The following is a 72089-nucleotide window of genomic DNA, read 5'->3' on the forward strand; positions in this document are numbered from 1 at the left end:
GGAAAAAAAAAATTATAAAATATCTTGCACCTCTAACCTTTTTTTTTTTTTTTTTTTTTTTTTTTAATGAATACCGTAATTGTTGCTTTGTATTACTCAAAGCCTGGTATTATACTATAAAGAAACTAATAAATATAATATAAAACATAACATCATATACACCCTTACCCAGAAAAGAAAAGAACAGAGAAAAAAGAATCGTTTTCAGGTCAATGTCGCAGTACTAGAATTTTGGATATATAAAAAGTGGGAGTGATTTAGAGGAACCCAGCAGTACAGGAGGACCAACAGTGAGGCTTCGCATAAAGCTGATACATATTAGCTCATGGTGAGTCTAAGCTACCTGTTCTGTGTGTTTGTGAGCCTTCTTGATGATGACCCAGTCAGCTGCCATGTTCAGTCCAAGCCAGAGGGAGAACATAAGACCTTGTTTGTATTTGGGGACTCACTCTTTGATCCAGGCAACAACAAGTACCTCAATTCTAGTGTGGAAGGTGGATCAATTTCATGGCCATATGGGGAAACTTTCTTCAACCATTCCACTGGGAGACTCTCTGATGGCCGTATAGTCCCTGACTTTGTTGGTAACTAACACTTCATATTGCCTCACTATAACATGTAGATTGGTTTGTGTACTTAAATTGTGACACTTTTTTTCTTTCAATGGCTGCAGCCCAGTTTGCCGAATTGCCTATACTTCCTCCATACTTACAACCAATTGCACATCATTTCACTGATGGGGCTAACTTTGCTTCAGCTGGAGGAGGTGTTCTTGTTCAAACTCACCCTGGAACGGTATGTAGATAATTTTCTATTTAAGACTTAGTTATGGGTGGATTCAGCTTCCCACTTTTTTTGTTCAAGAAAAAAAAGTAGAACTAAGCTCAAAGCATGTCTGATGATGCTGCTAAAGATATGTGGGGAAATGACATTAAATGGGTTTGTGACCTTTTTCCTGTCTTGAAAAATGCTGAAGTTTGTTTGTGAGATTCCATGGGAGGAATTAATATAGGATAGCACATAATCCAAAAGCTTAACTTATGAATTTGGGTCCAATTTATGTTATAACCAACAAATTCATTACTAATTTTAGTATAAAGGGCTTACAATTATGACAATGAATACAATTATGTAGGATGCACGAGTATGAGTACGATACAACTACATGAGAAATTTTTGAAAAATTATAACATGATACGGCAATTAGGACATTGTTACGACACAGGCACAGCACCTCAAATGAAGTATCCGCGCATCCTAAAGAATTAGTGCCTTATCAATAACATAATATAATGTAGGAAAAAGAACACAAAACCTCCCATGTGGTTTATCAATAAAACACTTCTTTTATCTGTAAACCCGTTAAACATCCATTCAAATGAACAATCAGTTCCTCATTTGATGGCATGTCTAAATTTAGAGATGCATTTTTACATAAAACAATAGCGTTGGAGGTTATGTATTACACACAAAACCTCAAGGAGGCTCCTTGTTATTGAGAAAACAACGGGATTTTGTCTATTTTTCTCAATTTTTAAATTACATTTTTGTTGTAGTTGATAAGTTGACACATTAGTCTGTAAAATGTATGCTTTGTTCTTACATCAAAAAATTGAAGGAAAGCCTATTGTCTTTGACGGTTTGGCCTACTAGCTGGATGGAAACTTTGTGCTACATCTGAAAATCATGGAAATAAAAGCACTCTTTGAAGTGGGCAGTTTTACTGAAAAATCACTGATAAACATAGTTAGTAATGCAAGGAAATGTTACTCTTAATAGCATAATTGTCCTTTTCTCTCCAGATAAATCTCCCAGCGCAGCTAAGCTATTTTAAGGCTGTAGTGAAGTCACTAAAGCAGAAACTAGGCGATGTAGAAGCCAAGAAGGTGCTGATGAGAGCTGTGTACTTGTTTAGCATTGGAGGAAACGATTACTTCAGCTTTTACTCGGAGAACCCCAATGCTTCTCAGTCCTACCGAAGACAATACGTGGGGATGGTCATAGGCAACTTGACTGGTGTGCTCAAAGTAAGAAAATCACTGTGAATAAATTATTTTTTGGAAGTATTTTACTTCAAAGACAGTATTCAATAAGTTGGTCTGTTTTTGATTTTTAACATTTTTCTTTTTCAGGAAATATATGATTTAGGAGGAAGGAAAATTGCATTTCAGAATGCAGGGCCTTTGGGTTGCCTACCAGCCATGAAAGCAAGGAGTCCCCAACTTGGTAGTGGATGTGCTGAAGAACCCTCAGCTTTGGCAAGACTACACAACAGAGCTCTAGCCAATGTGCTTAAAAAATTAGAGAGCAAGTTACCAGGATTCAAATATTCAATCTTTGATTACTACAACGCACTTGGAGACAGAGTGAACAACCCTTCAAAATATGGTAGGCTGCGACCACAACCTGCATATCATGCTTCTGCCTTGTTAGATTTACCTTTAGAGCAACCATGCATTAGTGCTAAGGACAACAAGTTTTCACCATCTATTAGTTTGAAAGAGTAGCGTGTTGAGTAAAATACGTGAACAAATACACTTTTATCTTTAATTACAACACTTTTTACAAGCACTATTATTGCACCAGTGCACACACGGCACTTTTACATTCACACACACTTGACCTTACACCTTACTTCTATACACCTAGCTACTAACACAATGACACAACTACTTCTTTACTTTACAGTGCTGACACACTTCACCTCACTTGCTTCACATCATCTCACTTCACCTCACAACACTTCACTTATCACAAGTGGGAACCAAAGTTCCTATTTATATAAGTTGGAGGTCGGTTAAGTAACCGACATTGAAGCTTCTTGCTTCATTTAATTTCTGCCACTAGAGTTCTAGTAGTTCCTAGGCCATAGCTTTTTAATTTTTTAATTTCTAACCCATGACAGCTTCTAGAGTATCCTTTTTTCTTTGTCTCTTTAGCTTCAGTTCTACAATCTTATACGCTCTAGCTTATTTATTTCTTGTCCAAATCAACTTCTAGAACACTAGTCAAATTGTGGCTCTACAAAGTGTTATCTAGGGATTTCCAGAGAAAGAGAGAGAGACGGTGCTTGATGTTTAACATAGAGTGAACGGAAGCTGGCTCAAATCAACAGCCAGACTTTCTATGTGTATTTCATTTATATATAATTACAAGCAAGATATTTGCAAAGGAGATCACGATAGAAAACAGAATAAGCTTATCTACTATACAACTTATCCATATCTATATAGCTAAGGCAATCATATTTGAAACTAAACCATCTACTATCTATTGTTACCTGGAGCTTTATCTTTATCTTCACTTGGAACTTTATCTTCAATAGAATTTGTTTTACTCTGATCCATATTGCTAACAGTCCCCCGCAAGCTGATGGGGAGGGAATGAACCATCATTGATCCTCAAAGATAAAAATCAAGAAGAAGATAAGCCCTTGGTAAAAATATCTGCTGGCTGGTTATATGAAGAAATATAATGGGCAGCAATATCCTTATTAAAAACTTTTTCTTTGATGAAATAATAATCCACTTCAATGTGTTTCGTTCTAGCATGGAACACAAGATTAGAGGATAGAGACAGTGCCCCAATGCTGTCCACCCATAAGCATGGCATTGTAAAAATAGGAATTCTTAGTTCCTTAAATAGCATTCTAATCCAATATATTTTAGCAATGGAAAATGCCATTGAACCATACTCAGCCTCAGTGCTTGAACGTGCAACAACTGGTTGCTTTTTAGCTGTCCAAGATATAAGACAAGGACCAACATAAATGGCATAACCAGTAGTAGATTTTCTGTCATCAGGACTACCAGCCCAATCTGAGTCACACCATTCAATTTTAGTGAGCCTTAGTATAGTGCAATCCATAATCAACAGTTCCCTTTAGATAGTGTAGGACACGCTTGGCTATTAGATGCACTATAGTTGGAGCATGAAGGAATTGACATAGTTGATTGACACTATAGGCTATATAGAAAACAGAACAAGCTTATCTACTTACAACTTATCCATATCTATATAGCCAAGGCAAACATATTTGAAACTAAACCATCTGCTATCTATTGTTACTTGGAGATTTATCTTTATCTTCATTTGGAACTTTATCTTCAATATTACTCTGATCCATATTGCTAACACTTTTTTACAATCATTGATGTGGCAAATTGTAATTCAAACTATCACTTTCATAGGAACTCACTATTGACATCATTTTTATTAACACCAATCATAACATTCCAACATTGCTCCTACCTTTATCTTTGTTGTAACTTTTTTCCTTTGCTTTTTTAGGCTTCAAGAATGGTAAAGTTGCATGCTGTGGCAGTGGGGCATATAGAGGAATGAATTGTGGAGGAGGAAGAAATGGAACAGAACCATATGATTTATGCAGTAATCCTAGTGAGTATGTGTGGTTTGATGGTGGCCATACTACTGAAACAGCCAACCGCCAGTTAGCTGAGCTGATTTGGAGTGGAGCACCAAATGTCACAGGCCCTTACAATGTGCAACAACTATTTGGACATGCATAATAGTATATCTATTTGTGACCAGTTAAAATCGTATCTAGCTTTCTTGTTATGTTTTTGGAGGTAACACCGTCACTCGTAGATGTAAACCACTCCATTTGAATAATATACTCATTTCTATTGCAGAGCCAAAAAAAAAAGGAGAAATTTGTTAGTATTTCAATTTCTTATGCTTGACCATATTTCACTTAACTTTTTTTTATTTTAACATGATAAATATGTTGACATTTTATAGCAAATTGCAGTAATTGAGGTGTTGAAAATCAAATAAAATAACTATATGGTTACAAAGGGAAATTCTGACAGGAAGAACACTTTGAGGGTTCAAAGTCTACTCTCAATGAAAGAATGCACTAGTGAAATCAAAATTGTGCTAGTAGAATTAACCCTAATTCCAATTTGCTACCTCCACTAGAACTCTTCCACTATGGATCTCTTCACACCAACAATCTAGTCCGTGATTTCAAGTACCTGCGAAATTTCTCGTGTGTATATGTATATATTTGTATATGTTCTAGCAACTTCAATCTTTCACCAATCTTCTAATTCTTCAATGTTGTTGGTGATGGAGATATTCACTTGACAAAAAACCCTGAGACCTAAGTGCATATCTAATGCAACTCTCTCCCTCAAAAGCTTAATTAATTCACATTTCAGACATAGAGTTACCTTATATACTTTAGAAATGTATGGCACAAATGCCAATGCTTAAGTTGATCATGTGCCTGAATCTAGAATTTAAAATTTTTGAGACTCGATTAGTCGAATGATGTCAAGATTGCAATCAATCTCAAGTGAATCTCGATTTGTCAAGTGAATCTCAAATCATTTCCTTGTTCCCTTCTTTAAAAACATCTAAATAAAGTGAATTAAACCAATATCAATCCAAATGGATGCTAGAACTAATTGAATTCCAAAAATAAAAGGCTCAGTTAGGCGTGACAGTAGACACTAGATAGCTTAAGCCAAGTCCAACACAAAAAAATAAAGGGAGACCATACAATTGACTATTTATCAATTAGTTATAAATTAATACATGTTCCAAAAGTTGAAACTCTAGTAAAAGCGGACGCCATAAGTTAAAACTCTTTCTAAAAAAATACGTGTCCCAAAAATTACAATGTGCAACAACTATTTGGACATGCATAATTTTGCTGAATATAACTCTTATGAACAATTAATATCATATCTATCTTTCTTGAGATGTTTTGGCCTTTTGGAGGAAACACGGTCACTTGTAGATGTAAACTGCTCCCTTTTAATAATACAGGCATTTCTATTGCTGTGCCAAAAAAAAAGGGGGAATTTGTTGTTATTTCACTTTCTTATGCTTGACCATATATACATAAATTTCTTTATCTTCATTTAATAACAAGTGATTTTCTAAAAATCATAATTATATGCCTGAGCAATTTTCAATCTTCTTGTAAATCATGGACTAACCATCATGAATCCCCTTGGCAATTGTCATTTGTAGCAAATGTCCTCAATAAAATATTGTAACTAAGCTGGATGTTCCATCAAAGTTTTTCTTTTTCCTTTTTTACAAAATCAACATGTACTACATCAAGTGAAACATAAAGGCTATTGGCAGAATATCTATGGAAATGTTATCAAAATTTTTTTTTTTTTTTTTTTTACAGAATCAATATGCACAATAGGAAAAAGGTTATTTTATTCCTATAAATTCCTTGGAAATGTCCTGCAATGAGAAAGCAGCATAAAGTTACATTGATATTTAGACTCGTCTTCTTCTTTTTTCCAAAAAGTTTAGACACAAATTTTTTCACGACTGCTGATCTAGGGTGCACGAACACAAACACAGTTACAACACAGTGACACGAGTAATTTTGAAAAATTATAACATAAAATGGCAAGTATGACACCAATATGACACTAGTGTACGAGACAGATATAACATGAGTACGGTATCCTAAATGAAGTGTTCGTGCATCCTAACTGTTGATATGACATGTTATAATTGATAGATAATAAAAGTAGTACAAGTGTTGGATCCACATAAAAATGATGTTATTTTAATCATAACTTACCACCTTTAACAAGATATAAAATAATCATGAATAAAGTTTTGTCCTTAATATTGCTTCATTATCAAAAATTAGTGCTCTATTTTTGTTTCCTTCTCTTGATGTGTAAAGAATTTGGGTGGTAATATGACATAATAGTCATGAAGAATATCAATTTTTTTTTTTTTTTTTGCTGAATAATTTTATTTTAATTTAACTGGTAAGCACATCATAACTGTATAGATCCCTGGAGATCTTGTTTCATAACCACGCTATGAGACACCATGAAAATGAACACCCCCCCCCCCCCCCCAATAGACATGATTCTTTGCATATTTTTATATTTATATAATAAAAAAATTATGCATTAAAATTATTGGAAAAACTATGAAGTTTATGCGCGTACTTTTCTTGACTCAAATATGTTCAGTATTAATTTCTTTAGTAAGCCAATGAAATAGCAGTAAACTAAAACATTCAAATATGTTCAGTATAATATTCAGCAAAAAAAAAAAAAAAAAAAAATGTTCAGTATAATTTTTTATTTGTCTTATCCACTGAATACGTGGTTGAAGAGCGTCCTCCATGTTGGGACTGGTGGTGGTCAAGTCTCTTTTCCTTCTTTCTCGGGATATGTGTGAATATGACAATTTTGTTTGGATTTGAATAAGGGTGAGTTTGGTTCAACTTTTTGAAAAAGTGCATAATGAAAAAATGGAGTTTTGTAAAAGTGCATAATGAAAAAGTGGAGTTTCAAAAAGCTGAGTGTTTGGTAAAAGTTATTAAAAAGTACATAATGAAAAAGCTGAGTGTTTGGTAAAAATTGTTAAAAGTGGCTTTTTGAGGGGTAAATGACCAAAAAGGATAATGTATATATAAGGGAATTTATTTCAAACATTTTTTATTTTTTATTATTTTTTTTTTTTTTTGTGGATGTGAGTTTATTTCATACTTATTAAATTATCTATTTCATATACTTACTAAACAATAATAATAATAATATTAATTAAATCTAAATAATTTCCATCAACATGAAGCACAAAATAAAAATGTAAAAAGATGATAAAATATACACCAATAATCTAAGTTTAAATTGTACTACATAAAAATGTAAAAACATATAAAATACATATCAATAATCTAAGTTTAAATTGTACAACACAAAAATATAAAAAAGATGATAAAATACATACCAATAACCCAAGTTTAAATTGTACTACAGGATATTATAAAAAAAAGACAACTACTAATTATTATCCCCCCAAATGGAATTAGCAATGGAATCACGAAGAACCACCATTGCAGGGTTTGTTAAAGATCCTAAATTCTGCTCATAACTGCTATCTGCTTCACTATTATTTTCTCTTCTAGAAATTGAATCTCGATTGGCATTTATGAAGCCCCTATCATCCCTATCATTTAGTCTAACAAAATTATGAAGAGCCATAGTAGCAGATACAATAAGTATTTGGATATGGAATGGAAAAGATGGCATGTTTCTGATAATTCTCCATTTATTCTTCCACACACCAAAAGTGCGCTCAATCGTACATCGAAGAGATGAGTGAGCATGATTAAATTTTTCATGTCTAGTTCTAGGGCTTCCACCTCTCCTTCGAAAGTCTTGAAGATGGTATGATATCCCTTTGTATGGTGCCAAATAACCTTTCATCATTGGGTATCCAGAATCAACTACATAATATTTCCCTAGAAAAAAAAAATTCAATTGTTTTAACACACTCATATAATATGTAATTATAATGAACAATTGATTAACCAATTACAAACCTGGTGGTGGATGCGGAAAGTTGTTACTCTGTTTACGAATAGTATCAAGAAAAATGTGAGTGTCGTGTGCTGCACCTTCCCATCCAGGCAAAACAAATGTGAATAACATATCAAAATCACATGCAGCCATCACATTTTGGGTTGGATATCCCTTTCTTCCAAAGTATGGAATGGACTTCTCAGTAGGTACAACCGCTGTCACATGTGTGCCATCAATCGCACCGATGCAATCCTAATAAAAACATTAATAGTTTTCAGTTCCACATGCATTGTATTATCTTATAGACAATAACACTTATTCAAATATACAATAGTACACATACTTTGAAATGTGGCCAATAAATTGGATGGTCTTGTATTTTGGTTGGAACTTCACTAAAAGTTGGATCCGAAGGCTTTACATATGCAGCTGCAAAGCGAGCACCCAACAGAGTGATCATCTTCTCAAAATGTCTACTTATGGTTTCACCCGAATGTTGAAATATTTCTTGAACCATTCGGTTACATGTTCCATGACCAAGTATCATTAAACAGATTGCCACTGACTCTTCTAATCTTATATTCCTTGAATGTTGAAGTCCAAAGTCACGTTCTAAAACTTGACACAAATTAAGAAACACCTCCTTTTTCATTCTAAACATGTTGTAACACAATTTCTCATTACCTTCCATACAACGTCTCACCCAAACCCACCCTGTTTGTTCAGAATCATAACAAGGAGTCTTATTAATGTACTTATTGAAATATGTCACAACTGCTTCACAGGTAACTGCCACAAGCTGGTAAAACTCATCAGAATCGTCGTTACTATCATCATCATCAGAATCACTGTCACTGTCATCATCACTATCACTACTCTCATCATCATCATTGTTATCATCATCATCATCATCATCATTGTTATCACCATCATCATCATCATTGTTATCACCATCATTATTATTGTCAGCATTATTATAATCACTAGCATCATGATAATCACAATAATTTCTGTAATCCCCATCCATTAATAGTTCCATAAAATTGCCACTCTCATAAGTACCATTATAATCATCCATATTGGTTTAGGCTACACAACAAAGTAACAAATAATCAATCATTGCTAATACTTAATATAAATCAACATAGTAATCAACAAAGTATTACATAACTTTGTAATCAACATATATTAACAAAGTAATCAACAAAGTAATCAACAAAGTAATCAACAAAGTAATCAACATATATTAATCCAAAGCTAATAAATCCATATTACATAACTTAGTTTAAAGTTAATACAACAAAAAGCTAATATTAGTCGAAATGTGTTTACATTACACATATATTAATCCAAAGCTAATACTAAATATCACATAACATTGTTTAAAGTTGATACAACATAGTTAATACAACATAAAGCTAATATTAGTCATAAGCTAATATTAGTCCTAAGCTAATATAGAGTATCACATAAGGTTGGTCACTTCTTTTGCTTCAAAGAAATCAATTCTTGTAGGTACGCCAACTGTAACTCTGGCTCCTTGAAAGTTAGAAACATATCCCTATGTATCTTTTTTAGTAACACTAAGGAAGCTTGAACCACAAACCTACTATCCACTCCAGGAAGTGCTCTCACAATCGCCATGACATTATCAACTGAACTTGGTGACTCTCGAGAAGTACCTTCAGACTTATTCTTACATACAGTTATTAATTCACTAATACGATTGTCCAACATTACAGCTCCTCCTATCTTCTTCTTTTTTTTCTGTGAGGGTATTGATTCACTAGTTCGCTTAAGTCCTGAACTACGTGATTGACTAGTATGTTCTTGTTGCAAACTATCAATGTCTAAACTCATGTCACATTGATTATCCTTAAATTCGGAGCTACCATCCGAATCACCAGCACCCTCTTGTGGCATTGTTGGAGGGAGTGTATTTGAAGAAGGGGTCCATGCAGCTTCTCTAGTTGCTGCAACATCCCTAAATATTATATCAAGTTGTTCTAGATTCTGTAGACCTTTCTCTCGAAATTTTTTAGCTTTGGGTAATTCCTACAAAATGTAAAAGTGCTTTCACTCAGATAACAACAATATAAAAAAACTATTTCCAACTAACTACATATTAATAAAATACTCAACTCACCTTCAACTTTCGGTCCCACCAATCATCAGGAGCAAGAATTGTTCCCTTCGCTGTATCCCAACCTAAACCTGTGTCATGCATCCTCAATTTTTCCCACAATCTCCAATCACCTTTTAACACATCCCACCTACTTTTTAATTGCTCCCTATCATAATTTTGACCGGTTTCATCACAAAATTTGGTCACTATATTGGTCCAACCTATGGTCTTAAAGGCAACACCTTTATTCCTATTCCCAAGTTGAATCTGTTCCACACAAAGATTACAAAAAGTAGTGGTCCAGCTTGAATTATTATCCCATAATGCTCTAGCCTTTTTTGCCTCGGGGTTGGAAGTTGTGTTTTTACCCATCTATAAAGTTCACCAATGAGGTTGAAACATATTAGCAAAACTATAAATTTTTTATTAAGATCAAAACAAAAATATACATATTACAGAGGTCATGAACATCAAACATATCACAATCAGGGTATTAGTATCTAATTTTCTTGTTATTTGAATAAAATGTTGTATCGTGTTTCTCAAAAAAAAAAAAAAAAAACTTAGGTGTAGGTACAACTTTTAGAGCATTACTTTTTCTAAGTATTTCTATATGTTTATGCAAATTTTTTTGTTAAGCCTTAATTTATTTATCTATCCATCTTGCAGTGACCCGTATGTCATGCAAAAGTTGTCTCTTTAGGTTTCGATGTATTTCGAATAAAAGCCTCAGTAAAGAAGAAAATCAAACAGATTGTGTAGGAATATTAAATTTGAACAAGATTGTTGAGACATGTTTACATGTGGGGTTCTCTATTATCATACTATGCACTCTCTGCATTAGTAACATTTTTGTCTGAATAAAATTGCTTTCAACAAGATGTGGTGACATACAAGAAATACTTTTGAAAAAATGGCAATAAAAAAGCTTATTAAAATTTGGCAGTAAAAGAAGGTAATACCCCTTTTGTAAGAGTCCATCATCTGCTATAAGAAAAATAATTCTTTATGATTTAAGCATAGAAAACATGGATTAAATTGAAAAACAAAATATACGTGATAACCTCTAGTCCAATAGCCAACAAGGTAAGTCGGTCACTGTGAATGTCACCTCATACCCAAATAGCTCACATTATCAAAACCCAAACCAAGACATATTATCCAATAACTCATGTGAAAAGTATGTAGAAAGGGTGCGCAACACTAAGTAATCCAATCCAACCCACATTACTAACTAACAGTGGATAATTATCTTTCTTAGAGATACTAAATACTAAATAATTATCTTTCAAAAAAAAAAAAAAAAACTTTTCTTTTTTGATAAATCAGTAAGATTTCATTAAAAAAAAAAAAACACTCAAAACAAACAGTTCCACTACAGTTCAAGACAAGGCTCAACAGACAATTCCAACACAATCAACTCAACTAACAAATATGCAACAGAAGAAAACAATATCCAACTCACGATTCATTTTTCTGCTCTAAGAGCTGAGACTACATCTTCTTCTTTTTTTCACAGTATCCACTAACTTCACCAACTACCATGGGGTTATAGATTGCTTTTGGATTGAAGAACAGAGAAAGGTAATCCCCAGATGGAGCAGAGGAATCTGTTTAACGTTGAACAGTAATCTCCTCCAATAGGAGCAACAAAATTTGCATTACCTAATCAATAACTCTGAAATTAGCAACACAAATTTTCACACACCTACTAAGTGAAAGACTCTAAAATCACCTCTAGTACGAGTGAATTGTCTATGGAATGAAATTACAATTTTTTTTTTTTTTAACCACACATTAATCACCTATCAAGTAATTCAACCACATCTTTCATGGTCAAACTTCAGAAAACTCAAAAATCTAAGACTATACTCAAAAACCCACCTAATAAAAACGCAATTTTTAATAGACAACACCACGTATCATATCATATCATATAAGTTACCAACAAAATTTGATGGTAAATCACAATATATTATTACGCAATCAGGGGGGAAATCATGGTGAAAAATGACCCTATATTCTCTGCTAATAATCCAACACAAACAGTAGTATAACCTGAACTATAATGGAAATTAAAGTAAAGAGTTACAATCTTCGAATCATAGCATAAACATAGAATCAGAAAAAGAAGAAGTATTAAGAGAATTAGGAAGAGATTAAGACACCATTAAGACAAAATTGACATTGTTTTGACATATAACCTGGAAAATAAGAGTTTATTTTTCAAATCAACATATAACCTGCCCAAAATTTGGAAGTTAAAATGCCCAAAATTGACATTGTTTTGACACAAAAAAGTTTTGACATATACATGCTTAAAATAAAAGGCACTTACAGAACTCACCTACATTACTGAACCTAACCCAGGCCCCAAAACACAAGCTAACACAACTGAAATATATAAGTTCTACACATTCATAGCAACTGAAATATATAACACAACTGAAGCACCATTAAGACAAAATTGACATTGTTTTGACATATAACCTGGAAAATAAGAGTTTATTTTTCAAATCAACATATAACCTGCCCAAAATTTGGAAGTTAAAATGCCCAAAATTGACATTGTTTTGACACAAAAAAGTTTTGACATATACATGCTTAAAATAAAAGGCACTTACAGAACTCACCTACATTACTGAACCTAACCCAGGCCCCAAAACACAAGCTAACACAACTGAAATATATAAGTTCTACACATTCATAGCAACTGAAATATATAACACAACTGAAGCATAACAATATCTCCAAGTTAATACACATTCATAGCAAGATCCGAAATTTTGTTATAACAAAACAAATAAACAAAAACACTTCATGAGAACATGTATATATTCCAATCAGCAAGATCCGAAAACAATACCCATTATATATTCATCAAACTAACACTTCATTATATATTCCAATCAGCAAAAACAAATAACAAAACAAGTAAAGGAACAATACCCATTCATAGGAAGATCCGAAATTTTTTTTCCCACACTCGGTAAAAAAAAAAAAAAATCAGATCAGTGTTGGTACCTGGTTTTTGGTAGCAGATCAGTGTTTTTGGTACCTGAGAAATCAAAACCCACACACCAAAAGTGAGAAATCAACCAAAGAACAGAGAAATCAAACCCAGATCCATGAGAAATCAACCAAAGAACAGAGAAATCAAAACCAAAAAAACCCAAATCAGACCCATGAGAATCAACCCCGGTTTGGTCCAAATCAAAACAACCCATACCCATGACAAATCAACCCAAAGAACACACAGAAAAATCATTACCCATAAAACAAACCACAATCCAAAACTACAGAAAGACTTACGGAGAGGAAGAACCAGAAAGAAAGAAAGAAAGAAGAAGAAGAGGAAGACGAAGCGGAAGAAGAAAAGGAAAAGAAAAAAGACAGAGATGAGACTTACGAAGGCAGAGCAAGGCAGAGAGAACAGATGGAGGCGTCAAATGCGAAGGGAGAGCAGAGATGAGAGATGAGGGCACAGCGCGCACAGAGATGAGAGATGTGTGGGTATTTCGGTCTTTCCATGTTTGCAACGGTAATATAACAAAACGCGCTGTGCGCGTTTTGATTTATGGACCGCTCAGGGTCCATTTCCGTTGCGCGTTTTGTCTTCAGGTTTTCTAAAAGTTCAAAACGCAACTTTTATAAAAAAGTTACGTTTTGAATTTACCAAACGCATATCTGGGCTCAGCTTTTTTGAAAACGCCCGTTTTGGACTGAAAAAGTGGAACCAAACGGGCTCTTAACTCACGAACATTCTTACGAAGAGGAAGAGTATTCTTGAGCCGTAACTTCGTAATTTTTACAAATATACTTTTAGATCTTTATTGCTCTGTTTTTGCTATATTTTTTGTGCTTTTGCCAGTAGAAGCGATGAGGTGTGTTGCTGAAGTATAACGGAAGTGATCTCAAGTTGACAGAATAATGTTAATAACAAATTTGCTATATATTAACATTATTTTACTTGAATTCACTATTAACATTACTTTTATCATACCTTTTTTATTGGGATTATAGCAATATTTTGTTTTCACTTGAAATCATTGTTAAGCTTATTTTTATTATACATAAAAAAAAAAATCAAAAAAAAAAAAAACAAACTTGTATACAATTATAAAAAAACAAATGGGTAGTTATAATAAATCCACCTAAAGTTAAACTCGTTTTCATGTTGCCTACTAATAGTTCTAAAGTGATGTTAATAGCAAATTCAAATGAAAATAATATTCACAATAAATCATGTCATTAATTAATTGTGAAAAAAAAAAAAACCTATAAATGGTCATATAATAAAAGTTATGTTATATATTAGTGAATTCAAATGAAGATAATGTTTTACTCAAAAAAAAAAAAAAATGAAGATAATGTTCATGATAAATCATGCCATTAATTAATCGTGAAATAAAAACTATAAATAGTCATGTAATAAAAGTGATATTAATAACGAATTCAAGTAAAAATAATGTTGCTATAATCATAATAAATTATATCATTAATTGTGAATGGTTACCCAAAAAAGAATAAGAAAAAAAAGAATCTGCATTGAAGTCATTGTCGCCGTGCTAGAATTTTGGATATATAAAAGGCGGGAGTGTTAAGAGGAATCCACCACACACTGAGGCTTTGCATAAAAGCTGAGACATATTAGCTAATGGCGACTCTAAGCTACTTTTTCTGTGTGTTTGTGAGCCTTCTCAACCTAATCAGCTGCCATGTTCAGTGCAAGCCAAATGGAGAACATAAGACCTTGTTCGTATTTGGGGACTCACTCTTTGATGCAGGCAACAATCAGTACCTCAATGGTAGTAGTGTGGAAGGTGGATCAATTTCTTGGCCATATGGAGAAACCTACTTCAACCATTCCACTGGGAGACTCTCTGATGGCCGTTTAGTCCCAGACTTTATTGGTAAGCAACACATCATATATGTTACTATAACATGATGCAGATTGGTTTTTGTACTTAATTGTTAACACTTCTCTTACAATGGTTGCAGCCCAGATTGCCATGTTGCCTATACTTCCACCATACCTACAACCAATTGCACATCGTTTCACTTATGGGGCTAACTTTGCTTCAGCTGGAGCAGGTGTTCTTGTTCAAACTCACCCTGGAACGGTATGTAGATCATTTTCCATTTAAGAATTAGTCATGGGTGGAGTCAGCATCACCCATTTTTTTGTTCAAGAAAAAACAATAGAACTTACAGCACATTCGGTACATTAGGAATAGTAATGTTTGGTATTGGAAGTAAAAGATATTATAATAGAATAAGGGCATGTTCAAAGGAGAATTATTGGAATACTCCGAAAATACCATAAATACACTCCTCATTCTCAAAAGAATTGTGGATTCTATCATGAATTTAATCAATAGAATCCACAATTATGTAAAATGAGAGAATATGCATTTATGGTACTCCGAAAGTATTCTATAATTACTCAAATTCAAAGAATGTATGATGATGCCACTTCATATAAGTGGGGAAATGGCATTAAATGGTATTTACCCATGTAGGTAACTTTCTTTCTGTTTTGAAAAATGCCAAAGGGCATGTTTGACAAACTGTAAAAGACATTGTAACATAATAAATTTTTTTTTTTTTTTTTTAGACTTAGACCCCTATCAAAAACTGTGTTTAACCAATTTTAAGGCCAGGTTGTTAATTAGATTTATTATGAAAGTTTTAGGTTAAACAAACAAGCATCAATATTATGCACAATAGAAAATTTATTTGACACAGAAAACCTTATGAAATAAACTGTTCCAAAGGAAAAACCTAGGGGGAGTTTATCTAATCAATCCCAAGGTAACAGTTTCACTATAAAATGGAGATTTACAATCAAGAATAATCTTATTCGTAGTAAATCTAACTTTAGTTACCGAACTGAGATCTGAATCTCACAGACTTCCTTTACAATGAACTACAATAATGTGAACCTCCAATCCACGCACTTCAAAATCCCATTTAACACCTTTGATTATAAGAATGAGGCAACAACTTCTACAACACTGGATCTTGATTTTATTCAAAGAATATCACTGGTATAAGATATGAAAGAGTTTTTGGTACAGAAACCCAATATACAGAATAGAAGGCATAAGAGGCACCTCTCTCTCTCTCTCTCTCTCTCTCTCTCTCTCTCTCTCTCTCTCTGTGTGTTACTTCGTCCTATAGAGTCTCTTTTAGTGTAGAATAAATAGCATGAAACCCTAGTATATTAGACAATGAGCTAGGCTTTAAAATATGCAAACTGATCTAATTCACGATTTTCGATTGGTCAAACTTCAGTTTCAATTAATTGAAACTGTTAAAAATCTGGTTCCTTGAATCAGCTATTTTCCTGTCCTTGCACACTAAATACCAGTTTATTGAGCATTGTCTAATCAATCCTATAGACTTTATGAGTTATATTTAGACAAGTTTGTGTTCACGTCTTAGCCAACAAAACTACATAAGTATTCTCTCAAAAAAAAAAAAAAAAAAAAAAACTACATAAGTATAGAACCTAATTTTTTTTACATTAAAAAAAAAAATAAATAAGGATTGTAATGTAATAGTTATTTTTATTTCTATGGTTTAGCTATTTTATAGTTTGGTAATGTTTTTATTATATGGAATAGTCATTATTTATAAACATTTATTCTTAAGTATAATTATTCCTCTTTAAAAGTGTTATAATAACTATTATTTAGTAGGTTAATATCTGTGACTGGTGAAGATGTATCCCACATGGCCCACAGACACTCATTCACCAGTCACAACTTGCCACATGGTGAGTTGTGGCACAAAGTTGTGCAATATTTGGTGGTCCTAGCACAACTCTTAATATATTTCCAAATATACAAACTTTTCATACAAACAAAATATTTATACTTCTTTTTATTAAAAAAAATTATAAATATTCTTTTTTTAGGAAAGATAATTATATAAATAAGATATTTTAAACTTTATCTTAATTGTAAAGTGCAAACTATACCCCAAAAGTTTGAGGGTGTTTGGATTTTACACCCTAAAATTTCAGTCTTTCAGAGTTTTCCTAAAATTTCAGTCTTTCAGAGTTTGGATTTCATCCCATAAAATTTTATTCCTTTTGCATCAATGGCCCCTCCATCCATATTTTCCATTAAATGCCACATAAACTTGTCATGCGTGTTTAGTTTTTCCAATAAAATGATGCCCCATCATTTTTGTAGCCTAAAAAAAATTAAATAATGAAATAATTAAAAATGACATGACATAATAAAATAACTTGGCATCATTTTATTAGATGAACTAAACACACATGACAAACTTATATGGTACTTAATAGAAAATATGGATGTATGGGTTACTAATGCAAATGAAATAGAATTTCATGGTATAAAATCCAAATTCTAAAATTTCAAAATGTAAAATCCAAATACCTCCAAACTTTAGGAATGTAATTGTAATTTAGCCTTATCTTAATATTACAACTTACAACCAAATATATGAATAAGTTTAATTGCCATAACAAAAAAATGTTTAGTTATACATTACAACACTATTTATTTTCAGTAATAAAGATTATAATTCCTACTGTAATCATCATTCAATATATCAAACATGCCCAAAGTTTGTTTGGGAAATTATAATGGAGGAATTTGTTGGCTTATAAATTGACCCCGGTTAATTAATTCAATTATCCAAGTTGATTAATTAAGTCAAATTACATGCAAATCGTGGAGACACAAACAAATAACCAAATAAACTAGAGTGCAACGGAAAATAACTTGACATGGTGATTTGTTGACTAATGAGGAAATCTCTCACAAGGCAAAACCTCACAAAGTAATTTTCAGGTCACCACTCCCATTAATCACTAATCAAGAATCAAGCGGTTACAGATACAAGGAATCTTACCACTAACTTGGACTAAAGTACCAACTTACAGTTGAACCTTCACTTTAATCCCCAATTGGACTTGATCTTGTATGACTTATTCCCTTTTCACATATCCCAGTACGTGACTAACTCCTTTGCTTGATTCCAAGTACATGACTAACTCCACATGTACAACAACCCTTTGATTATTGTAATTGATTTGCAACAATTTTACATAGAAACACCAATAAAATTTTCAATTGTAAGTGCTAGAGACTTTGCTTGGTTATAGAACCCAAAGACGCATAGGAAACGCAACAAGATCTCTTTCTTTTGTAGGAGGAGGCTAGGGTTTCAAAAAGAAAACCTTATGAAACTTTCTAGAGTTAGCTCTCTAGGATTAGGGTTTTCTCTCTCTACCTCCTTATTTATATAGAAGCTTAATGGGCATTTTAATGAGCTCTCCTATTCCAATAATGTTTTCTCTCCTAAACGTATTAGGTTTACACAAACCCATAAACAAATAGCCAATAGAATTCAAACATTGCAAGCTATATTAAAAATCCTATAAGCTCGATAGATCAAGAGGTATCGAGACAGGTATCGAGCTTCATTAAATCTCAATAGATCGACAGATATCAAGATAGGTATTAGGACCTGCAGATTTAACTTTTCTTGAGTAATCTTCATGCCTTCAATGAAACTACTTGTAATGATAATCTTGAACCCACTTTGATTTACCTAATTACAAGTAAAGTGTGTTTTGTCATAAAATATGCTAATATAAAAAAAATATGATCCTAACATAATTAATTTAGGACACTACTTAACTATAAAGGTTAAGCCTATGAGTTTAGGTTCAATTATACATATTCAATAAAGTCATTATTAATTGTACTATAAACTGCTTATAAATCTGATAATGAATGTAATTGATGTCACATCAATAACATAAAATTAAATAGAAAAGAGTACTTTTTAAGTACACAAAACCCCTTGTTAAAACACTTGTTTTATTTGTAAACTATTGAATATCCATTAAAATAAACGATGAATTGCTCATGTGATAACATATATCTGTATTTAGAGCTGCATCTTCACATAAACCAACATCATATGTGGTCCTGCATTACACTCCAAATCTCAAGGGGGTTTGGTGTTTTAGGGGAAACAACAAAGCATTAGTGCATCTTTTCCTATTTTTTAATTCATCTTTACCTTGCCTTGATAAGTTGACATATGTCTCTAAAATGTATGTTTTATTCTTTTATATATATGAAAAGTGTTACTTCTACAACACTTTAACAATAAATCTTATATAGTAAGTTATTACTAGTTCTAATTACTTAAATTATTTTTTACTAGTTACATCCAATAATAACCTGTCACTTAAGATTTGTTGTGAAAGTTATGTGAAAATGTCATGGACATAACATCTCTCTCTCTCTCTCTCTCTCTCTCTCTCTCTCTCTCTCTCTCTCTCTCTCTCTATATATATATATATATATGTATATATATATTTGGCGGTTGGCCTACTTGCTGGATGGAAACTTTGTGCTACAACTGAAAATCACGGAAATATAAGCGCTCTTGGAAGTGGGTAGTCATGCTTAAGAATCAATGATAAAATATAGTAATGCAAGGACATTTTACTTTTAATTAGCTTAATTTTCCTTTTCTCTCCAGATAAATCTCCCAGCGCAGCTAAGCTATTTTAAGGCTGTAGTGAAGTCACTAAGGCAGAAATTAGGTGATGTAAAAGCTAAGAAGGTGGTGAAGAAAGCTGTGTACTTGTTTAGCATTGGAGGCAACGATTACTTCAGCTTTTCCTCACAGTACCCCAATGCTTCTCAGTCTGACCGAATAAAATACGTGGAGATTGTCATAGGCAACTTGACTAGTGTGCTGAAAGTAAGTTAATCACTTTGAAAAAAATTAATTTGAGGAACTATTTTAGTACAAAGACAGTGTTCAATAAGTTCGTCTATTTTTTATTTCAAAATCTTTTTTTTTCAGGACTTATATGGTTTAGGAGGAAGGAAAATTGCATTTCAGAATGCAGGGCCTTTGGGTTGCCTACCAGCCATGAAAGCAATGAATCCCCAACTTGGTGGCAAGTGTGCTAAAGAACCCTCAGCTCTTGCAAGACTACACAACAGAGCTCTAGCCAACGCCCTTAAAAAGTTAGAGAGCAAGTTACCAGGTTTCAAGTATTCAATCTTCGATTATTACAATGCGCTTCTAGACAAAGTGAACAACGCTCCAAAATATGGTAGGCTGTGACCACAATCTGCATATTATGCTTCAAACAAGTTGGATTTACCTTTACAATAACAATACATTAATGCTAGGGATACAACAATTTTCACTGTTTTTTTTACAATCATTGACATGGTAAATTGTAATTCAAACAATATCACTTTCGTATGAACCCACTACTAAAATCACTCTTATTAGCACCAAGCATAACATGCCACTTTAGCAGTTGTGACAAAATTATGAAAATTGTTGTGTTCCTAGATTTATTGTCACAATAATTTTCACAACTGTTCATAATAGTTTGTTGTAGTTAGTACATAGTAAAAATGGTGCTATGTGAAAGTAATATTGCTTCCATCAAAACTTTTAAGAAAGAAAAAAAAAATGATGAACAAAGTTGTCCCTACTATCCCTACCATTGCTCTTACCTCTATCTTTGCTGTAACTCTTTTCCTGTGTTTTTAAGGCTTCGAGAATGGTAAGGATGCATGTTGTGGCAGTGGACCATATAGGGCAATGAATTGTGGAGGAGGGAGAAATGGAAAAGAACCATTTAAGGTATGCAGTGATCCTGGTGCGTATGTGTGGTTTGATGGTGGCCATACTACTGAAGCAGCGAACAGGCAATTAGCTGAGCTGATATGGAGTGGAGAACCAAATGTCACAGGCCCTTACAATGTGAAACAACTATTTGAACAAGCGTAATTGGATCTCTTATGACCAGTTAATTATCATATGCATGTCTAGCTTTCTTGTTATGTTTTTGGAGTTGACACCGTCACTTCAGGTGTAAACCACACCTTTTTAATAATATTTGCATTTCTATTACAGAGCCAAAAATATGGGAAATGTGTTTGTATTTCATTTTCTAATGCTTGACATATAATTTTCTTCATCTTTAACATGTTAAATACGTCCGCATTTTATAAACTAGTAATTTTCTCATAATCATAAGTTTGTGCCTGAGCAATTTTCAATCTTCCTGTCAATCATGGATAAACCATTATGAATCCCCTTAGCTATTGTCATTTATGGCAAATGTCCTCAGCAAAATATTTTAACTAACCTGGATGTTCCATCGATCAAATTTTTTTTTTTTTTTTTAAATCAATATGAATAAGTACAACATCAAGCGAAAACATAAAGGCTATTGGCAGAACATCCATGGAGATGTTATCAAACTTTATTTCTTTACAGAATCAATATGTACAATAAGCAAAAGGCTATTTTGTTGTTATTAATTCCATCGAAATGTCTTGCAATGAGAAAGCAACATAAAGTTACTTCGGAATTTTGACTCATTTTTATCTTTTTTCAATAAGTTTGGACAATTTTTTTTTTTTTTTTCACAACTGCTCACATAACTTATTATAATTTGGGTCTTGTTAACGGGTATTTTTAGGGTAATGATTAATAAACCATATTTAAAAAGTTTTGATATCATTTTTATGAGAGATATAAAAAATTATTAAAATAATTAATTGTTTTACAAAGTTCTATAAAAATGTTTCTAAAAATAGTTTCTAAATCATTGCCCTTGGGGCATCTGTTAACATTTTTTTTTAATTAATACACAATTAAAGCAATATTAGTGATACACCCATATCAAAATTATGTTTTAATATACTTAGATTAGGTTAGAGTAGAATTTCTATCTTGTACCCAAAAAAATTTGATGTTTAATCATACCTTACACCTTTAACAAGTCATTAAATAAATTATGAATTAAGTTTGTTTTCCCTAATATTACTTTTTTTTTTTTTCCTTCCCTTGATGTATACAGAATTTGGATGGCAATATGACATTATAGTCATGAAAAATATCAATTTAATTTTAATTCATCAGTAAGAACATTATAACTCTACTAGACTCATCACACATGTTTTGTGCGTGCAATAAGGCTTTTTTTATTTTTTATTTTGAGTTTGGTGAAATAATGTTTAAAAGTGAGATGAGGCTCTTTTTTTTCTTTTTTTTTTGGATTTAGTGAAATAATATTTAAAAGTGAGATAGAGATAGTGCCATAAGTTTTAGGATATTTTTGTATGTGAGAGTTGATAAAAGTTTAAAAGCCTAAAACTTAGGAACTTTTTAAAAAATAGTAAATTACTCTTTTAACCGATTTGTGTTTTCAAATTTAAAATTATTTAACTAAAAGATCTGGGTATTTTAGAGAGTTTAAGAATTCGTGTGAAAATATTTTGGTACACAAAATATTGAAACCCAAATAGGAAATTCTCTTATTAATAGTATAGATAGATCCAACAACTAAGTGATCCTTGTTTCACTCCCCACACCATGAGACAACATGCAAATGAACCTCACAAAGACATGATTCTTTGCTTTTTTTCCTTTTTTCTTTTTCTTTTTTTTTTTTTTGTATTTATGTAATACAATTCCTGCATTGAAAGTATTGGCAAAACTATTGATTCAATGCACTTGCTTTTCTTGATTCAAATATGTTCATATTCGATTGCTTGGACATGAAAGCATTCATTAGTTTCACCTAAGGGTATATTTGATAGACTATAATAGACAATGTAATGTAATAGTTATTACTATAATTTAGTTATTAAGTAGTTTAATTATATTTTTTTACAATAGGTAGTCATTACTTATAAATATCTATTCTTTAAAATAAAGAATAATTACTCCTTTCAAGAAGAGTTGTAATAGTTATTTCTTAGTATGTGTAATAATTTCTAAAATAGATATATTTCTAAATAAACAAACTTTCTATATGTACATAACAATTATGAGAATAAAAATTCATCAGAATAACTAATCTCTCTCTTTTAAATTTCAAAAAGAGTCTGAATTTGATAAGGACAAGATTTTAAATTTATATTTTACACCATCCAATAAAAAATTGTCACATCAGCTTTTTTTACTTAAAACTCAATATATTTTACCACATATTATAACATCTCAATAAACTTATAGTTAAGTTGGATTTTCAAATGGGTATTAAAATTGATTGAATATGGTTATGTCTATTCTTTAATATGTAATATAATGATGTGGTATATTGGGATTGAATGGGTAAAACTTAAGTTTTACATCATATTCTTATTGAATTTAATCTCTTTCAAAAATATTATTTTAAAGAAAATATAATTATATAAGTAAGATATTTCCTAAAATATATTTTAAAATTTTATTCTAATGTTACGACTTACAACTAAACTTAAGAAATTGAATATAAGTTTTATTTGCGTATGTGTGCGTGACAACGTATGTCCATTTGACCCAAAACAAATATTGGTGGTACCAAATACCAACCATTTTTTATTTCACAAAATGTGGAGCCATATGGGGGTTCTATACGTCTATGTATGTAATTGTAAGTTTTTCAAACTTCATTCAGGAAGTTGGTCCTGAAACTTTATGAACATTCATTGACTTCATGTGTTTCCACTTCCCACTTGCCATGAGAAATGCTAACTGGAAAGTCACTCTTGTAGCAATCATTAATACCTTAATATCTCCTCAAACTTCATGAACATTCGTTGACTTCATGTGTTCCCACGTCCCACGTGCTATGAGAAAAGCGAACTGGAAAGTCACTCCTGTAGCAATCAATTATGCCTTAACATCACCTCATTGCTTGTGTCATCATTCATCAAAGAATACCTCTTATCAAAAATAAATAAATAAAATAAAATAAATAAATAAAGAATACCAATGCATTATAGTCATGAAAAACACACCCTTAAGGTCCTGAAAAAAAAAAAAAAAAAAAAAAAAAAACCTTTCCATTTGTGTTTGTCATGATTACTTGGATTCGGGCATGCAATTAAAGAATTTTTCTAAATAAAGATTCTTATTATTTATTAATAAGGGCTCTTATTGCAATTGTTAATAAACTATTTTATGAAAGTTTATTAAAGTATCCGTTAACGATTCTCCTACATAAAACTTACAAACTAATGTGATAATGAATGTAATTGGTGGGTTTTAACCATCTTATAACTGAATATTTAAATTGTCTCTTTATAATTAATGACACATCAATTTATAAGCTCAATGTAATAAAATTTGAGTACCCATAACACTACTCATTTCATAATTACAATTAAGTGTGAGTTTGGGAAGCACATTTTGCGCATTTCCCAGCAAGTGCTTTTTTTTAGTAGGTCTCGTGCACTCGCAAATACTTTTTTTAGCAAAAATAACTTTAAAACTAAGTCCCACGACACTATTCACAAATTTAAAAATTATTTTACTACAATGTTTTCAGTTTTCAGTAATAAGTGGTATTCAAACGAACCCTAAGGAATTTGAAATTTTGATCCTAAAAGGTCTCCCTTGAAAACATTAGAATATGTTGATTGAACTACAAAACCTTTGACATATTTGATAATCTTCGGGTTTGTAGAAAACACATCTTAGGTATTAATAAACATGATTTCAAAATGAGGTTTTCAATGCTTGTATAGCTTAATGAATAGGTACTACAGCCTAAACGTTATTATCAATATTTTTAATTTATAAACAAGTAACCTATTGCCATTATCATGTCATCAATGTTTGAACGATGTTATTGCCAAAGTGCCAACATATATCTAGTTGCACGGAAATGTTGTCAAGAAGAGAGAGAAATTAGAAATCGTGGTCAACAACAAGAAATTTATGAACAAGAAAAAGTAAAGTAGTAGAAAATTTTGACAAAATATCCACGAGAAATAAGAAGAAAGAGAGTGTAAAGCAAAAATTAGAGGAAGGAGGAGCGGATCATATCAACGAGTGGACTCAACAAGTAAATTGCATTTTACGCCTAATCAAAGACCCTAATATCTTATTTCTCGCAACTTATTTGATTTATGTATAATTTTTAAAACTTTAATTTGTTGTATGGTTTATTTTTTCTTTTTTCAGCCAATTATAAAAATAAGTTATACCGAACAAGATTTAGTACACTTATTTTCTTAAAGAAAAAAAAAAAGAAAGTTATTGTAAATTGAGTTTTTTTGACTAATTTATGCATGTATATTATATAAGCAAATACTTTTTTACATTTTTTTTTTTTTGAATTTTTTTCGATGTTGGAATTTAAAGATTGGTTGAAAACTTGTTTCGACATCAATATTTTATGGAAAATGAATTCTTTCTCAAAAATTGTCTTTTTTAAAAACTATCTTATATTTTTATGTTTAGTAGAGGCTTTAGTTGAAAATTTGTTTTTTAATTTCCTTTATTTTCTTATGTTTGGTAGAAACTCTAAAACAACTAAATTACAAAGTTGTTTTCTAGAAAATTTTAACAAGAAATAACTTTGTTTTAAGCTAAGGTAAATTAAAAAATAATTTTTCTTTAATTCATTTTTGTTACGATGCTATCAAATACAAGAAAATAGGAAAAAGTATAGCCCCAAAAGAGCATTCTTATTAAGGCTTCTAAATGCTAAAAATCTTATATTTTAGCAGCTGAACCCCAAAACACACACTCCATCAAAACTGGTATATTGTAAAAAATTTTAAAATACTGCTACAATGCGCTCTCATTTTTGAGACCGCACTATAGCAAGCTGCTATCTTTTTTTAATATTTTTTTTCTCTCTCTTCAGACTATCACTTTCCCTCTCACTCTCTCATTCTCGCTCTCTCTCATCTCTCTTTCTCAGATTCTCCCTGTAGTGGGTCTGATGGGTCTCGATGACTGCAAGTGGGTCTGGGTCCGATGGTGGTGCGTCCGATGGTGGTTGGGGTTGGTTGAGACCGTGGGTTGAGTTGGTTGAGGCCGTGGGTTGAAGATCGGGGTTGAGGTGAGGATCGACATTGCTGGGGTGGCGGTTTTGTGGCAGTTTTGTGGTGGGTTTTCACTGTGGTTTGTGTCATGGGTTTTTTTTTTTCTTTTTTTGGTGGTTGGGGGTTGAGGTTATGGTTGGTGGTGGTGGTGGCTATGGCTGTGGCCATGGTTAGAGGTGATGAGCTTGAAAAGCTCAGGCCATGGAGGTTTTGAGAGCAAATATCAAAGAGAGGGAGATGCTTCTCGATTTGTGCCGTGGGATTTTTTTTTTTTTTTTTAGTGGTTGGGGGTTGAGGTTGTGGTTGGTGGTGGTGGCTGTGGTTGTGGCTATGGCCGTGGTTTATCGGTGATGAGTTTGAAAAGTTTAGGCCATGGAGGTTTTGAGAGCAAATATCAAAGAGAGGGAGAAGCTTCACCGAGTTGAGAAAGATGGAAAGACAATGGGAGAGAGAGACAGAGGAAGAGTGAGAAATAATAAAAAAAGAACATTTAAATAAAGTGTTAAAAAAATAAAAATTTTGATGTAAAGAATGTTGTAAAATGACGTATTATATGTAATAAATATAGGTTTTGAGATAATAAATACTAAATTTTTTAAAAGCCTTGATAAGGATGTTTTAAGTTCTCTATTGAAACAAACGAATTATTAAAAAAAATAAAATAAAATAAAATAAATAAATAAATCTTATCCTTTGGGCAAGTTATTACCGCGTAGAAGCTTTTGTGGTCGAACACCGTGGAGCAATCCAAATCTTCTGAAAATCTTGCCTCTGACAAAGAGAATTTATTAACGCTAACGTTCATGTCGGCATCATAGTCAACCAGTCCTTGTCATGGACGACTTTGCTGCTTCGTGAAAGTTTTCGTAGTTCACACAAGCAAGTCCTCTAGCTCTATTATCAATAGTCAACCAGTCCATGGCATTATAGTCAAGCGTGTTTTTTTGACTAACTTTTTAAGTTTTCCCACATCTCAAATTCAAATAACCTATTATGACTAATAAATTTCTATATGATAAAGGGAGACCACATAACCTACTATTTAATATTAGTGATAAATTAATACTTGTCTCAAAAATTTAACTCATCACTCCTTATACCATGACAATTATTACTTGTTTCAAAATATTTATATGTATGAGTTCTAATTAACTTAACTGATAAAATTTCGTTAAATATGAAATTCTAGATTCAAACCACCACGTACATTAAAAACTAAATAATGTCTTAGTCTAATGTTAATATAAAAACAATTATTATGAAATAGACACTATAAAATGAAATTAGTATGTATAATATATATATGTATGTATGTATGTATGTATGTTGGAAAAAGATAAATTTAACATGAGGACTTCATAACATGCAAAAAAATGATTTCAAACAATAATGAGGTCTTGCAAGTAGTGATATGTGTATCTGTGAACCTGATCAACCTCTATCTAATCACATGTCTTCAGATATTTTATTAATCTCAACTTCAGAGCCAAATTGCTGTGATTTTCCAGGTCGGTTTGGGCAAATCCAGCCAATGCAGTATGTCTGGTCCTTCACAGTTCACACTGCACCCACACCCCACCTTGGCCAACCCAAAAGAATTCCCCACTATCTAGTGCCTTATAAATAAAAACCATACCCATATGATACTCTAATTCTACTGTGCACCATAACTAGTGAAAACTTGCTCAAACCATAAACCAACATTTGCCATGGCAAGTCTAAGCATACACTATTGTATACTGGCCTTTTTTTGTGCCACCCTTCTCATTATTCCATACACTTGCCTTGCTAAGTTGCCAGAAAACCATGCTGCATTGTTCATATTTGGAGACTCTCTCTTTGACGCTGGAAACAATAACTACATCAATGGCCCCAAAACAGACTTCTGGCCATATGGTGAGACCTTCTTCAAGCACCCCACTGGTCGAGTCTGCAATGGCCGTGTTGTACCTGACTTCATTGGTAACATTACATTTTTCACAATTTACCAATTGTGGTTTCTGATATAATTACTTAGAGTTTGATTAATGTGAGTGGCCACTTAACTGTGACTTATGGGTTTTTTTTTTTTTTTTTTTTGACTCTGGATTTTTGCAGCTGAGTATGCAAACTTGCCATTGATCAAACCATATCTGCAGCCAGGATTTGACAACTATACTGATGGGGTGAACTTTGCATCAGCTGGGGCTGGTGTTCTTCCTGAGACTCATCCAGGAACGGTATGTGATCTTCTGCATTATAGATATCTATAAATTGCATTAAGGGTTCGAAAATTTGGCCAAAATTAGTTATTGATAGTAATAATGATATAGTGATTTTATAACCATTGTTATCATTAATAAGGAAATAAAGTGAAATTTGAAATGGCAAAGAACTATATATTAACTTGTCAACATATTCTAGACAGCATTTATTTAGGCTGAGCTGCCTTGCTTGTTCAATGAAGTAGACCCATGCCTCTAGAGCAAAGCAGGGCATTCTCAACATTAACAATGTTATTAATACTAACTTTGATAATAATATCTTAAACATTAATGTTTTTTTTTTTTTGTGGGTTCAAAAATAACAATGTTGATTTTTAAAATTTACCATTTATGATAACAAATATATTCATTCAACTCTTCTCAACCAAAAAAAAAAGTATATTCATTAAACCTATATACTCAATAACATTTTTCATTCTTCTTTTTGTTCTTTTTCCAGATAAACCTTGAATTGCAACTAAGTTATTTTGAGGAGGTAGAGAAGAAGTTAAAGCAGCAGCTAGGTGATACAGAAGCCAAGAAGTTGCTATCAAAATCTGTTTACTTATTTAGCATTGGAGGCAACGATTACATAACCATCACATCATCTGTAAACCAATCCAATGTAATAACTTCTTCTTACAAGAAGAAATACATGACAATGGTGCTTGGCAATTTCACCACTGCGATCAAGGTAGGCTTACGTTCTCCTATGCCTAACATAATTTTATGGATAAATAACACCTCTTTTTTCACCCTAAACACTGTCCAATTTCAATGTCCCCTATATCATCAATTTGTACAATTGACAACCCAATTCATGAGAATTGTATCAATGTAACTTTGTTGTTTAAATCAGGTATTAAATTATATGGAAATTATGGTTTTTGTTCCAAACATTTAGAGTAACTTCGTCATTATGCCTAATTTCCATCTCATTTATTATGTAACCTCCAATTTAAAAGACAGGGATACATTGATGCAAACCTCTAAAATTGAGGTATCAATCATGCAATTGATAATCTAAAATACATTGTAAATGGGGTGAATTGTGGAAAAGAGTAATTTTCCTAATTTTATCTTTTATTATGAAATAATGATTTACATATATACAAACAAAAGTTTCTTGCTATTATTTTTTCAGAAAGTATATAAGATGGGAGGAAGGAAATTTGGGTTCCAAAACTTGGGGCCTATAGGATGTATGCCTGCCACCAAAGCCTCATTGGGGATTACCAGTGATTGTGCCCATGAGCCTTCAGTAATAGCAAAAATGCACAACATAGCCCTACCCAAACTCCTCAAGAAGATACAAAGACAACTACCAGGATTCAAACATGCACTATATGATTACTACACGACCCTAGCTGAAAGAACACTTCACAGTACAAAATTTGGTAATCTTCCTATTCCATCAAAATTTTGCCAATATCTCTGCTTATATATACCAATATACCATAACTAATCCTTCTTTATTTTCTCAATAATTATATTGGAGTAGGTTTCAAGGTTGGGAAGAGTGCATGCTGTGGCAGTGGGACATACAATGGGGAGTTCACATGTGGAGGGAAAAATGGGACAGTGAAGTATGAGTTATGTAGAAATCCTAGTGAATATGTGTGGTTTGATGCTGCACATCCAACTGAAAGTGCCAACAGACAATTAGCCAACTTATTTTGGAATGGACATCCAAAAATCACAGGGCCTTACAGTCTAAAGAAGCTATTTGACATCTTGTAGAGCTGTGACATTTGGGACTGTATTATGTAGGATTGGTGATTTGGTTTAGTAAACTGAATAAAATCATCTCTAGTGTTTCAAATGGTACAATTCGGCAAAATGTTTTTCACTTTTTACTTCTTCTCTTTATTGGGTTTTTTTGTCTTTATTTTTTAAAACAAAATTGATAAATTAGTTTTTATCTTTGAAAATAAGCTTAACTATTATTTTTTTGTCACACATTTAGTATAAAAGCTACCAAAAATTATATTTTTTAACTCATAGTTACCGAAAACTTCAATAATGATGCACCTACTTATTCCATTATACAGAAGTTCAGTCCAAACTGTTAAAACCCTGTTGAACCAAACCTCTAAATCCAAACTTGGCCCATTCTACAAATTTTTTGTTGGCCTAGATGAATAGGCCCAACTAGCATAGTTTTGTTTGTACTTTGTGCCATCTATCGAATTGACAACTTTGCGTCCAAAAGATGAATAAACACCTTCTTCATCCCATAATCAATGTTTCATCCGACAAAACAAAAGATTAATAAAAGAAATTAAACATACAAGGACAACTCATACCTGTGACAGTATTTGCCCATAATCACCCTTGTTAAATTGAAAAATGAAAACTGATTTTGTTTTATTTTAGAGTTTTACAAATATCATATTTGTATTTTCATTTAAGTGTTAATATGATTCAGGTGAATTATCAATTTCAATATTTAATCGCCGAGAGTGTTGTAACTCAATTAGTTAGAACTTCTAAAACTCAAATTCCCCCTCCCTCAATTATTGATTTTTTTTTTTTTTTTTGGAATATTTCACCCCTTATTTTAAATGTGTAACAAATCAAACTTTCTATTAATACTTTCTGTTAAACCATCGTGCATCATTGACGTGATGGTCACTTCAAAAGTATAAAACTCTTATGGGATGTGGAGAGGGCAAAGGTCGGGGTTCTTGTATGGTCACTATGAAACAACATGAAAATGACACCCCCTAAGAGACATGATTCTTTGCATATTTTTATTTTTATATAAAAACTATGCATTAAAACTATTGGCAAAACTATTAATTTTATGCACATGCTTTTCTTGACTCAAATATGTTCAGTATTAATTTCTTTGGCCAAGCCAATGAAGTAGTTAAAAAATTACAACATATTGCAGTAGCTCACATGTACAATTTTCTTGACTCAAATAATTTTTTACATAATTCTTTGAATTTTTTTCAGATATTAGAATTTAAAAAGATTGATTGAAATCTTGTTTTGACATCAATTTTAAAAAAAAATTAATCATTTTCCAAAAAAACAAAACAATTCTTTAGAATATATTCTCATTCTTATATGTTTGGTAGCGGCTTTAAAATGAGTTAATAAATTATCTCTTAATTTTCTTTATTTAACTTTGCGTAAGATAAAGTTGTTTTCTAGAAAATTTTAACAAAACTAATTTTACCTTATGACATTGCCCCCCTTGTGATTAGAGATGTTCATTAATTTTGGTTTTGAATAAATTGCCTAGGCTTTTGGTCTGGTTTCTCAAAAAAAAAAAAAAATTAAAAGATGATTTTCCTTTGTTCTTTTTTTTTTTTTTTAATAATACTATCAGATGCAAGAAAATATAAAAAAGTATAATCTCATAAAGTTTTTCATTTAAATAAATAAATAGAGTATTAAAAAAAATACTTATCCTTTGACGTGTTATTACCGCGTAGGAGCTTTTGTGATCGAACACCGTGGAGCAATCCACATCTTCTGAAAATCTTGCCTCTGACAAAAAGAATTTATTAACGCTAACGTTAAAATCGGCATTATAGTCAACCAGTCCATGTCAAGGATGGACTATGCTGCTTCGTGAAAGTTTTCGTAGTTCACACAAGCAAGTCTTCTAGCTCTAAACGTGTTCTTTTGAACTTTTTAAGTCTTCCCATATCTCAAATTCAAATAACCTTTTTTTTTTTTTCTGAATAAATTCAAATAACCTATTATCACTAATTAATTTCTACATGATAAAGGGAGACCACATAACCTACTATTTATTAATTAGTGATAAATTAATACTTGTCTTAAAAATTTAAGTTCTCACATGAACTCATCATCATATTTCTATCAATCACAACTCGTCATGTGGAAAAAGTTATAGCACAAGTTATAACATTTTATGTATCCCTAGTATTACTCTTATCTTTTACATGAGAATTATGATTCGAATCTTTTAAAAATATACATAATTTATAATATAAAAAAATTAAAAATAGGTACCAAATAATTAAATACAACAAAGATCAGTCCAAAGTTCAAAGCCTTAGCTGACCGAAGCTCTAAATCTAAACTAGGCCAATTCTACAACCTTGAGTTAGTCGAATTGAAGAGGCCCAACTAACAAAATTATATTTGTCCATCCATCAAATTGAAAACTCTGACTCCAAAAGATGAGTAAAGTATGCTCCGACCATAATGAAAGTTTGATTTGACAAAACAGAAAGAATAATAAAAGAAGTGTTTGGATGCTCTTAGGATAATTATTAATTAACTATTTTAGGAAAGTTTTGCCACCCCTTTCATGGTAAAATATAAAAAAACTATTAAAAAATCAATTATTTTTTTTTCTTTTCTCATAAAAAGTTTCTATAAATATTTTCTAAAATACTGATGTCCTTAGACTCTTAAAGTATCTATTAACTTTTCCCACAAAAAGAAACAATTCACTTTGGATAATTTTTTCCCATAATTACCATTTTTAAAAGCTTGAACAAGTGAGCAGGAACATCTATTTTGTAGTGTAATTATTTAACGTTTCGGGAACACAATAAATATGTACTCTCATCTCTTACATGAATAGTAAGTCCCACAATAAATTTAATTAATAAGACTCATTATAATATGAGAGGAAGGAGCATGTATTTATTGTGCTTCAAGAACATGAAATAATTACTCCATTTTGTATGACAACAGACTTATGGCCTAAGACATGTGGTATCTATATGGAGTAATGCTACAGATACAAACTATTTTACAACATTTGTATAAAATGTTGATATGGCCAACCTCTTATTGGTTTTCATCTAAGTACACCATTAATGTCACTTTTTCATTTACCAATAATCATTTACCACATCAACAGTTTGTAAAAAATTTTGTAAAATAGTTTGTATCTCTAGCATTATTCATCTATATGGAGTTAGTTTTAAGACTTTGATTCTTCCTACTTCCACCTAGAAAACAAAATTATCCATTGATGATTTAGATTTTATAATTAAGGGTAATATAGAATTAACTATTAACGCTTTGATAGTAAATCAATGGACATCTACTTTAGGATACACTAAAAGGCAAAGAAGATGTTCATTATGGGATTAATTAAGTAATAACCGTGACTGTGAGAGCTCAAGCCAATAACTATATATACACTTTACACCTCATTTTGTTTTTAATTTTTTAATTTAATTTTTTTTTCCTTTTTTGAGATATTTTGTAATAAATAGCTACTTTTCAATATCAAAATACACTATTACATTACTTTCATAATTTAATTCTAAAATATAACATAATAATTGTAAGGACTCAATTTGTAACGACCACAAAATGATATTGGGTTCGCACGTAAAAAGATCCAAACAATATAATTTGTAGAGTGTAGGTTTGAAAGGTTAGGCCTTGGTCATCGGGTGATGGTTAGTCAGGGTTTCCATAGTGATTTTGCACAAGGATGAACCTTCATGTATAATAATAATCTATTCCGATACGTTATGGGTGGCTCCGGTCCTTAGACCCCGTCCAAGGAGCTTCATCTCCTTATTATTCTCTCCTTTTTTAGGACTCCCTCGTCTGGAAGCCCCGCCTTTTTTGGCGCACAAGTCTTTACATTATATAGCCCTTCTCAGTTGATCCTGACCCTCCACCTGTTTATCAGGCAGGTTCCTATTCGAATACATGTCCCATTAGCCGCCTCCCCCTACTTTTTGTTAGTTGCATTAACCGAAACCACACTGTTCAGGCGTCTTTTCTCATTAATATGGTTAGGACGTTTGTAGGCGCATTCAATGCAGGGGTGACGTATTTACCTTGAACCACCCCTACTCTGTACCCCCATGTGGGTCCCATTCTACTCGCCTCTTCCTCTGGGGGAGTTTTGGAGGCAGCCTTTGACGAGATGTCACTTTTCCCTTTGAAGTCTTGGGATGCCGAGGACAGGATCATCCTCGGCTGTGTCTCTAGGCTATTTGGCCTTTCCCTACTCGTCCTCGACAACTACCCTCCTCGGCATGGTCCCTGGGCCTTAGTGGAGAGTGAGCCGGGTCGTAAGTTTTCTAGCCCCACAAAGGCTAAGGAGGATTTAAAGGAGGCTATCCGGGAAAGGGATAGTGCCTCAGTAGGTTTAAATGGCGCCCAAAAATAGGCCGAGGAATAGACAAAACGTCTACTCGAAGCCGAGGATCAATTGCAGATAGCCAAGGAGCAGATCGGTGATTTGAAGAAAAAACTGATCATGGCAGAGAATGCTAAGGGCGTGGCGGAGTTTGCCCGGGATGAAGCCGTGAAGGCCAAGCAGGAGACTGAGTTTACCAGAAACGAGGCCGAAGCTGCTAGGGATAAGGCCAAGGATGAGGGTTACAATACGGGGGTAGCTGAAACCCAAGCCTCCCTTAAAGCCCAAATTCCCAGAGTGTGCAGGCTATACTGCTCCCAGGTTTGGGAAGAGGCCTTAAAACGAGCTGGGGTGGATGTGTCGTCTGATTTGTGGAAGGCGGAGAGTATATTTTATCCTCCAGCTATCCGTGAGGCCGCCTCCGCCAGCTCCGAGGCTGTGAGCGATCAACACGAGGCAGGGGTTACTCAGTCAGAAGCTGCACAGATCAACGTCCCTCCTGGTGAGTCACTTGAAGGGGGAGAGTTTCATGATGTGATAGAAACACCTGAAAGTATGAATCCCGAGATGCCTAAAGAGGGTGCCGAGCCTACGGTTAGAGCTCAGATCCCTAATGCCAAAGAGACAGCCATCCTCGCTCTGCCCCTATAGGAAATTCCCCTTACTGAGGTCCCCAAGAGTATCGAAACCGACCTTGCTCAGGCTTCCCAAAAAGGGGATGTCCCCCTAGGCCCCGAGGCTAGTTCTGCTCTGCCTTCCGAAGATGCGGACAAGACGACATCGAAGAAGTAGCAACCCTAGCCGTCCTTTGAATTTGTTTCCTGCTTAATTACTTGACTCGTTTCTCTTTTGCTTTGAAAGCTTTGTAGTTTGATGGTAGTTGAACTTATTAACCATATATGTGAAATTCTTTTCTTTCTTTAAATTACGTGCTGGTTGCCTTTGCTGATGCTTACTATTATTACAGATCTCCTGATTTTTGTACTAGTTATCTTAACATATATGAATGGTTGTACATATGATATATTTGGGATCATATCCGGGAGCTCTAACTTACTCACACCAATAGGATGTTGAATTCGTGTCCGAACCTACTCCAGTGGAGATATGGGCATCATCCGAGATGTCCTGTATGTTGTTAAGACCAACTTGGTATCCAGATTTCCTTTTGTAGTTAGTTTCCCCATAGATTTGAGTTCGAGGACCATGCAATACCTTGGTTCTGTCCAAAACTTAGTTTTTTTAAGTTTGGGGAGATTAACCCCTCGGCCAAGGTATGGGACATTGGTTTGGAGGGATTAGCCCCTCGGCCAAGCCCCTAGAACCATCCGCGCTGCTGGCGCTTTGAAGCGTAGCCCCTAATGGAAAAACGTAGCCCCTTGTGGAACTTTATGTTAGGGCACTACCACAGGCTGTTGGAGGTGATGGGGGGACTTTCTCGACCCACCGCCTGTGCCAACACACAAGTCTTTCCCACAGACGGCGCCAATTGTAAGGACTCAATTTGTAACGACTACAAAATGATATTGAGTTCACACGTAAAAAGGTCCAAACAATATAATTTGTAAAGTGTGGGTTTGAAAAGCTAGGCCTTGGTCATCGGGTGATGGTTAGTCAGGGTTTCCATAGTGATTTGCACGAGGATGAACCTTCGTGTATAATAATAATCTATTCCGGTACGTTATGGGTGGCTACGGTCCTTAGACTCCGTCCAAGGAGCTTCATCTCCTTATTATTCTCTCCTTTTTTAGGACTCCCTCGTTTGGAAGCCCCGCCTTTTTTGGCGCATAAGTCTTTACATTATATAGCTCTTCTCGGTTGATCCTGACCCTCCACCTGTTTATCAGGCAGGTTCCTATTCGAATACCTATCCCATCAGCCGCCTCCCCCTGCTTTTTGTTAGTTGCATTAACCGAAGCCACACTATTCAGACGTCTTTTCTCATTAATATGGTTAGGACGTTTGTGGGCGCATTCAATGCGGAGATGACGTATTTACCTTGAACCACCCCCACTCTGTACCCTCATATGGGTCCCATTCTACTCGCCTCTTCCTCTGGGGGCATTTTGGAGGCAGCCTTCGACGAGATGTCACTTTTCCCTTTGAAGTCTTGGGATGCCGAGGACAGGGTCATTCTCGGCTGTGTCTCTAGGCTATTTGGCATTTCCCTACTCGTCCTCGGCAACTACCCTCCTTGGCATTGTCCCTGGGCCTTAGTGGAGAGTGGACCGGGTCGTAAGTTCTCTAGCCCCACAATAATAATTTTGAAAAGTGAAGGATTGTAATTTGCATAAAAAATTATGATTCCTATAAAATTTTGATTTGGTGAGAATAACAGATAAAGTGGTGCATAAAGAGTAAATTTTTTATAGCACAAATAATTTCTTAGTTGTTTACTTTTTTTTTCACCATTACATATCTCTCTACTCTTTGTCATTTTTCTCTCTCTTTTATATATATATATATATATATATATGTATGTATGTATGTATGTATGTATGTGTATACATTGTGTGTATACATACATATATACACACAAAATGTAGTTCTTTGTATAACTGTAGGCTCCAAAGACGGGCTTATTGGGCCAAACCACTATTTGGGCTCACAATTAATTTATCTGGTGAGTCTGGGTATCCTACCTTGGGTTGTCCTAGGCTAAGGGACCCAATGAGGTCACTTTTCTCTCTTTCTCAATGTTATCTTCTTTCTATCTCACTCACTTTTTTCTTTCCTCAGAATTGCTTCCCCCAACTATACATTCATTTCTCCTATTTATAGCCTTTGTTAATGGGATGATCATCATTATGTTCTCCCTTAGTGCAAAGAAAAGTCCAATGTCAATGAACTTAAGTGGATTTTTAGGTACGAGTGGCTTTGGAAATGGTTCCCACTTCAGTTAATGTGTTCGGCAACGGAGTTTCCTAAAGTTCTACCGGGCACTTAAATGGTGATGTGACCGGGCAATGCGACTGAGCATGTGCATAGCGCCCGGAAATGGTTTCCCTAGCATCTTATGAGTGGGGCATACGTAGTCCGCCTTTTAAGTGTCCGGACAATGCTCAGTTCGCATTGGTAGTTATTCATGGGTTTGGGCCAAGGCTTTTGTTGATGTGAAGGTTGGACCTTTGGCCCATATCATTGATTCATGGTCCAAGGCCCAATATGAACTTGGGTGTTAGGTGCCGTACAATAACAATATGATTTTTGTTTCCCTAATTATTTTTTTTTAGATCCTTTTTTTTCCATTATTGTTTTAGCTTATATATAATTAGCATCACAAAGACAATTTTAAGATTAAGAAAGGAAAAAAAATTTACATTTTACCACCCTAAATTATATCTTAGATTGCACTTTGAACCCTAAACTTTTCGAATAAACATTTTACACCATAAACTATAATGTTTGTTACACTTTGCACCCCAACATCAAGTTCTCTATTAACTTAGATGGAAATCTAAAATTTAGGGTGCAAAGTGTAATAAGGAATATAGTTTAGAGTGCTAAAGTGTAATTTCTCATTTGTTTTAAAGGATTTGAGAATATGGGCAATTTGGTCTTTTCACGTTATGTCATACTTTTACATCCAAGTTAATAGCAAATTTGACTTCAAGTTGCAAAGTGTAACATATGTCATAATTTATGATGCAAAATATGCATTTGAAAAGTTTAGAGTACAAAGTACTGTAATCAGGGTGTAGTTTAAGGTTATAAAGTGTGATTTCCCAAAAAAAATTTTAAAAAAAAAAAATCAAAATCAAAATTTTGAGAAGGGAATCAATGCTCGTGTGGTAATATTCTAGAAGATTATTTTAAATGAGTAAAAGCATTCTTTATGGAAACTCACCCTTTTTTGTGTGTGTAATGACTTATCCAAACCTAAGATAGGTGCAAAAGTTTGAAACTTGTTTACAAACTATTGTTGTGGTGAGTGGTTATTGGTAAAGTGAAAATGTGATATTAATGGTGGGCCCAAATAAAAACTAATAAGAATTTTCCACATCAACAATTTGTATAAATGTTATAAAATAATAGTCTCATGCTTGAAAGATCCATTCCCATGTAAGAAATGTGTTATATGCAATCATTACATAATAAGATAAAAATTCACAAGATCGACATACCATTTTGGAAAAATTATGGAGTGATATAAATTTGAAGGTGACATTTACTCAATGTTACTCTAATATAGACATGTGGACTATTGTCTATATATATGTGTAGGTTTTACATACATGAAATGCAAAAGATATTTTCAGTTAAAATTGACATTTGTGGGAAAATCTCCATATTATTTTGTGTAACGATTATATATAATCCCTCTCTAACATAAGAGTAGACCTCACAAGCATGAAACTCATTCTTGTGTGAGATAGATATTATATGTAACTATTAAACAAGCAAATACCATCGTCTTAAAACATAGTAAAGATATACAATATTTCAAATTTTTGCTATATATGTAGACCATAAAAGTCACACCAACATAATGATAACCTTGGGTTGTTAGAACCATAATAATTATATTATAATGATAAACCTTTCAGCATGATCAAGTAAAAACAAGTTTATTGATGCCTAGTGAGTTCTATTTAACTCAATTGGTAAAAAAAAATTTCAAAACAAAAAAAATTAGTAAAATCTCTTATCATCGAATAAAAGATCTAAGATTCAAATCCCACCTACACTAAAAATTGATTGATGTCTTGATCTGATCATGAAGAGCAATAATCATGAAGTGGATACCATAAATTGAGATTCTATTATACCAAAAAAAAGAAAAAAGTTTATTACTACATTTTTATAATAGTTACAATATGTTGTTAACTCTGTAGCTTGAATTCTTTTCCTCCTAAATCTCAAACACTTTATAAATGAAGAGGTATCAATTATGACCTTTTACTTTAACCCACTTAAAGTAAAGAGAAAATAATATTTAAGTTTTATCTTGTCTAAGATGTAAAAGATAATTTTTTGTAAAAAAAATTATCTTTTATAAGGATACAAAAAATTATCTTTTATAAGGATAATTGGGCAATTTGTCCAATTTATCCTTGTAACCACTTTTTTGAATCTTACAACAAATAATAACGAATCTGAATATATTCTGACTACTGCAGGCTAAGATTGTTTAACAATCAATCACATCTCATGGTTTATTTTAAACCCAACAGGTTACTTTTATCCCCTTGTGTGGTGGACGTTGTTTATTCTTCTATTTTACCCAATATATTTAATGCTAAAATACGAAGCATGAGAGCCTACAAAGAAAATGAGGGTCAAATGTTAGCTACACCAAACCTGTTCAATATAATAAATTAATTATCATATGAAAGGAAAGGAGGTGAAAGTAGCGTACGAGCAAATAATTGTATTTCCAAATTTCCAACTATAGGAAGCATTTTCACATCATGAAAGGGAAAGCGCAATCAGTAGAAGCTACAAATTAAAGTTTCAACATATGGACAAGAGGTTCTAGTAACAATTATTGTACCACAATCATAAAGGCTTCACCCTCACAAATTCAACCTGAAAGACTAATTTTGTTGGTATGCACATGAAAAGAACATGAGATAAAGATAAAGATTGAGATAAAAGGTGCACTGTTTAGGCTATGGAACATCAAGTGGCTGTGGCAGTCTTTGTGCCACCAACAAAAAATGGAAAACTACGTATAAATAAAGACTAAAGAGTATGAGAATGAGACGTGCATTTAGCTTTATGAGGAATAATTGAAAACCATATATATTCTTTGTGGAAAGTTAAAATATAGTGTAATTTGTAGTTGAGATAGAGTTGAGATAATCCAATAAAAGTTTGAAAAAAAAAAAGAAGTTAACAAAAGACTTAAAACATTAGTTTATAAACTATTTTTATAAGCTTTTGATAAGAGAAGAAATATATATAAAAAGCTTTTGACAACTTTTTATATTTCTTACCAGGGAAATGTTAAAAAATGTCATAAAGTCATTTATTTAGAAACTAATTTTTAAAATATTTTATAGAAAAATGGTAAACAATTAATTTTGTTGACAGTTTTTTATATATATATATTTAAATTATGTCAATAAATTTCTATTTTGGTTTATTAACAATTGTTTTAAGGGTGGATTTCAGTTACTTCAACTGGTAGAGTCTCTGATAATTGTATAAGAAACCTGGGGTTCAATCCCCGCATATACCAAAAACTGATTGGTATTTTGGTCTGATGATAAAGAGCTATCATTAGAAGCAGACGTCATAGGTTGAAACTTTCTCAAAAAAAAAAATTTGCTTTAAGGTGGTATCAAAACTTTCTTAAATTATCTAAATGGGGTCAAAGAGAAGGTATTTTAGTATTAAATTAAATAATATAATGTTAGTGATATTAAAATTTAATAAGTGTGAGACAAAAATAACTACTTCACTAATAAATAAAAGACTTATTTTTATTTATTAAATTTTAATACTGATATACTTTTTCGGTGAAAAAACTTTCTTAACAGGATATATTAACATGGATTTTGCTAATGTGCGTCCTAAGGGCACACAATATAACTAACCAGTTTTGGAAAAAAATTTCTTGTGAATTGAAAAATTATTGACAATTTTTTCAATTTTCAAAAAAATATTTCTATAAATTGATGATTTAATGTGTGTCTTAAGGACACACATTAACCAGACCCTGTTAACATTTATGTTACCGATATCGTTAACCCAACCTATTGACCAATTCTCTAAAAGCAAGCGGACCAATAAAAGTTTACCATCCGACACAATATGACACAAGATGATTAGAATCATTAAAAAGCCTTCCTTAACAATTTACGCCACCACCTTGTGATCCCACGTTCTCAATTATTGGGCTCTCTCTCTTTCTCTTTCTCTTTCTCTGGAAATTGTCTTTTCAGTGAGACAAAACTGATCAGATAAGACTGAGAGAGAGAGACTGGAAAACAACTCGCTGCCTATAATTGTTACGTGTCTTTACGCTGACATGTTTGCTGACAAAGATGACATTGTCTTTGGATCTCAACGCATTCAAGACTCGAGAAACAAAAGATAAGCATTACTTTAGAAATGGAGTGTTACTCCAACCATGTACCAATTCTACCTTGCCCACCAACAATGTTTAATCATTGCTTCAAGCACTACGTCACTCTTTTTAGTTGTCATTATTATGATCTTGTTGTAACAATTTTCATCGTAATGTCGATGTTAACATTTCTTTATACCCACCATATGAGATAAGATACTTCCCCATAAATATTTATTGTGGTTCCGGTAGGGTTTTATTATTAATTATATAGATATTTATATTTTTTTTAGTGTAGGCGTTAAATAGATACAACCACACATTCTAATAAAAGTTATAATGAATAGTCATTTAGAAATAATAATAAAATTATTGATAAAATAACAAAAATACTAAAACTTGTTTTTTCCTTAATAGAGGAAGAAGGCTCTATAATTTTGATCATAAAGACTCTCACTAGATGATGCATGATACTTTAGAAATATATTATCTTTTATCTAAATTTTTTTCTCAAACCTTATATTTATTTAATCTTAGTGGTTTAAATTTACATGTAGAAGCAATCACTCTAATTCATGTTGTAAATCATATAAAATATTATATGTATTTTCATTGATAAAATCTTTTACAACTATTTCTATAGAAAGAAAATTTTCAAAGAACAAAAATGATAAAATCAATATGTAATATTGATTGTGTCACAAGAAAAGTTGTGGATTACCCATATTATCTTCTTCTTTTTTTTGGATAATTTGATAGTACGGAGTGAAGGAATTTGGACATTGTATGTCTCTATTGAAAACACTAAAATATACCAACCAATTGAGCTATAAGACCCTTACAAATTACCCATATTTTGAATTAAAGATAAGATGTTGTCAAAAATTTAATATAAAAAATCACTTAAGTAATAATATTCATCTAAAAAAGAGAGAAAATTAGATTTCAAAGTAATAAAATAAAATTACAGAATATTAAATATTTTATTTAATTGATATTTGGATATAAGAAAATGCTCAATTTAAAATTGTAATCTTTTACCTCAAATTTTAAAGAATCAGCCATGGAATTTAAAACTAAGATTAAAAATGGAGAGAGTTATTAACATAGTCTTAACAAGTTGCGTAGGGATGACAATTTTGCCCCGTCTCACTTGACCTGCCCCTCCCTGCTTCGCTCTGTGCAGGTTTTTCCCGCTCCGCAAAGGTAGTGGGGTGGGGATGGAACGAGATTTTAGACTCACACCACGGGGCAGGGCAGGGATGGGTTTACACTTTTTAAACCCACCCCGCCCCGCCCCGAACCATCCCTGCCCCGCCCCGCATTAATAAGGGTTAAATTATAATTTTTTTCATACCCTAAAACCCTACTATTTAAACAAAAATATCATTAGTTTATTTTATTCTACCTAACGTGGCTCTATACCTCTTTTTTCTCTCTAGCAAAGTTAGAAATAAGGTACCAATTTTAACGTTTTCTTTTGTTTTTGTTAGAAACAAATTTATATACTATTGAATTACTGATTTCATTCATGATTCATATGTCTTTCTCAACTTACTTTTCATTATGAACATAATATAATTATTTTTTAATGAGGTACGGGTCTGAGGCTCTAAATATTTGTGTCTATGTCATTGTTTTTGTGTGGGCATTTGGCTGTTATAAAAAATAAGGTATGCCGTCACAATCACATTCATAGGCAATCAAGTACGCGGTCGTTCTGTTACCCAGTTACACACACCCCCTTTTCTCTTAACACTTGGAATTCCCATTGGGATTTCACTTTGCTTAACAACATTGCTTATTTATGCTTGTCAAAATCCATATCTATTTTACGAGCTGGGTTCTTGTTTTTGAATTTTCATGTTAGAAATATGAGGTGGTGGATGGAGAACGAGATGATAAGGAATATGTTTCCCTATTGGTTTGATTGCCGATATGATGGCATCAATCATGTATTAGCTCTAGCTGATTGTAGGGCGGGTCTTCGCGGGGCCTTAAGGGGCAGGGATGGGGTAAGAAATTTTTCCCGTCATGTGAGGCGGGGCAGGGATGGGGCAAGAAAAATCCAGGCGAGGCGGGGGTGAAGATCCCATCCTTCAGCCACGCCCCGCCCCCATTGCCATCTCTATTAGTTGCATACTTGAAGAAATCTCTCAAAAAATTATGTAATAAGTGTGGATCTCTCTTAGAATTTTTTTTTTTTTTTTTTTTTGTTTTGGGATGCAAAACAGTAGCTCTCTTCTAGACCTTTGAACAATCATAATTAGTCAATTTCTTAATGTTTAGTTGTTTTCCAACTTCTTACACTCCATTAATTATTCCAACTAATCTTATCATATTTATTTTCTTTGTGTATATATAATCAATCTTCATCTAAATATTATTATATTTAACATCTAACCGATAACACAAAAATTCATCCAAAAATATTTATAAAAAATGAAAATATAATAATAGTAATTGTAATAGATACTAATATGATAAATTTTAAATTTACAGGGTATTACTTTTTTAACATTAAGTCAAGACATTAATAGATTTATTTTTTTCCTTAAATTTTTTTTTTTTTTTACGAATATCAAAATCCTTAATTGATAATAATGAATAAAATATTTTACAAATTGATATTCCACGTTTTCTACTTGATTAATACGTAATTCTAAGTTGAACTTAGAAAAGTATAAAAACAAATAGGATGTAGTTGCCACATGTCAGCCACGGTGAGCGAGTACCAAAGGACTTAGGGAGAGCTGCGACTACAAACCAGGTGCCCTCTCGGATCCTCCAATGTGGGTTGTAGTAAAATGATTGTTTTTGACCCATATATTATAAAAAACAAAGACAGCACTGCGTGGCGTCGCTGTCGCCTCAAGCAATTGAGCAATGAGATACCGTGGCACATTTCACGTGGATTCAGATGAAACGTCCACAGGCTGCCACGCCATTCTCCCAGCTGTCTCCAGCTACGTATAGGATCTGGCCACGTTGAAAATGTCCGCCCACCTTATTTACCACCCAAAAAGTCTATTCACATGTGCAATCTTGTACACGCTTTGCCAAAACTAGTCCACATGTCAAATAATAATTGAATAGTAATTCTAGAACTACACTCTTATTATGTTATTTTTCATAACTATCATATATAGTAGATGATTCTCAAAAAAAAATCATATATAGTAGATTGTAATCGAATTGACTATTACTTTCACATAAATTTTTTTATTAATAATGGTGTATCAGTATGTACGTGATGTAATTTAATTAAATATCTATAAATGTGCAAATTATGTCAAATGTGTGTCCATAGAAGAACTCGAACTATGACCCAAGTTTCACAAAATATATAACCGTACGATTGACATAATCACGGCTTATAAATCGTAATCACTCTATTGTTTCCTAAAGTAATTTTCTTCTACTTATGAAGGTAAAGACAAGGTCAAGTACAATTGCATATATGGAAGGTCATGGAAGATACAGCTACCATGTTAGGGACTTTAATTTCTAGAACCACACGCTTATCACATTATTTTTTACAACTATCATATATGGTAGATTGTGATCAAATTGACTATTACTTTCATATTAACTCTTTATTAATTGTGGTGTAACAATGTAAGTGATGTAATTTAATTATATATCTATAAATGTGCAAATTGTGTCAAATTTGCATCCATAGAAAAACTCAGACTCTGACCCAAGTTTCACAAAATCTATAGCCGTACGATTGGCATAATCACGGCTTGTAAATCGTAATCACTCTCTACTATTTCCTAAAATAATTTTCTTATACTTTTGAAGATAAAGACAAGGTCAAGTCCATGTGCATGTGGAAGGTCATGGAAGATACAGCTACCATATTAGGGACTTTAATTTCTTTCTTCTACTTATATGGGCTACCTCAATCCTCAATTATGTTTCCCTCTAATTGCAACAAAGTTTTGATAACAAAAATATTATATATACCAAAAAAAGTTTTTCTAATTTATTAATTTTTTATTAGAAAATAATTCATTATCAACCTTACAAGACTTTTTGACAAATAAATTATAAACTTATAAAAAGTAATATTACACAACTTGTTGAAAAGTTATATTATAAGCATTGCTCAAATTAACACGAGTCATGGTGGATGTCAGTTATATATATATATAAATATATATATATATATATATATATATTATGAGTAAAGTAACCCTTTTAAGATTTGGGGGTGGGTTTGGACTTCACATTGATGAACCTGGTCCACTTTTCCACATTGTTTTCTTATTCTTTTTCTTTTTGGTGATAAGTAGGTTGTATGTCTAATCTATTTCGTCTTTGTATGGTTTGGCAAGCAAAACATTACTGATTTTATAATGGCGGTACCCTACTTGCTATAATGCTTCTCCAACTCCACGTTAAAAATGTGCAAATAATTATAACACGGATATAAGATTTTTCTTGGATCGACTGGCAAAGAAAAGGTCTACTAATAACCTTTTTTTTTTTTAATGTTCACAAAGTTGCCAAATCTTTGAAAGATAAAGCTACACAGAGAGTGTATTGCACATGTGCAAATTAATCTACGTGAATATCAGAGAATAAAGCAAGAAAAAGGAAAATAACTTTTTTTTTTTGGGGGAGAAAGTTGCCTTAGGAGAAAGTATACAAAATGCAATAAAAAAACTTCTTGATGAATTAAATAAAGTTTAAAATTTGGAGGAAAAAAAAATTAAACACATAACATATTAAAGTTGGTGAACAAGTGAAATACTTATTTTTATTCTATAAAATGAACTTAAAAAGAAAAAAAAATCAAAATGGACCTAATTTTCATAGACCATGCCAAAAAAGAAAAGGAAAGATATGATAATGGAGCATGTAATATATCGTACGACTTATGCTTATGAATATTGCTTTGCAAGGAATTTTTAGACAGTTCATACAAGCCACATAATGACGAAGCAAATCCCATAACGCAAACTCTTTATTGCATTTATTTCCCTCTATTAGGCCATGCCTTCTGTACTGGCTCTCAATTGGTACATTTTGAGCATCACGTGGCAGACAAACTCAACAAAGCAACCCCACCTGAAATTAGTTTCTTGCTATATTAATTGAAGTTTGAGAGAGAAAAATGGAGAGTGTTCATACCTCTTCCACCAAATTGTACAACCATATGTGATATGTCCCTTATCATTAAGTAACGGAAAATAGGAACTCTCGATAGTTTCAGCAAGGTTCTGGTGGTATACGTGGTATTACTCATTATTGTCACGTGACGTGGAGTTAATGAGTTCACACCGGAAACCCCTTTTTTATTTAGCAAAAATAGTAATGGAAAATTGGTTACAATCTAATTGAATTTGAGAGAGAAAAAATGAACGGTATTGTCTCTTCTAGCAATTCACATGTGACATGTCCTTCTATCTAGTAATATTAAAGTTTTTATATTACGCAAATTAAAACTATCACTTTAATAAATTGTGAAAAAAGATGGTAAAACTTTTAGTGTCTTCAATATACATACCATTGTTTGCCAATTGTTTTTTTTTTTTTTTTAATTTTTTTAAAGAATGGAAATTGAAAGACCTTGATTGTTGATAAAGTCAATGAATTGCATGTATGCATTCACATTGTCAAAAGAGAAAAATACAAACTTTACGCTATAAATAGCTTTAAAAAAACAAAATATAACATTAAGTCTTTAACTATACAAGAATGTATTATCTAAAATTCTTAATTCTATCTCGTTCAAGGAGTCATCATCTAATTAAAGGATCATGCGTGACGATGTACACATGGCAATATTGAGGAACCGTAGAATAATACATGTTGATTTCTATGGAGTTGTAAAAACAATTTGGCTAATTAGCATGACTGTTGTGAAATGATGGAAATATATATAAAACAAAGTAAAATAAACAAGAAATATATATTGATAAACTCTTATATTCAAGTGGTCATCCATAATTCTTTTGATCTCTCTTAGATATATTCAATAATAGTAAAGTAATCCCACATATATATAAGACCTTAGAATGTTTGTAGAGTTTATAGGATAAGGTTGTAATAATGAGTACACTTATGGATATACATCTCCCCTATAGGCTTTATACATTTCACCATTTACACATTCCAAGTAACCTTTTCATTGCCCAAAGTTTACACATTCCAATTAGACTTTATTTCTAACACTCCCCCTTGGATGACCACTTTTTAAGAATATGCCTCGTTAAAACCTTGCCAAATAAAAACCCTGTGGGAAAAAATTTAGGTAAGGAAAAAGAGTACAATATTCTTGTATAACTTCTAGTACCTTAGGATTGCCTCATTAAAATCTTGCAAAGGAAAACCCAGTGGGAAAAAACCTTAGCGAAGGAAAAAAAGTACAATCAGCACATATCCTTTAGAAAATTTACTCCCCCTCATGAGTACATAGAATTTCCATTGTTCATGGTAAAAATATCCTTAAGTCGACGCATACCAATGTTGTGCACAATCTTCTTAAAATTTGCAGTTGGTAATGGCTTAGTGAACATATAGCCAAATTATCACATGATCGTATTTGCTTGACATCAATATCACCACTCTTCTGGAGCTCATGTGTATAAAAAAAATTAGTGCAATATGCTTGGTTCTATCACCTTTGATATAGCCTCCCCTAATTTGAGTGATACGAGCGGCATTATTTTCGTATATTATAGTTTGACTATTTATGATTAATGATAATCCATAGTTCTCACGAATATATTGAATTACTGATCTCAACCAAACACAATCACGACTCGCTTCATGAATTGCGATAATCTCTACATGATTTAAGGAAGTAGCATAAATTGTTTGCTTAACAGATTTCCATGAAATAGTAGTATTTTTATAAGTAAATAAATTTCTTGTTTGTGATCGGCCTTTGTGTGGATTAGAAAGGTAACCTGCATCAACATATCCAACTAACTGTGGTTTTGATCCATTTGGATAAAATAGTCCCAAATTAGTAGTCCGACAAAGATAATGTAAAATATGCTTAATTCCATTCCAATGTCTTTGAATTGGTGCAGAACTAAACCTTGCTAGTAAGTTAATTGCAAATGCTATATCAAGTCGTGTGTAATTTGCAAGATACATCAAAGCACCAATTGCACTAAGATCTTCATCATCTTCTTATGGTCGAAATGGATCTTTCTTGACATCAAGTGACTGACCTACCATTGGAGTGCTCAAAGGATGAAATTTATCCATGTAAAATTGCTTCAGGACTTTTTCTATGTACATTGATTGATGAACAAGAATTTTATTTGGAAGATGTTCAATTTGCAGGCCAAGAAAAAATTTTGTCTTACCAAGATCTTTAATCTCAAATTCATTCTTTTAACAATTTGCTCCTTTTCGTTAATTCTTCTGGAGTCCTTACAAGATTTAAATCATCAACATATACTGCAACAATAGCAAATTCGGATTCTGATTTTTTGATAAAAACACATGGACAAATTGGATTATTCTCAAATCCTTCTTTCAAAAGATATTCACTGAGGCGATTATACGACATGCGTCCGGATTACTTTAATCCATATAAGGATCTTTGTAACTTGATAGAATACATACTTTGAGATGTAGAATTATATGTTTCAGACATTTTATATCCTTTAGGGATTTTCATGTAGATATCATTATCTAATGATCCATACAGATATGTTGTAACAACATCCATTAATCGCATATTCAAATTTTCTTTTACTACCAAGCTAATTAAAAATCTAAATGTAATTGCATCCATTACAGAAGCATATGTTTCTTCATAATCAATATTAGGTCTCTGCAAGAAACCTTGTGCTACAAGTCGCGCTTTGTACCTTATAATTTCATTTTTCTCATTTCGTTTACATACAAATACCCATTTATATCCAACAGGTATTATACCTTTAGGTGTTCGAACTATAGGTCCAAAAACTTCACGTTTACTTAGTGAATTTAATTCTGCTTGAATTGCCTCTTTCCACATTGGCTAATCATTTCTACATTGACATTCATCAACGGTTTGTGGTTCATATTCATTATCATTACTTTTGGTAATATCAAGAGCAACTTTATATGAAAATATGTTGTTGACAACGATTTTATTTCTATCCCATATTTCTCCTGTATGTACATAATGTATCAAGATCTCGTTATTTTTAGCTACCTAATCCTTTTTAGGGGATAACTCTTCAAGAGGTTTATTTTTAGGAAATTTTTGTTCAAAAGTTTTAGATAGATCAATTATTTCTGTAACTTGTTCCTTGGGTATAGCCTCTTTATAGGTTGCAACTTGTTTTTTTTGTACTTTTCTCTTCCAGGGAATTTTATCTTTAACACCGACAAGTTTTCCATGCTTCAAGTGTGGCTTTGATTCATTTGCTGCGGTATTAACTGATTGTTCTACAGGGACTTCAATATGTGCTGGAGTATTAGCAGCTGGAATGTGAGATTTCACTATTTTCTTATTGTCGGTGAATACATCCGGTAATTGATTTGCAATTCCTTGCAAATGAATAATCTTTTGAACTTCCAGTTTACATTGATTTGTACTAGGATCAAGATAAGATAACGTCAAAACATTCCAAGTAATCTCACGTCGTGCTTTAGGCAACGATTTTTCTCCCCCTAATGGTGGGAAGATTGTTTCATTAAAATGACAATCCTCAAAACGTGTCTTAAAAACATCACCAGTTAAAGGTTCAAGATATCTAATGATAGATGGTGAATCAAAACCCATATAAATTCCAAGTCTACATTCAGGCCCATCTTAATGCATTGTGGGGGTGCAATAGTTACATATACAGGACAACCAAATGTGTGCAAGTGAAAAATATTTGGTTGTTGGCCAAGTACAAGTTGCAATGGTGAGAGTTTGTGATAAGCAGTTGGCCTAATGCGAACTAATGATGCAACATGTAAAATAGCATGACCCCAAGTAGAAACTAGTAATTTTGATTTCATAAGCAATAATTTGAAGTCTCTTGTTAAGTGATTTAGCTAAACCATTTTGAGTATGTGTATGGGCAACAGGATGTTCAACATCAATTCCAATTGACATGCAATAGTCATTAAAAACTTGAGATGTGAATTCACTAACATTATCTAAACGAATTTTCCTAAATCGATAATTAGGAAATTGTGCTCGCAACCTAATTATTTGAGCAAGAAGCCTAGCAAATGTAACATTTATAGTAGAAAGTAAACATACATGTGACTATTTGGTTGATGCATCAATTGAAACCATAAAATACTCAAATAGACCACAAGATGGGTGTATTGGTCCACATATATAATTCTGAATTCTTTCTAAGAAAGATGGACACTCAACAACAATCTTTTAATGTGATGGTTTGGTAATTAATTTACCTTGAGAACATGCACTACATGAATAATCACTAGGTAAAAGAATTTTCTGCTTCTTTAAGGGATGTCTGTGGGAGTTTTCAATAATTCGACGCATCATTATTGATCCTAGATGACCAAGATGATCATGCCAAAGTATAAAAACCTTTGGGTCTGAACACTTCTGGTGTATTGCAATATTTGTTTCAACTGTTCTCATTGTAGTATAATATAACATAGAAGAGAAAATGGACAGTTTTTCTAATGTGAGCTTTTGGCCTGATACTATTGAAGTAATATAAAGAAATTCTTCACTACCTTCGTTATTGGTTTCAATATAATAACCATTATAACATATATCTTTAAAACTAAGTAAATTTCTACTTGATTTAGAAGAATACAAAGCATCATCAATACAAAGTTTTGTGCTCTTTGGCAACATGATAATTGCTCTTCCAGAGCCTTCAATTAAGTTCAATGAACTTGATATGGTATTGAAATTGGCTTTGCATAATAATAAACTTTGAAAATATTTCTTATTTTTAAGGATCGTATGAGTTGTTACATTATCTGCTAGACAAAAATCTTCACTAGTCATCTTGGAATTAATTTTTTACCTGTAAGACTCATGATACTTCATATATGCAAAACATAAATTAAAGTTTATTATTTTAAACATAAATAAAAAATTATAAAAGTAAACATACTTATTACAATGCAATAATATAATAAAAGAAAACAATTAACTGGTATTGAGATTTCCATCACTAATCTAATTATCAAATTTTCCATTAATGACATATCAAGATGAGTCATATCCACTCCATTTGAAAAAATCAAGATAATTCATAGGATCTTTAAGATCATTATGATTAGCAAAGTTCGTTTCAAATCCCTTTTCATTTTCTTTTATGGAGGCTTGGTACAAATCTACCAAATGTTTAGGAGTACTACAGGTACATGACCAATGACCTTCCATACCACACTTATAACACTTAATTTCATGACCCTTCGATGGTTTTTAGCAATAGCTCATTATTTTGTTTAGCCATTAGAAGATTAAACATTAGTTCATAACACTTTATGAACATATAAATTCGATATTGCTACTGCAGGAGCACATTCGAAACATGATATATGTGTCTTCCATTTTAATTGTGGGCTAATTTTAAAGTGCCAGATTAATTCACTTGTACCTTTAGTTTATTGCAACTTTAGTCATATTGAGCTTTTAGGATGATCAAGTTTTTCTAGAACTTGTGATTCTCCTAAGGGGTCTTTTATTGTAAAGTACTCAGTTTTTATGTAAATAATAACAAATAAAAGTTATTACTTTTGAACGATCCTTCTGGGGTACTCTGTTACCATCCATAATAATATCTTCAGGGTTTATTACATCAACATAGATCTCATCAAGATTCATTGCTTCCAGATAAATCTTAGTATCATGGATCCATGATAAGAAATTAAGGGCAACAAATTTAAGCTTTGTAAGGTTTGACATCTATATAAAATATATAATTACATAAGAAATTCAATAACTAAATATATATATATATATATATATATATTTTTTTTTTTTCATACAAAATTTTAATGAAACAATACTATACATGCATATACAAAAGTTGATTGTAATGAAACAATACATACATATTCAAAGTCTGTTAATACACATTACATATAACTATAGGTATGATTGAGTTGTTTTATCACTAACCATTTTTAACAATATATTTTTAATCAATTAAATGTGAATCTCATAACAATATCTAACAATAGGATAACGTGAATCTCATAATTTTTTTTTAATCAATTAAAAATTGATAAAAATATAAGCATAAAATGTAATGACAAATAAATAGGATAATTACTAATTCCTTAGAAAGAAAACTTACGGTGAGTTGAGAGAACTACGCAAATAATCTTTGATGTTTGAAGAATAATGGGATTACAACTTCCTTTCGAAATTGGGTAGAGACTCGTGCTGATAATGTGTTGTGAAATGATGGAAATATATATAAAACAAAGTAAAATAAACAACAAATATATATTGATAAACTTTTATATTCAAGTGGTCATCCACAATTCTTTTGATCTCTCTTAGATATATACAATAATAGTAAAGTAATCCCACATATATATATATATATATATATATATATATATACAATAATAGTAAAGTAATCCCACACACACACACACACACACACATATATATATATAAGACCTTAGAATGCTTGTAGAGTTTATGAGATAAGGTTGTGATAATGAGTATACTTATGGATATACATCTCCCCTATAGGCTTTATACATTTCACCCTTTACACATCCCAAGTAATCTTTTCATTGCCCAAAGTTTATACATTCCAATCAGACTTTATTTCTGTAAAGTTGTAATTTACAACTAGTTTATGTTGGCTTTAATTCCGTTCCAAATTTGATTGTAATTATGTTCAATCTTATGTAACCTATATTTTATGTGAGTTTTATTTGTAAGGGTTGTGTATGAGAGAAAGAGAGTGTGAAGATTCAAGACTAATTGAAGACTGAAGCTATTTTCGCGGGTAGCTCGCGAGTAAACTTCCCGCGAAGTGATGCATGTGCTCTACACATGACTGGAATGCAAAGAGTCAGGATAGGATGAAGACAGCTGGTTTTCACAAATGTCTCGCGAGTAAGGCCTTCCTACGAGACACCAAATAAGCATTCTGTTTTGCCAGATTGTCATTTTTGATACACTCTATCCTTACCTACACTATATATACCCCTATTATCCACATAGGTTGAGGAGTGCTTCTAAGAGAAAACCCTAGCCACAAACATTGAGAGTTAGAGATTATTAAATCCACAATTCTCTACATAATTACTTGTGGGTTTTCCTTAACTCCTACCTCTCCATTTCCATACCATTGAGAGGTTGATAGCCCAAACACTTACCACACCCTTTTAGAGTGTTAAGTGAGGTTTTGGTGCTGCTTGAAAGCATTGGAAGAAGCCAAGCTTTGGTGGATGTAATCGAGCGTATTACAGGATCCGGAGAGCTAAACAAGACATGGTTCCGAGAAGTCTTGTTGGAGTAGGAGTTTGGAGGGCTTAGGTGCATTGGGTAGACTAGATTTGGAGGGTCTCTTGCTATTTGTATATCCTAACTGATTGTCTAGTGGATCGATTACCACTTGGAGGGTAGCAGAGAGGTTTTACGTTGAGTACTTCGGTTTTCTCTTCGATAACACATCGGCGTGTTATCTTGTATTTGCATTCTTCTTCTCTATTCTTTTATCTTTCATTTTACTACTGCGTTATAATGATTATGGGTTAGAGTAGTTTGTTTGTTTATTCACTCACATTTATTCTTTTCTGCACTTTATATAAATTAGAGTAAAATCAATCGAGTCGTAATCTTTAATTTGAGGGTCTAAACAGCTCTTGTGTTTTAACACATTTTTGAGCTTTCAATTTCTAACACTAATTATTATGCCCATTTATTGCACAAAGCAAGGGAAATAAAAAGGTCATAGCAATGATATAACATGGCGATATTAAAGAGACTATGGAATTACATAATGATTTTTTATTAGTTACAAATGCAATTTACCATACCACTAATTTGTTAAATATTATGTCATATATATTAAGAAAAGAATATATATATATATATATATATATATATGTATGTATAAAAATAGCATCAGGCGCATTAGTAGTGCCGCCACTTAGCATATTAAGACATATGTAGTAGTTTTGCAAGAAAGAGACACTATATTTTTCAATTCAATTAATCAACAACGTTGACATCATTAGCTATTATTAATTAATTTCAAGTTTGTGTAATTTTCAATTGTTGATATGAGGTTGATATCTTATTGCTATTTCTTGATTAACATGAAGATTAAGACCATTTTCTATCTTCAAAGTTTCAACCACCAAATAGGTGAATAGCTAAATTTATTGCTAATTTTTTTTGTGGATTATTAAATCAAAATCAATTTATAAAAAATTGTGGTGCTTATGTGGACTAGAACCCTTTAAAATTTTTAAGGATAACTGCGCTAAGAAGTTATTAAAATATGATATAACAAAATTTAATCCATTCATTTCAAATTAATAGATAAGAACATGAAAAAATATACAAAATTGAGTTCATAAATCACCTTTAATTCCAAGATCCAGAAAAAATATGTTCTAAAACTTTTAAAAGGGGAGAAAAAGCATAATAAAAAGAACAACCGTAATGAAGTGTGTGCATCTACTTACCTATGACAAATTATCAAGAAATTATTAAAACAGTGATTTAAAAGAAGGAAGAGAGAGAAAGACCGCTACTAGAGCAATGGCAATTAGAATAACCACGATCGTTACTATAACTACTCTACTAAGGGCTTGTTTGGATTGAGAGGGGAGAGAGGAGGAGTAGAAATGAGTAGAGTAGAGTTAGTTGAAAATGGACTAATTTTTGGCCAATTCTTATCTATTCTACTTTACTCCCCCTAAATCCAAATGGACAATAAGTGGTGAGTCAAAGATTGTTGTCACTGACAGTAGCAATGAGATCGAAAGCTATTGTTGGTTGTCGCCGTTTGCCAGTGGAGGGTTGTTTTGAGTGGTTGGTAGTGGGGGTATTTGGCCGTTTTCTTTTTTACTTGTTGTTTGAGTAGTATTTAATTTGTTGAATTAATTCTTTTTTTTTTCATTGTAAAATAGTTTACACATTTTATCATGTTTGTTATGCTGTAAAATGGTTGGTCAAAGATATCTTTTTTCAGTCAAATGTAAAACCTAAGGCAAAAATGCGTAAAATGTTTTACGCGTGAATTTTCAATAAAATAATTTACATTTCTCCACGCCCAACATCTCTCGCACAGACCAAACCAGCACTTTCACAGTCTCACTCTCAACATTACTCTCACAAGCCAGACCATGGAAAGCACCATCAACGGCACCACCTATCTTCGCCTCCACTCATCATCAACGAGTGGCCCAAGGCAATGGGTCTTATGATCAAGTGTGGTAGGCACTGGTGACACAAGTTAATCTCTTGGGAAGGTAATCGTGAAACAAAAAAACGACGTCAAACTTAAATTTTGAATCAACTTCTCCTTTCTCGGTACTGTAGTGAGGGATTGAACAACAATTCGACACTTGAAAATAATTTATTGAGTATTTTCAAGTGCAAAACCCAACACCGTAAAATGTAAATGTTTTTGATAAAAATTTTTCAAAGTAAAAATATTTTACTTTGAAACAAATGAAGCGTAATACACATACCTCTTTTTTATTGGGTGGAAGGACCACTAGATACTACTTATCTAGTCATTTTGAATAACTAAATAATTTTTCCAAATTATTGTACAAATTTTTTTAATTTCAACCCATTAGCCCCCAAATTATATAAAAGGTCCATATTCTTGTGATGGTGGAGTTTAGAATTCCAGCATAATAATCTCTACTAATCTACAATTAATTAAAATATATGAGATGTTCTTCCAAACAAGATGCGCAGCATAAGGTATATTAGTATATTCTCATTCTCGATAGGATCATATCAATATTTTGTTTCCAATTTAATAATATATTCCCCATTAGAAGTGAATGGCTATTAATCACCACCCCTCGATCATGGTAATCACAGAAACAAGAGTTGGTGGAGATAGGGCTGCTAAAATTATTGAAGATTTACCTTTTGATGGAAGCATAGTTACTGAGACCATTGGCTATGCAGGGGGTTTGTGGCTTTTGTGGAAAACAGATGATGTTGATGTACTGCTCTTGTCTACAACAGAACAGGAGATTCATGCGACTGTTAAGGTGCGTAACTCTGACCCTATCTGGCTTATTTCTGCTATATATGCTAGACCTAGGTTGTCTGAGAGAAGAATTTTATGGGATAATCTTAAAGTTGTTGCCCAGCTCCACAATTTGCCTTGGCTTATGCTTGGAGATTTTAATGAAGTTTTGTGTAGTGAAGATAAATTTGGAGGGAATCAGGTGAATTTAAATAGGGCTCTCCAATTTAAAGATTGTTTAGATGTTTGTAACATGTTGGACCTAGGATTTGTTGGGCCTAAATATACTTGGACGAATCGTAGGCCCATTTCTGATCTTATTCTTGAGAGGATTGATAGGTGTTTTGCCAACCCTTCGTGGAGAGTCCTGTACCCTGAAGCTATAGTGACTCATTTGACTAGGACCTATTCGGATCACTGTCCAGTTTTAATTGAACTATTTGGCTCTACCGTTGCTGGTCAAAACAAACCTTTTCGTTTCCACACTATGTGGCTCCTACATCCTGGGTTTCCAAATATTGTTCAGGAGGCTTGGACTGCGGGCAGAGATCTTCAAGAATCTATTATGGATTTTGTTGGTAAAGCCAAGCATTGGAATTATAATGTCTTTGGAAATTTATTTGCTAAAAAGAAAAGAGTTTTGGCCAGAATTAATGGTACCCAAAAAGCTTTGGCAAACAGACCAAGTGACTTCCTCTTGAACTTGGAGAAACAACTCATTGAGGAGTATTCTATAATTTTACTCCAGGAAGAGGAATATTGGGCACTTAAGTCAAGATTAAATGCTGCAATGTTCGGAGACCGTAATACAAATTTTTTCCATGTCTCCACACTGGTTAGGCGGCACAGGAATAAAATCCGTTGTTTAAAGGATTCCTTGGGGAACTGGATCACAGATGAGATTGAGATAAAGAGACATATAAATTATGGTTTTGAAAAGCTTTACACTTCAGAGCTTTGTATGTCTCCCATGTTTTCAGCAGTTACTTCCTTTTCGTGTTGTTTTCTATCTGCTGAGAATTGCTTGAGTATTAGTAGTGGTATCACTGATGAAGAAATCAGAGCTGCACTATGGTCCCTTAAGCCATTTAAGGCTCCTGGGCCTGATGGCCTTCATGCGGGATTCTTTCAACACTTTTGGCCAGAAGTGGGCAGATCTATTTGCGCAGAAGTTAAGAAAGTTTTTGATACAAGAGTAGTTCCTAAGTTCCTTAATGAGACATTAATTATGCTTGTGCCCAAATGCCAAAATCCTGTTTCATTAAGTAACTATAGGCCTATCAGTCTGTGTAATTCCGTATACAAGATTGTCTCAAAAATCATTGTGGCGCGCATCCGTCCCTTTCTGAGCAATTTGATATCTCCTATGCAGACTGCTTTTGTGCCTGGGCGTAGAGGAGCAGATAATGTTATCATTGCCCAGGAGCTTATCTACACTCTGGATAGGAAAAAAGGGGCAACGGGTTATATGGCAATTAAACTAGACCTGGAGAAAGCCTATGACAGACTTGAGTGGAGCTTTATTCACAAAGTATTACATGCTTTTCATTTTCCCTCAAATCTAATCAAAGTAATCATGGGTTGTGTGTCTACTACTAGTATCTCGGTGATGGTGAATGGGGGGGTTTTGGACTCTTTCAACCCCTCGAGGGGTATTAGGCAGGGTGACCCCCTGTCACCCTATTTATTCATATTGTGTATGGAGTATTTGAGTCATTTGATCGAGCTTAAGTGTAGGGATGGCTCTTGGACTCCTTTGACAGCATCTCGGGGTAATGTGGGAATATCCCATTTATTATTTGCGGATGATATAATTCTGTTCAGTAAAGTGGACTCTAAGGCATGTAATGCCATTGCTGAAGTTTTGGAGAAGTTCTGTAAGGAGTCTGGACAGAAAATCAGTCAAGATAAGTCCCATGTCTACTTCTCTCCTAATGTTAGTGAGGAGATGAAGGAGGAGGTATGGGAGAAATTGGGGTTCAATGAAACTCGAAATATAGGAAAATATCTTGGATTTCCTATTCTACACAAGGGCGCAAATCGGAGACAATATAATGATATTGTGGAGAGAGTTATGAATAAACTGTCAGGGTGGAAAGCAAAATTCTTATCCTTTGCTGGTCGATCTGTTTTGATCAAGTCTGTCATGGCTGCCATGCCTAATCATGTGATGCAAGGTGCTGCCCTTCCAGCTCACATCTGTGATAAACTGGATAAAATTAATAGAGATTTTTTATGGGGCTCCACTAGTGATAGGCAGAAGATGCATCTGGTGGGTTGGAATAAAATTGTTCAACCTAAGGAAGAAGGAGGACTGGGGATCCAAGCAGCTAGAGCAAAGAATATTGCTTTGCTTTCAAAATTAAACTGGAGGATGTATCATGAACAGGATGCTCATTGGGCCAAAATTATGCTAAAAAAATACTGTACTGGTCCAAGAGCTAGAGCAAGTAATCCGGATAGTCTCCCTTCTTCTCCCAATTGGAGAGCCATTAAAGTGGGGTTTCCTGTATTTATGAAAGGTGTTTGTTGGGGTTTGGGAGATGGGTCGAGAGTGAAAATTTGGACAGATAACTGGATAAGGGGTGAGTCCTTAAGAGAGTTAATTGAGGGCCCCCTTAATCAAGGTGATCTTAACCTTACTGTTGCGGATTTGAGGCATGAAGGAATATGGAATTGGGATGGTTTTTCGTTTGTTATTCCTGAAGGCATTAAAGATAAAATTAGAGCCATCCCATTTCGGAATTGTGATGGGGCAAGTGATTTTATAATGTGGAAGTTTTCAAAAGATGGGGAATTCTCTGTAAAATCTGCCTATCAAGTGGCTAGACAGGAGGAAAATGATGGAATTTCATTTCAAGGTTCTTGGATTTGGAAATTGGATATTTTACCCAAAATCATACATTTCCTATGGCTGACTTTTCATTGTAGCATACCTGTACATAGTGTTTTGGCTTCAAGAGGGATAAATTGTGATAAGTGTTGTCCCCTGTGTAAATATAGTGAGGAAACTATTCCTCATCTGTTACGGGATTGCAATCTAACCCGTGAATTTTGGAGGAAGCTAGAACCACCACCAGCCCTTATTAGTACCTTTAATGACAGTTTTGAGGAGTGGTTGAAAGTTAACAGTACAAGTACTATTTTGCACAATTCCAAAGTGCATTGGGGTACTGTGTTTCTTTTTGCTATTTGGTCTTTATGGAAGAACAGAAACAAGGTTGTATTTGAAAATTCTATTCCTAATCCTAATCTTTATAAGGCTTGTATCCACCAGGCAAGAGAATATTTTTATTGTGTAAGCAAAACTTGTCAGGCAGCAAGGAAAGTTGCTATCCAGGTTTGGTGGAATAAACCACCGAAGGGTGGTTTAAACTCAATACTGATGGGGCATCTCAAGGAAATCCTGGGAAGGCAGGGGGCGGTGGAATCATTAGAAATAGCCATGGGGTGTGGATTAAAGGGTATTCAAGGTCAATAGGTTATACTACCAGTGTTGTTGCTGAATGGTGGGCTTTAAGGGATGGTCTTACTTTAGCTATCCAGTTAGGATGCCAGCATTTGGAGGTTGAATTAGATGCCAAGGTGATTGTGGAGCTTTTGAAGTCTAACAGTACTCCTAATAGAAACTATTCTCCTCTTTTGCATGATTGCAGGATGTTGTTAGACCAACTACAGGAAGTCAGAGTAGTGCACGTTTTTAGAGAGGCCAACATGTGTGCAGATTTTCTGGCTAAATGGGGCTGCTGTATGCAAGATGATTTTGTCATTTTTGATCAGCCTCCTACTGTAGAATTTCTTCTTATTTTGTATGCAGATATGTATGGTGTGTCATGTTGTAGGCTGACAAGCCCATCTTTTGTGGCTGTAAACATTTAGTTGTTTATAATATAACCCTTTTAACCAAAAAAAAAAAAAAAAAAATTGGCCCACCATAATAGTGGAATTAAAAATAATAATAAAAAGTCAAAAAGATAAAATTCCCTCCAAAAAGAGAGAGGAGAGAACCCCTCAAAAATAATACAGAACCCGATTCAACTCAGAATTCAACTGAGTCACTCTCGGTCCACTTTAACCATGCTTGTATGGCAGTATTAACTATATTAAGTGTATTTACACTTCTCAAAAAAAGAAAAAGAAAAAGAAAAAGAAAGTGCATTTACACATTTTCAAGCCATCTAATATAACAATTAAACATTTTTTTATATATAAAAGAATAATAATTAAACATTGGAGAGTGCCATTCTTATACACATCATTTGTTAAAGTTAATAAGTTGTTCTTCCATTTAAAAAAAAAAAATTAATAAGTTGTTTACATTTCAAAGATTCCAAAGGTTGTTTTATTTTTATTTTTATTTTTATAATTACAACAAAAGAGAGGAGAAAAAACCATAGTTAAAAGACTATATATCACATTCACATACCTACCAGGCTCCTGACACTCCAAAGTATATTCATTTGTACCAAATAAATGTGATTATTGCTAATATATATGTATCACTAATTACTAATAATCTTCAAAAAAAAAAAAAAAAAACTAATAATCTCGTCCCACACATGCATTATACAAATTACAAAAGTTTATTACCTTGCGTGTATAGTGTTTCATGCATTTATTAGTTTAGAAACTTTTATATTTATCTTGAAAGAATATAGTCTTTTTTTTTTTTTTTTTTTTTTGAGAAGACTATATTCCTTACAAAGAACATTAATTTTCACTATCCAAAGGCCTTGTACAAAGTGCTTGAAGGGTCTAGGGGGAAAATGGTTCGACCTATAGGATTAGCAGCATGTTGTAATGTACAATTTTTCACCTCTCTCTCTCTCTCTCTCTCTCTCTCTCTCTCTCTATGTATGTATGTAAATATATAGGTTTTTTTTTTCCAGAATTTAAATATATAAAGTCTAAATAAATCTCAAATAAAATAGTATAAAATCGAGTTATAAATGATTTAAATGACGTAACACTATATATAAATTTAAAATTGATGAAAAAATAACTAAATTGCTATTTTTTTTGGTAATATAATTTGATAGTTTTTTAAATTTAAAGTTATGATGTCCGTTTTATGATGATTACTCTTTATCATTAGGTTGGGACACCGATGTGTTTATTTTTAGTGTATGCGAGTTTCGAACCTTTATATATCCTATTCACGAGTAAGAGATTCTAGAGTAAGAGACTCAACAAATTAAGTTGCTGGAACCCTATATAATATTTTGAATTGAATTGGGTCGAGTTGAGAACATGAAATGATAATTCATTTAGTAGCACGTCTAAACTTATTGTCAAGCAGTATTACTATTTTTTTAAGAGATAATTACAATATATTGCTAACCTTGTAGTTTGAATAATTTCTCCTCTAAAATCTAGAGCACTTTGTGCATGAAAATGTACTAATTTTGTTACAAAACTCTTGGCAACGGGAAGTATTACTATTACCCTCATAAAAGTGGAAACAAATACAAAATTGAATCCTTACGCTTTATATTATTGTGACAACAAAAAACCTCATTCCTTTCCATTAAGTTATATGCCATAAATCTAACACAAATGTACACAAAAGAATGCCATTTTATTTAACCAGTATAACCTATTATTTCGTTTCCTTACATTTAGTAGGAGATAAGAAAACTTTACCAAAAAAAGGCAACGAGTTATACAAAAACTTTTACGCTTATCTGTTTTAGAGTTCAACAGAAAAAACTACCTTTGCTTTCAAAAAACAAAATTGTGATATTTTAAATGGGACTGATGATTTTGATTTTCACATGAAAAAAATAGAGTAGAATTTAAATTAACACAATTTAAGTATAAGATTTAATTTGTTACACCTAAAAAATTACATTTTATTTTTTGGTTTGTATTTTTACTTAAATATAATAACTAAAGAAAAAAAAAATTCAGAGATCAGGTGAAGCAAAATATATAATATATATGTTTTTTTTGGACACTCTATATATATATATAAATGTTAGAAAAGAAAATGAGATATATATTTTTATTTTTTATTTTGTGTGGATGCAGTCACCGAAGCTCCGTGGCTTTGCCTCTCTTTCTTTCTTTCTCCCCCTGTGCCTCTTCCTTCACAATCTAGAAAAGACTTCCTCTCTTTTTGTCTCTCAGCTTAGATTTCAATAACTTTGCTTCAATAACTTTGCTTTGTTTTTTATTTGGTCTGTTGTCTCATTGTATATGTATACGTTGTAAGAACTAAGATTGAATCTTGTGTTGATAAAGTTTGTTCCTTTTGGAAGTGAAGGACTTGTTTTTGTTATTGTTTCTTGTGTTTTTCTGTGTTTGTTGTTCTGGGTCATTTTTTTTTTTTTTTGGTTGTTTTTGTTGTTTGTGTGTGTTTTTGAGATTATAGAGTGAAAGACCCGAGCTTTATTAGGCTCGGGGGATCCAGATCATGGCTTCAGTGAAAGAAAAAGAGCTCCATCAATGGATTGCAGGAGAACCAGACTCCAACTCTTGCTACTTGCAGAAGTTCAGACTCTACGAGACCCGCTCGGTATGTATAATACATATATGTTTGATTTGTTTTCTACTGCTTAGTTGGTCAAATTGGTGTTCATATTTGAATTTTTTCCTTCTGGATTTGGTAGTTTTGGTTTTTTTTTTTTTTTTTTTTTTTTTTTTTTTTTTTTTTCCTTCACTAGACTTGAATTTGAATTGTTTGCTGAGATTTGTTATAATTGTTGTTTGATTGTGTGATTGGATTTGTATAGGTAATAATTATTGAAAGAATTTTGGTTTAGTGACCTCTGATGAGAGGTTGGCATTTGAGCATGATTTGGAATGGTGTGTAGATTTGGATTTCGAGTATAATGGGGGAATATTTTGGAAGTGATTTTTTTTTTTTTTTTTTTTTTTTTTTTGGAGGGGAAGGGGATTTGATTTATACAATTGACACTTATTGTGTTTTAGTCCAAGTTCATGTTTGATTGTTGTCTGCCTCCTGTTTTGTTTTACATTTTAGCTTGCTAATTAATGCATTTTGGTATTTGATGTTTTGGAGTTCATATCATGTGTTGTTTTACTGGAAACTTGCAGAGATATGTAGCAATGACACTGTTGTGAATTTAAAATATTGACATGGATTTGTTAAAATGCTTGATCATGAATTTGGGCATACATCACTTGTAGAATGGTTTTCAAAAGTTTTGTTCTTTATTTGTTTCTTTGTATAAAGTGATCTATCTATGCAGCTATGCCAGTTGATGTTTTTCTTATCAAACTATAATAATGCAATATTGATATGCGTTCTATATGCAACAGAAATTTTATATGATTGGAAGAGATAAGAACAGGACTTTTTGGCGGGTGCTAAAGATTGACAGATTGGAGCTTTCTGAGTTAAACATTCTTGAAGACCCTACAAAATACTCAGAAATCGAATGCTATGACTTGCTAAGGAGGATTCATGAAGGAAACAAGCGTACGGGTGGACTTAAATTTGTCACCACTTGTTATGGAATCATTGGTATGTTATATCTTTCTCATTTAATAAGAAAAACATTTGTTCAGTGTCTGTCTGTATTTGAGAACTCATGGTGTTTTCTTTTGATTATAGGGTTCATCAAATTTTTAGGACCTTATTACATGCTGCTTATTACAAAAAGAAGAAAGATCGGTGCAATATGTGGGCATGCAATTTATTCCATTGCCAAGAGCGAGATAATTCCAATTCCAAATTCTACTGTGCAGTCCGAAATGGCTAATTCTAAGAACGAGAACAGGTCTTTTGTCCATTTTGCATGTAAATGTAATATGTCCTTAGTACTTCTAAGGAGACCTAAGAGAGTAGCAATCAGAATTATAGATTGTCCATATGTACTTGAATGAGGATTTTGTTATTGTGTTGTTCTTTTATCTTAGTTTCAATTAATTCTTTCTGGGGGAAGGTATTCTTTTTAGGTTTCATCTTTTAATAGTAGGCAACTTCTACATTTTCGAGGTAATCTTTGTACTACCCTTGTATTCACCCTGCAGTTTGAAATCAATGATGTGAGCTTCCTCGATTCAAACTTGTCTTGTGTTCCTCTGTTAGTGTGTAGTTTGTCTTCTTATATTGTGACAAATGACGCATCTTCCATACTTTTTAAAATTAAATAGTGTTGAATGTTGTTGTTGGATCCTTCTTCATCTACCATAGAGGTTATTGCTGGTTCGTTTCCTGCAAATTCAGGGGCAAAACTTCATTGCTGTTGTGATGTAAATATAACATGTTGAATGAGACAAGGTATCATCAGGGTTTTGTGGGGATAATCACTTTCTTTCCTTTATGTTTTATATATATTTTTTATATATAATATTTCCTGGTTGCTTCATTAACATTATTTCCTCTATGTTCATATTATTAGATGTAATAATGATATTGATATTTGTTGCATTTCTTTTCCTGGTGGACATAGATACAAGAAGCTCCTATGCACAGTGGATCTGACGAAGGACTTCGTTTTCAGCTACTCCTACCATGTCATGCGTAGTCTTCAAAAGAACTTATGTGATAATAAGGCAGAAGAATTACTTTATGAAACAATGTTTGTATGGAATGAGTACTTAACTCGTGGAATCCGAAATAACCTCAAAAATACTCTCTGGACCGTTGCCTTAGTGTATGGCTTCTTTAAACAGGTATGGAACGTGGATCTTGATTAATTTATATAGGTTTTCTTTGTCTTTATAACTTTATTGAGCCACCACCATGTAGGATGCAGCCAGAATGGAACTTCTAGGAAACTTTAAGTCCCCTGCTTCTCGTATTTTGTCATTTGGTTTTATTAATTTCTTACCTGATATCTTCTTTATGTAGTCCATTTCTTAATGTATATATCTAGAGTGAGAATGACTTGGTTAAGAAATTCCGTTAGTTTGGTAGCTTTAAGATTATTAGCATGTTAGATGTTTCTTAAGTTGGGAGAATATGTAGTTTTTCAATATTTAGTTTGGAATATTTTGTTTTTCCTCTTGATTGAAGCAGCCTACTTGTGACAAAACTTGGAAAGTTTGGTGATTCATGCAGGCTTGCAACCTTCACAATTATTTTTCCTAGATATATACATATTATTATGTACTAGAATGAAAACATTGAAAAGTTTGATATTATTTAACTATTTCATGCTTTGTTTTTTCAGGTCAAACTTTCTGTATCTGGTAGGGACTTCAACTTGACCCTAATTGCTAGACGATCACGTCATTATGCTGGCACCAGGTTTGGGGACTGCTCAAACATGCTTCATAGTTATTTGCTTAAGTTGCACTCATTTGATACTACATGTGGTATACCTGGCTTTTTACCTCTTTTCATATCTATGCACCTTATAGTGGTCTACACAGGCCACATGACCCTTTATAACTGCTTCTTCATGATTTCAAATTGACTTAAAGACTCTTAACTTCTGATCTTTGCTCCTTCTGGATGTTGCAATTTTTATAGTATGACACTGAAGATGATCACTCTGCAGATCTTTTGCTTCCCATTTGGTAGAATAAACTTTCCTCTCTAGACATGACTCTCACTTTGTCTTTCCATCTTCTGGTGCAGATATTTAAAACGAGGTGTCAATGAGAAGGGTAGAGTAGCTAATGATGTTGAGACAGAACAGATTATTTATGAAGATTCTCCAGAAGGATACTCTAGGCAAATAAGTTCTGTTGTGCAGAACCGGGGATCGATACCCCTTTTCTGGTCCCAGGAAACTTCTCGATTGAATCTCAAACCTGACATTATATGTATGACTTGGGCACACTTTATTCTCATTGTAGCTTTTTTTGTTCAGTTTATATTTTGCTGATATCTTTTTTTTTTGTAGTATCGAGGAAGGACCCTAATTACGAAGCCACAAGACTTCATTTTGAAAATCTTGCCAAGAGATATGGAAATCCCATACTTATATTGAATTTAATTAAGGTAGGTCTTTCTGCATTTATTGAGAAATGAATTCTGTCCATGCTATTGCTTTGGGTCTTGTATCTGAAGTTTAGTGAATTCAATGTGTGTTCTCTTAAACTGTTTTCTTGGTTTTTTTTTTTTTTTGGTGGTTATAATGGTTGGTGATCAACAGACACGTGAGAGGAAACCTCGAGAAACTGTTCTTCGTGCTGAGTTTGCAAATGCTATCAGATTTATTAATAAAGATTTAAGTGTTGAGAATCGCCTTAGGTTTCTTCACTGGGATCTACATAGACACTCTACAAGGTGCTTTGGCTTTTGCATGCTTGTATAAAAACTTTTAGTTTTCTAGTCTTTTAAGGCATGATTGATGTGAATACTTGTGTCTATATGTATATATAAAGGCATGATTGACATGAATAGAGCCTGTTTATTTGCAGCAAAGCTACCAATGTGTTGACTCAGCTAGGAAAAGTGGCTGCATATGCTTTGAACATAACCGGCATCTTCTATTGTCAAGTAACACCAAATTTAAGGCCAGAGGGATTATTGAATTGTTCCTGGTTTGAGTAAGTTTCGACAATGGATGCTACTTCCTCAAATTATTCATCATTTATTTTTATAATTCAAATATCATGAATTGATGTGCCTGAATTTCCGTCTCTAACTACTTTATGGATTGAATGCTAATAACTTTCCTCAATCCCCATGCATAAGTTTAATTTTCTGTAATAGTACAATCCAGAAGATTAATAGAATTCCATTTTGGCCCATTTCTTCATACATTTATATGGTTTTCACATGCTCATATTCAAAAAAGTATTTGGGGTTTGTTCAGAGAATTTTCTTTATGGTTTACCTGTGGTTCATCTAATTGAATAAATATGTTCCTATGTGTATGTATAGGATCGGCTTACTATATAAAATACCATAGCTTGTTCTGGGACATTCTTTTTGAGGCTTCATTGCTTAGGATTTGTTATTACTCCTGATGAAAGATACTTCCTAGTCAACACATGGCTGACAGTTCCATTTTTTATGCAGGAAAAGTAATAGTGGGGACTGCTCTCTGGAGAACTTTTCCAGCAGGAATGAAGATTCTGATAACCCGGAGAAAGAAGTCAGCAATAGTAGTGGTAGTAATGATGCAAGTGGAGACTATCATGTCAAGCACCCAATGTTTCAAAAAGGAGTTCTAAGAACCAATTGCATAGACTGTTTAGATCGCACAAATGTTGCACAATATGCCTATGGGCTAGTTGCCCTCGGACGTCAGTTGCACGCTTTAGGATTTTTAGATTCCCCAAATATTGATCTAGATAACCCTCTGGCAGAGGAATTAATGCGAGTTTATGAAACTATGGGTGACACACTTGCATTGCAATATGGTGGTTCTGCAGCACATAATAAGGTGATCCTTCTAAATTTTGGTGTTTGGAAAATTTTAAATCAATATTGGATCCATTATGATTTAAAAAATAGTGTGATGAATGTAATCAAACAAACTAAAAATTAAGGACTACAATTTCTTGTATGTCCTTTTAAGCTAGACAGCAAGTGAAGCTTAAAGTTGTTTCTTAGTTGTTATTACCCTTGTCCCTCACCTTGTGACAATTCTTAATAAAGTCTTCATTAAATATTTCGATCCCTTTGTGTTTTTTTTTTTAAGTTTTATTTATTTATTTTTTTAAGATTTTAACCTGTCCTTCATTAGTTTCAAACTTCTTGTACATGCCTTCTTAACCATGTTCCCATACCCTTGGCTTGACAACTTCTAGTTTCAGATTTTTAAATAGGTCATCTAAAACCTCTCATTCTCTTAGAAGCTGTCCCTTCTCAATGGTCTATAGCATTGCAGTTGATTCTTATCTGTTTTATTCAAGCTAGAAACTATTTTAATTCCTAATTAAATTTCAGTATCTTGTCACTCAATAATTTTGCAATGGTTATGCTTAATAGATATTTTCCGAGAGACGAGGCCAGTGGAAAGCAGCAACTCAGTCGCAGGAGTTCTTTAGAACCTTACAACGGTTTTACAGTAATACCTGTATGGATCCTGAGAAGCAGAATGCCATTAATGTGTAAGTCAAGTAATCCACTTCATTAGTTAGAATTGGCTTAGAGTTTTAACATACAATTTGACTTAATGGTTGTACAGGTTCCTGGGTTACTTCCAGCCACAACCGGGTAAAGCAGAGCTGTGGGAACTGGATTCAGACCAGCATTACAATGCTGGGAGGCGTAGCCCTAATTTTGCCGATGAGAATATTAGGTATAATTTTTGTTTTTTCCTTTTCAGTCATTCCAAATTGATGAAACTTTTGGGAGAGAATTTGTATTGCTGTTGAACAATAAAATTAAAATACTTTTTACTAAAGAAGGGAGAATGTGTCTGTTCAATATTCTTCTAAGTCAGAAATTTCTTTGAATATAGGATTTTGTCCATGCTATCTGAACTGGTAGCTAACTTTTCCAAATATTCTTTCAGGAAGTATGGAAAATTCATGAGAAGCGTGTTTGTTGTTAATTTATTACAGTTATCTTTATTGATTTCAAGTATTTTTTAATGATAATTCATATACGTTTCTCACAAGTGATTTTGTTTCTAAAGTTAGAGCTTTATCTAGCTTTAGCAGGACTCTTTTGCAGACTTTCTTGTTAAACTTCATTTGCAGAAGTTTTGATCATCTTTCTTGCCATTGCTCTTTGTTGGTTCAAGTTCTAAATTTAACAGTGTATAAAATCGCACAATTTTCTTCTGGATTTTCTTCTTTTTCACTTCTTGAGAATCAAAAGGTTGTGTACATTGGTTTGTGTGTTATATTCCTTTTTGTCTTGGTCTTATATGACTGTTGGAGAGACACTAAACAAAAAAGGGGTTTTCCTCTCTTCAGATGAAACCCAAAATCTTATTGTGTTATCAACTTAAAAGAGTTTTTGTGAGATTTGGAGTGGGTTAGATAGATCACTTGTCTCCACTTTGATGATCTTATGGGAAGGAGTGCTATTCTGATTTTTTTTTTTTTTTTTTTTTTTGTGGTGGGGGAATGGGAAATAAATTCACAGCTTTTGTCCTTTTGATGATTAAAGTTCATTTAGGGAAAACAATGTGGCTGCTTCTACAAATAGCTTATTATTATTATGATTTTTTTAATTGTAGGTCATTTATTAAAAGATCACTATCGGATGGAAATATTGACTCACCTGTGGTGGGCACAGACATTGGACATAACGAGCCTTTGTCTGAAAAAGGGCAAGGACGTAACACAGGTCTTTCAGAGTCCACGCCAGAGATCTCAACTTGTGAAAGTGATATATCTTATTGCAGGTCTGATCATTTACATTTTCTGTATTCTCTGCCTCGAGAACTTGCTTTAATAAATTTAGGTTTCAACTCCTGAACTTTTCTGCTTTTCCTTCAGTCTTCCTCCAGTACTTTTGTTTCTTTATATCAAGTATTATATCATCCTTAGTAAAAAGAAGTAAAAAGGTTGCATGCATGCAATTTTTAGTAGAATATTTAGATTTTTTGTTTCTTTCTCTTTCTTTTGTTCCTATGGGCCTTCATCTAAATTTCTTCTCATATGTTTTGACTGTCTTTCGTAGGTTTACTCCTTCAATGTCTCGCAGGCAGCTCTTTAGAGATATGCTAGAGGACCAATGTTCTGAAAGCAATTACATTTGTTATGACAACCATGGGGATGCATGTACATGCTCAAATTATCTTGATGTGGACTGGCTTTCTTCGTCTGGAAATTCTTGTGAAGAAGAAATATATGAAAGGTAGTTCTCATGAATCTATTATGCCTTACACTGTCAAAAGGATGTAAAGATCAAATCAAATATATTTCATTGTTGGCATCTCATAAGCACATTTGTTATAGCCATTGGATTGACCTTGAAGTGAAAAATGAAGAAGCTAAAGCTTTATTTTGATATTACAATGTAAGAAAAGAAAAATTTCTTGCTCTGTTCGTCTTGTTCCTGTGGCACATGATGTCCCTCACCTAAGACTATTTTTTGGGGGAGAAGTCAACTCATCAGGCTGGAATTTGGTGGTGACTGGAGGAAGAGGATGCTGTTTGTTGAAGCATGAAGAATATAAAAGTCTACCCCCACCCATCCCCATGGGGTGAGGCTAATGCCAATACTGTGCACTCCTTTTGGATAACCAAAGGCCAATGATTTTGGTGGTGATCTGGGAAGTAAGATCATTCGACTTTATATCCTCATCTGAACCAATTTCTTGAATTTGGAATCTTTATGAGAATGAAGTTCGTAAAGATGAGAAATTTGCTTTTATTTGGGGTAGAGTCTGATAATGCTAAACTCTCTGTGGTAGTCTATTAGGTGGACCCTAGGCTTATATATTCTCTGCCTCACCATAGGACTTAAGTTGGGCAGTTGCAAGACAAGATTGTTCAGCTGTTATAGTCTGATTACTGACCACTTCTTCTTTTATAATTATAATTTAATTTAATTTCTTTTTATTGGTAAGTTACACAAGCATCCAATAGGTCTGAAACCTACGATTTCACCATCCACCTTTTTCTTAAACAAGGGAGTGATTTGATTTAAGAGATCATTGGCAAATGTCCACTGGTTTATTTGGCTGCAGGTCTATGACCAGCCTTTCATCGGAAAATTTTGCGGATGGGCTTAAGATTGACACAACCACATCTGCAAGTGAGTCTAGAAGTAGCATGAAGGTCAGTATTTATTATTTTGCTGCTGGCATCTTTATGAAATGATGTATATTTTGAATGTATTAAGGAAGACTTTATAGGACAGAATTCTCCCCATGCCTTGAAACAGATAATCAATTCCATTGGTACTTCTTTAGGAAAGGCAGCAGTCTGGAATGGAGATCATGAATGATGATGTCTCTGCTGGATTTTCCGGAAATTTTGCAGAGTGGGTAACTCATGGCGAGATGCTGTTCCGCTAAAGTTCACTTAAAAGGTTTTTTCTTGTCATTACATTTATTCTCACCATCATCTGATTCAACCCGTCCGAAGGATTTGGGTTCCCCGTATAGAATAAATGGTAAGATACCAATCAAAAGAGAATACCATTGGCATTTGGTGGTGGCTATATTCTTCCAGACAATTAATTCTCAAAGTCATGTAAGATTTGCAGCATTTATTCGATATCGAAATCCTCCATGTGGGCATGATATCGAAGTACAATAAGTAAAATACCAATAGCTAATTCTTTCTGGAGCATCAACTCCATTTCATCATCTAGGTTCGAAACTTGCAAAGATTTTTACTTTGTAAATATGATATGAAGAGCTCTTAACTCCGCCGATTCCCCTAGATTTTAGACTGAAAGTTCTCGACCTTGTAAATATCTATAATAATGCTTCAATTTTAAATCTCAGACATTCAGTTCTA

At 33.0% G+C, this 72089-nt stretch overlaps 4 protein-coding genes, 1 long non-coding RNA gene and 1 pseudogene across 8 annotated transcripts in view; 5 read left to right on the forward strand and 1 right to left on the reverse strand.

Moving 5' to 3' along the window:
• The first annotated feature begins 168 nt into the window (after window positions 1-168).
• LOC115988885 (GDSL esterase/lipase 1-like) lies at window positions 169-4689 on the forward strand. Its single transcript, XM_031112514.1, has 5 exons — window positions 169-584; window positions 674-795; window positions 1803-2027; window positions 2133-2388; window positions 4291-4689. Exons 1-5 carry the CDS (start codon window positions 326-328, stop codon window positions 4527-4529), a joined length of 1101 nt encoding a protein of 366 aa, XP_030968374.1. The 5' UTR covers window positions 169-325; the 3' UTR covers window positions 4530-4689.
• A 5623-nt stretch (window positions 4690-10312) lies between these two features.
• Window positions 10313-14049, reverse strand: LOC115992886. Its single transcript, XR_004092709.1, has 4 exons — window positions 13856-14049; window positions 13471-13504; window positions 10468-10818; window positions 10313-10376 (listed from the first exon to the last, which is right to left on the reverse strand). It is a non-coding gene; the product is annotated as an uncharacterized LOC115992886 (long non-coding RNA).
• A 1054-nt stretch (window positions 14050-15103) lies between these two features.
• On the forward strand, window positions 15104-21261 carry LOC115989446 (GDSL esterase/lipase 1-like). The gene is made up of 5 exons (XM_031113125.1): window positions 15104-15359; window positions 15448-15569; window positions 19984-20208; window positions 20314-20569; window positions 21023-21261. The coding sequence occupies exons 1-5, from the start codon at window positions 15104-15106 to the stop codon at window positions 21259-21261; spliced, it is 1098 nt and encodes a 365-aa protein (XP_030968985.1).
• Window positions 21262-27856: 6595 nt separating this feature from the next.
• Window positions 27857-30404, forward strand: LOC115992644 (GDSL esterase/lipase 4-like). Its single transcript, XM_031116864.1, has 5 exons — window positions 27857-28265; window positions 28401-28522; window positions 29007-29240; window positions 29691-29943; window positions 30048-30404. Exons 1-5 carry the CDS (start codon window positions 28013-28015, stop codon window positions 30284-30286), a joined length of 1101 nt encoding a protein of 366 aa, XP_030972724.1. The 5' UTR covers window positions 27857-28012; the 3' UTR covers window positions 30287-30404.
• Window positions 30405-43552: 13148 nt separating this feature from the next.
• On the forward strand, window positions 43553-43639 carry LOC115993434 (annotated as a pseudogene).
• A 19160-nt stretch (window positions 43640-62799) lies between these two features.
• LOC115988702 (phosphoinositide phosphatase SAC2-like) overlaps window positions 62800-72089 on the forward strand; it is a 9339-nt gene continuing 49 nt past the window's right edge. Inside the window, exons 1-16 of one of the 4 annotated variants that reach the window (XM_031112302.1) lie at window positions 62800-63309; window positions 64077-64281; window positions 64372-64537; window positions 65213-65435; window positions 65936-66012; window positions 66346-66533; window positions 66614-66711; window positions 66866-66999; window positions 67134-67262; window positions 67738-68104; window positions 68653-68774; window positions 68852-68965; window positions 69854-70021; window positions 70300-70476; window positions 71312-71402; window positions 71485-72089. The exon at window positions 71485-72089 is cut by the window's right edge and continues 49 nt beyond it. In XM_031112302.1, coding sequence (XP_030968162.1) covers window positions 63208-63309; window positions 64077-64281; window positions 64372-64537; window positions 65213-65435; window positions 65936-66012; window positions 66346-66533; window positions 66614-66711; window positions 66866-66999; window positions 67134-67262; window positions 67738-68104; window positions 68653-68774; window positions 68852-68965; window positions 69854-70021; window positions 70300-70476; window positions 71312-71402; window positions 71485-71571 — 2448 coding nt within the window. In that variant the 5' untranslated portion in view covers window positions 62800-63207 and the 3' untranslated portion in view covers window positions 71572-72089. The remainder of the gene's footprint in view (window positions 63310-64076; window positions 64282-64371; window positions 64538-65212; window positions 65436-65935; window positions 66013-66345; window positions 66534-66613; window positions 66712-66865; window positions 67000-67133; window positions 67263-67737; window positions 68105-68652; window positions 68775-68851; window positions 68966-69853; window positions 70022-70299; window positions 70477-71311; window positions 71403-71484) is intronic. The other 3 variants (XM_031112304.1, XM_031112301.1, XM_031112303.1) reach the window with 3 other exon arrangements.

This window comes from Quercus lobata, chromosome 5, assembly GCF_001633185.2.
Source record: "Quercus lobata isolate SW786 chromosome 5, ValleyOak3.0 Primary Assembly, whole genome shotgun sequence".
In the NCBI taxonomy this organism is placed as follows: Eukaryota; Viridiplantae; Streptophyta; class Magnoliopsida; order Fagales; family Fagaceae; genus Quercus; species Quercus lobata.

Bases quoted from the DNA above. Each gene is read 5' to 3' on its own strand.
- LOC115988885 (XM_031112514.1), top strand. From the start codon at position 326: ATGGTGAGTCTAAGCTACCTGTTCTGTGTGTTTGTGAGCCTTCTTGAT. The intron at 585-673 runs GTAACTAACACT...CAATGGCTGCAG, and splicing joins TATAGTCCCTGACTTTGTTG to CCCAGTTTGCCGAATTGCCT. The intron at 2,028-2,132 runs GTAAGAAAATCA...TTTCTTTTTCAG, and splicing joins ACTTGACTGGTGTGCTCAAA to GAAATATATGATTTAGGAGG.
- LOC115992644 (XM_031116864.1), top strand. From the start codon at position 28,013: ATGGCAAGTCTAAGCATACACTATTGTATACTGGCCTTTTTTTGTGCC. The intron at 28,266-28,400 runs GTAACATTACAT...GGATTTTTGCAG, and splicing joins TGTTGTACCTGACTTCATTG to CTGAGTATGCAAACTTGCCA. The intron at 29,241-29,690 runs GTAGGCTTACGT...TTATTTTTTCAG, and splicing joins ATTTCACCACTGCGATCAAG to AAAGTATATAAGATGGGAGG.
- LOC115989446 (XM_031113125.1), top strand. From the start codon at position 15,104: ATGGCGACTCTAAGCTACTTTTTCTGTGTGTTTGTGAGCCTTCTCAAC. The intron at 15,360-15,447 runs GTAAGCAACACA...CAATGGTTGCAG, and splicing joins TTTAGTCCCAGACTTTATTG to CCCAGATTGCCATGTTGCCT. The intron at 20,209-20,313 runs GTAAGTTAATCA...TTTTTTTTTCAG, and splicing joins ACTTGACTAGTGTGCTGAAA to GACTTATATGGTTTAGGAGG.